The sequence below is a fragment of the Liolophura sinensis genome, chromosome 6 (assembly GCF_032854445.1).
Source record: "Liolophura sinensis isolate JHLJ2023 chromosome 6, CUHK_Ljap_v2, whole genome shotgun sequence".
Taxonomy (NCBI): Eukaryota; Metazoa; Mollusca; class Polyplacophora; order Chitonida; family Chitonidae; genus Liolophura; species Liolophura sinensis.
In genome coordinates, this window is record NC_088300.1 from 35,320,153 (window position 1) to 35,392,241 (window position 72,089).

Below are 72,089 nucleotides of genomic sequence, written 5' to 3' on the forward strand. Positions count from 1 at the left end.
AATAAAATAGACACACATACTTGGCCGAAAATGCTACAGGCGGTATCAGGTCAAAGGTTATTAGGACAGACGCATTACACAATTAAGTTTCGCGTCTAAAAACTTGCATTTTATTAAATTTGCAACACACATATAATATTGAAGAAATGGCATGCATGAACCTATTGTTAATTGGTATTGTTAAACTTAAATTGAAATGACATCAGAGTTATGGATGTTCTATATATATCAATAAATAAATGAAGCAAGTAAAATATGTTTGGGGTTTCCCCGGGAAAGGTCTTGCACTTGAAATTTTTGTTTTCATGGCTTACAGAAAACTTTGTCTAAATACAGTCTAAGGATTGTTTTCAGTTTAACATCTAAACTGAACATGGCGCCAAACAGCTGTTCGGACACAATGTCGTCTGCAGAAATTGTGTCACGATATGCATGGGCCAGGAACTATAACCTATTCCCAGTTATAATTTGAACTCGATGGGAGAAGTTACCGTCCTGGTATTAGTCTGAATGGCGCCAATATGACAGTTGTTTATCAAGCACGGAAACACCATGTGTACCTATAACGCATGCGTATACATATTTCCGTGTAGCGATATATAGATGCATATGAAATGTATATTTTGTTATAAAATTTACGACAAAAAAAATGTTTGTGTTTCTTAAAGCTATACATGGACACATGCTTGTAAATGCAGGTACACGTGTAAGGATATAGCAAAATTTGTGTACCGCCATATTACATCCTCAGTACGAGACATAACTGCATGTGTTACTCTGTCTTTGTCTAATTCTACCTTTACTAGACCACACTTGCAAGTGGTTACAAGTCATTTCAAAAAGTACCTATATAAACGCTTACATCTGGCTCCCGTTTAAAGATCACAGGGGTGGGTGGAACTCTAAAGTATAATTACAGCCTAGTAGTAACAACTGTATAGTGTTTTCCCAACGTATATGAACTGATAATTATAGATCGCTGTATAACAACTCGGTGTTTTCGTAACAAAGATAATCTGATGATTGTACTATACTCTGAACTTAAACACCGACAAGGCCACGTAATTAATCCGGTATGGCAAATCTCAAATTTTCTCACCACGCATCCAAGTTTATTATATACTAATCTCAGCTCAGCTGATCTTAACATACATACCACTACATACATCGATGAAATTTCTCGAGACTCTACTGGCACGAGTGAGTATAGGCCTACATCTATATATGTCAGGGGTTTTTGATATTTGACTCATTTAGCCTATATAATTAAACTCGTTGTTCTTAACTCAACCAATTTGTATACCTTTCCTACGAGAGCATAGGCTAAAATCCAGCTTTCGTCGGTTTTGTTGTAGACTTCAGTGAAAAGGTATAAGTCATTTACCTGTGTTTTAATTTGGTTACTCCGGTTGGCTCTAAAAACCTGATTCCTGGGAGGTGCGTTCAACTCAAGTCGAATGAAATCAGCTGTTATATTAGTAATAGAACAGTATATAACATGCATATATGGTACACGGGACGGTTATGTGCAGGTCGCTTTTTGTTTCTTTGTTTGCTGTTATAACGTAATGTTATTAGTGATCGTCTTATACTAGGTTCCTGCTCTACGAAAGCAAATTTGTGCAAAAACTGCACCACAGGTGCAAAATAATTGTAACAAATTCGCACGGGAACGTTAATGTGTACTTTGCATACCGCATCTGCATGTGTCCACAAGATAACCAAATTATGTACCACAGTTTTTGTTTACATCGCGAGCTATATATACAAAATGCACACATTTGCTTTTGGGGTGTGTATATATATATGGCTTGAAAATTACTCTGCGCTGTTCTTTAGCAAGGAAACGTTTATCCTTGTATGTTAGCATTCACCCCCGCACGCAAAATAATAATATTTTTCACCACACACTAAGCCATTCGTTGTGTTAACACCAACATTGTTCGTGGCAGACCTTGCCACTCCCACTGCATGGCTTGCATATAGTCATCCTGATTTTGATTCATTCTGCTTCTGTAAATATTGTTCTTTCTTTTTATCTCTCTCCCAAATTGTATTTTATTGCAATCCTACAATTTTAAGGACGATACCGTATCGCCAGTATAAACGTAACGCACCTGCAGACACGACGTCGCCCAGCAAGCTGCAGAGAACATTTTGTGACGTCATACTTTCATATGTATCAGTGCCTATTCCATCGCTATTCCAGAGCCGAATAGGGAAGTTCAAGGCATGACGTCGCCATACTACACAGCGAACAAAGTGAATGCTGAATGTAATCTTATTCACCTTTTACGCATGTAATATACGAAAAAAGCTAAATGTTTTTTCCCAAGTTTATTTTTTCAGTTTAACTATACCCCATCAAATGAAATGGAATATTTTTGTCAATATATCCGAAAATGTATTCTTAACGTTGTTGGTGTTCGTATTTCTTATGTATGATGCGTATATGTGTGCATCATCGGATAAAAATAATGTATAAGACAAGCAGGGGAAGTGCGTTTAGTCTTATTATATACCAGTTTTATATATTCTTTGAGCAATATCATAAAGGTGTTCGGCAACTGCAAGTGTTCGCTTTCTGCGCAGGATGATAATTAACATTGTCTCTGTATAGAAGTAATGCATATGGGTTCCCGTCCGAAAGAAATCAGAAATTGCCTGGTCCTTAATTTACAGAGAGCAGTAATGTTTTTTTTAAAAGGAAGTATATATTCTGCAATTGTTATATGGGCTGATTATTGCATGCCATCTGATGAAACTAAACCATAGAAGAAACCATGTGACCTATCCTAGATATTTCATTGTCATTAGAAGAAAAACGTATTAATTACTCCCAGTATCAAGTTGTTATATGGAGTGTGAGCGTCATATTATTGTGTTGAAGAGGGAAATTGTTACTGACGTGGCGTATGTGCGAATGAGTTGTATTTTGATGACGTCCATTTGCAACATCCCCGCTTGAGAGCATTATTATCAGTTCTGTTTAACCATACAACTTTGTTAGCTCCTGAAGTAGTCAGTCTAACTAGCAAGATTATGAAAATGTTTTTATTTTATTAACATTAGGCCTATTTATGCGTTCTGTCCACAGTACTGCGATCCATATCCATGTCTCTTTTGTTATACATTCAAATTCATACTTTATGGATTTTGATGATGTTTGGTAATTTTTATTGAATTGATATTCCGAAATAAACGCACCTGCAAAAAGGTCACGCTCTGGACAAAGCTGCAGAACGCCTGAATGTGACGTTGTACCTTCCGCACCTCAGTTCCGATTCGTTTGGCGTTCCACGTCTATGCACATGGTGTTCAGTGATGACGTCATAACAAGGCTGCTGTTTGTATGAGGGTCAAGGTCGAACCGTGAGCGCACCGCCGATAAACTGCTCCACATGTTACATGGTATATATAGTCTTTGGACAAAAATGAAACACTCTCGTTTAAATTTGATTTGAATTTTTGCCATTGTTGCTTTGTTTAATTGCAGTTTTTGATATAGTACACCTACCCTTGAATTTCAGTATACAGGCTGTAAATACGAGATGCTTGACATGCACCAAATAACAATTGTATTAAAACTAACGTGATTGTGGTTTGCCTTCTGCATTAGATTAGTTGTAAAAAGGCCTCTTTGACTCCCAGTTGGTTGTTTGAATGGGTGTTATAACATGACATACACCCATGCGCAAGTATATTTATGGTAAGGTACTATATACGTGAAAGAGATCGATACTTCGGTACACGATAAATTGGCTCCTACTGAAAAAAAATTAGTACAATAACACTGGCTGTACCTATATCCAATGCATTATCTGTGCAAGCCATATGCTTTCAGATGCAGCATATAGGGCCTGTATAGGTGTATGCGGTGACCATTGTTGTTTTAAGATGGCGTAAATGTAGATATTAAAATAATTGACATTATTGAAACTCCGTCATTCAGAGCTTACATGAATAATCAAGCCTTGTTTGTACTAATTTTCATGGAATTAATTTTTTCTTTAAGATTTAGCATTTCTGCGGAACCAAGTTATGACTTTTGTTTTTAGGGCGCTAGAACTTTGTGATATAGTTTATTTTGAACATATTTTAATACATGTAAATGCTGTAAGATGTTGTTAAACATGATGCTCAGCGTCAGATTTACGAATCAGTGTGTATGTTGCAAGTCATCATGAAACATTTGAACACGGAACCAGATGTAGCCATTTTACAGGACTGCGTCGGCATCTTATGGTTGCCGTGGTAACCAGAGAAACCAGCTGATGAGTGAGAGCCGTGGGAACTAAGTCAGCGTCTGACTCACGTGCGCGTTCTCTCCCACATGCTAAGGTTACAGCGTCTGTGGACCAATGGGAGGCGAGTGTGAGCGACAACTGAAGCTGTTATCTCCAGAGGATGTCGAGACAAAAAATAAAGTCAGTCCGCGAGAAGATAGGATGAAGATGACAGTTTTTATTGACAACTTTCCTAAATGTCAAAATGACCAAGCGGTCGCAGTGTCTTGGGAACAGGATCTTTTTAAGTGCCGTTACTCATCGTGTGAACTGTTCGTTTTTTATCTGTCTTTCTTTATTATTTTTTTTTTTAAATTTCACATGTAGATATATATGTAAACATAAAAGTAAAATTTAAGTGGCAACATGCAATGAAGCCGCTGTGCTCATAAATTAGCAGCCACGAAAAAACACTTTACGGCAAAATTACCTTTCATTTGGAATAGATGTTTACGTTCACGTTGGCGAAATTTAATTGGTTGTCGCATACTGACACGGACTGTGCGCTCAATGTTACAATGCTTCACTCCAACGTAGTATCATCACTTGAGGTAAGGGTTCAATCCCGGTCTGGAACTTGAAATTTGTAGCTTAAGCCGCTCTCAGTGTTCGTGGGGCCTTGGGGTCATTGTTTATAAATGCAGTCCTACTTTCATAATTAAGACCACTTGCCTTCCACCTGTATAGTATGGTTGTCAGACTAGGAAAAATTCACCACAGGTTTTCCCAAGCACGCCGGTTCCATCGCCATATAACTAACTACAATCGTATAAGAGAAAAAAGTCTTGAGTGTTAAACAACTATCAAATAAATAAGTAAAGAACAAACTTATGACATTGTCTACGTGTACAAATATTCCGTGTAGTGTTTGCCATGTGAATGGATGTAGACTTTGACGTCCGCTGGTTCGAATCCAACTGTTTCAGCTTTGCCCTCACTGGCTCGTAGGGAAGTTTCGAGTGCGAACACGTATGAAGGTAGAAAAAGTCCAGCTGTATCATGCGACCCCTCAAAAATGTTAGGCAACTATTTTTGATCACATTCACTAAAACACGAGTGTGGTAAAAAGCCATTTAGAATAGACGAATGATTGAGAAAATAGAGAATCACAACGTTTGTGAAGTTGAGAAGTTTCTATAGGTAAGAAGTGTCATTTGTACCTGTCGAAAATGTTAAGACAAGTGAGCAGTAAATTGTCACCATGACACAGCAGGCCTGCTTGTAACTTTGCCGACAAAAGAGTTCCAACTCGAAACTCCCCCCCTATTACTGTAAAGCGCCGTTCAGCTGAGCATCCCATCGGGTCTTCGCCGTTGAGGTCACGTGCTCAAATTCTTACCTCGCTGGTTGCGCTGCAGCTTTAAGTCAGGAGGTTTGTCAGATACATGCAGTGTGAAGAGCGGAGGCTTTCTGCTGCACCCATAAACTTGATCACCCGTCGTGTGTGATACATAGAGGAGTATACAATTTACTCTCTGCGAAGGATAGAGCTAATACTTTTGACGCAGGTTTAATGCACGCCCCAGAAGTGTTTGTTTGTTATATAGGTGATCTCAATTCTTAACGAAACCCGGCATTTATTTCATGAAAACTTGTATACAGAGTGCAAAAATGCATGTTTTCGCTGACATTTTATTAATTCAGATTGCGTGGTGAATGTTGCACAGAAGTGACTTAAGAAACAATGTTATCATTATTATGGATTTACACTTTTTAAATCACTGAAAGATTCTGTATGGTGCTGAATCACCGTGACAGATTCTATATGGCGCTGAATCACCGTGACAGGTTCTATATGGTGCTGAATCACCGTGACAGATTCTATATGGCGCTGAATCACCGTGACAGATTCTATATGGTGCTGAATCACTGTGACAGATTCTATAGTGCTGATATCTGGCTGAGACCAGTCCGTGCCTAAATCTGAAATATAATCAGTTCGAATCCCGTAGTGATTTTAGTCAAGTTTAAAAAACTAGAATCTGTGCTGCATATATACCTAGGAAGTGTGAATCCCAAGTAATGATAATACTTCTAATTATTAGTCATTTTCGTTTTATCGTTTTGTGATACAACGGTTCTAGTCTACTGGATTGATCTAAAACATTCAGATCATGTTAACCAAGTTTGGAGTTATAAGTTTTGTTCTACATACAACTATAGTCCTGAAGATCAGTGAGGCTGAGTGTTCGAATCCATGTAGATCCCTGTGGAATGAACAGAGAGTTATGGAGGTATATAGCAAGGTTTTTCGATATCTGAAGATGATTTAACATTTAAAGCTGATTGTTTCCTTCCGGGATCTGCCAAGTTTCCTGGAACCATAAACCTCGTGTCGCCACAGAGGTGAATCATGTATTACATAATAATGCGTGAAACTAATGCTTATAATGAAAGAAATTAGTAATTATAACATATATCCTATTCAGTCTCTGATAAAATCATGTATAACCCCGGTTCGTGGATGAAAAGGCCATGTTAAAGTTTGGAGAGGAAAGTCTGCAAATCGACCATTTCCGCTCTGTGATGATGATTGAATTGTGTATATCAACGTTTATAGATATATGTATTACACGTTATCTCGACATAGCCCAGCCCGTCGTTTGTCGTTAGCTTGCAAGTAACCAAATTCCATCTCTAACCCACGGGCGATGCAGCCGTTCGGAGGGCATGGGAAAATCTTAGGTTTGTCTAAAAACTTCTCTGTCCGTGGCTATATTTTGTTAGGTTGTATTTTTTTTAAGTCACCGTTGTCATATAACGCAGCGCGGTGACTGAAGCGCGCGAGCGGGTATAGAGACTTTAGGTTTGGGAAAGTTACCAAAGTGAACAGCATCTTCCTCCATCCACCAGATGTGAACGCTCTGTAAACATTGGATGGCACGTCACCACGGGGAGCACAGCTATCATATAAAGATGTTGTGCATTATCCGACTTTTCTCACGGCGAATTTTCCCACGCTGTATGTTGGTGCTAAAACATACATGTAAGACAACATAAAGTATTGCTGCGGTTTCTAAGAGCCGGTCGGCGGCCGAAATTTCTACGAAGCGTGTCAGAGAGGCCCCGAAGAGTTGCCGCGGACGAGACCTGCTCGACGGGCGGCTAAATATCGCTTAACGCGAGAGAAGCACGATTAATGAGCAATTTCTGTTCACTTAACAGATGTGACCGTTCCGGTGCAGTGGGAAGGCCCGAGCACGTGCATCGGTGGCCTGTCCGTAAGACCGACGAAGGCCCACAGTCGCCTTGTCGCCAACCAATCACTAGCAATTACTGAGAAGTTGTAAACTCGTACATTATCACCACGGAATCAGTTGAAGCAAGTTGTCTCAATTACTAATGAATCCTTAGTAACTGTTTACCACTGGGTCCTTTGAAAGAGAGGACGGACTTTATGGAGACTTGATTTTAATTGTTTGGGAATATTCTAAGCTCAAGGAATCAAGGGCATATGATGCAAGCGATGTTTATCAACAATGGAATGTTGGTCAGGACTGGTATATTGCATGACTGATGTATATACGAAGCAAAACCCAACGTCATAGCACGGATGAAGCTCATAGTGTTGCATATACAAGCCAATTTCAAAATTTCATCATTGTAAGACAGATGTGCGCAACAAATCCATATATAGTCTATATATACATGTATACTGCAGTCTTTTAAAAAAAATTTGGAAATGTCAGCTTTTGACATTATGGCCGAATATAATTTCGCATTAATGCTACATGAGATGTATTGCACAGAGAACTTTGATTCCTGTTTTTCACGAAAACAACACGTAAACATATATCACCCAAGTTTTGTAAGTCCATGCACATATATGGCGTTGAGTATTGGCGTCGGCGGCTGCATATTCGTATACGGCATATAGTCGAACCATGTAGTGTTTTTAGCGTTCACATAACGTAATGTAATTTACAGTACAGTGATCTTACGTTTGAAATATTTTAATTTCTTTCCAGGACGACGCAGTGATAGACTATCCAACTGGACACACATATTTAATGTCCAAGTTTTGTCGGGGAAGATGCCGAAGAAGCACAAGGCATATAGATGTCTTGCGTCAGTTGCACTGCTGACTTAAATAGAAACCATCTGTGCGACACTTAGCCGAATATGTGACCGAGAAAAGGCGGGAAAAGATCGAATATCACATCAACAACCCACATACAGCGGAAAGACATTCCAGAAAATACGCGTTCCAGGATAACCCCCCTCAATACTATTACACCATGCCTGCTGCTCTCTATATGCGACTCTAGTGGCAAGATAAGGGTTTATGTATGTGTAAAAGACGGCTCCTACGGGGGTATATGTGACATGTAAATGGTGTAACAGACCGTAATTGATGACCAAGAATGATGTTGTGCGTGTGTAAACATGTATATAAACGCGTTGGTGTCCAAAAATGACATGGTTAATGATGCTACTGACTTAAGGGAAATAAGTCTGTATATAGTGAAGCAGCACGGCATACATGGTAATATACATCACACATACATCTTCCTACATACCTGTATATTCAGAGTTATGTCTCAATGCCTTATTTCTTAAACTGATTTCATCACGAACGGGACTGTGTGTGTGTTTTTGTTTTGTTGTTGTTTTTTTTTATTTTTTTATTTTTTTTTTTGGAGAAATTTTCTCGACGGCTAAGTTCATTTAATTTCTAGATCGACACATGTAGGCCTACTTTTATTGTGCAATATGAAATTTTCGTTTTTATCAATTGGACATCTCCATACACACAAATCCCGCTTAATTTTACTTACCACAGCGTAAATTTACGTTATTATGCTATACAAGTGTTTCCAACCACCCAAAAAGTTAATTAATTTCAGTTGCGTAAAATAGCCAAAACACATTGATTATGTAAATATTAAGACGCTTCTGATTCAGTCTACCAAACGTTTAATCATATTATATCTGTGACTACACTGAAAAAGCAAATGTTTATTATTTAAACATATCTCCGCGACAGATTTATTTATTTATTTATTTGGATTAGTGTTTTACGCCGTACTCAAGAATATTTCACTAATACGACGGCGGCCAGCATTGTGGTGGGTGGAAACCGGGCAGAGCCCGGGGGAAACCCACCACCATCCGCAGGTTGCTCTCCGCGACAGATAATAAACGTGATTAACAAATGCTTTTCAGTATATCGGACTCGTACCAATACTGTTTAGAGCGTTAAAATGATTCCTTTCAAAAAGATATAAGTTGATCCGTTTTATACATTTTAGGCAATTCATAAACTATTTTGAACGTTAACATGTTGCACACACTATAAAGAATGCTTACTTTTAACATGTTCAGGGTGTGTTTATTTTTCAAAATGCACGCGTATGTTCATAAATATATTGATTTATTTTATAAATACTGACATTTATTGCATAAATGTAATAATTTATGTAGTAAATTGAATGGGTTTATTGTTTAAACGGAGCGATTCAAAGTTTCAATGTATATGACCAACATAATAAAGCAGTCTTATTGTCAGTTGTTAGGTAAACATGTTTAAAAGTTTAAGTATTAAACATGTTAAAGTTAAACATTAAGCACGTTTATTATCTGTTGCAAAGAGATATTTAAATGTTAAACATTTGTTTTTCAGTGTAGCGGATAAAATGATATAACTGCATATGCTTCAAACTTCTCCAACGACCAGTGTCACCTCTGTGTTATTCCTGTTTCTAGAAAAAATGTACTTGTTACACACTATCTAATCTATAGAAGAGAGGATATGGGGAGGTGGGGAGAGAATTGTTCGTACAAATATAGTTTCTGAGGTACCAACGTAACTGAAGTTAATTTCGTGGATTGAAAAGCTTTCTTAATATGTGTCTCGCAGTTTCTTAGACAAGAACTGTATATATGTACACGTAGTTGGAAACATTATAGCTTTGCTGGCCATGTGTGGCTGAGACACCTGAATGAGGGATTGACTGAATGCATAAAGAGAGGACGAGGCTAGTTAAACACCACCCTAGGGAACATCATTTGACATGGTCTAGCATGCATGGTTTAGCTGGTCGGAATTATCAAAGACTTCTTAAATGACCAATGGTAAATTAACCCGGATACTCTTGATCATTAGCAAGGAGGTGTAACTTATACCTCTATCGCTTTTAACGACACCTCTCTAAGATCGCTTCTGCAGTAACAACAGCGTAACGGCGTCCCCTTATAACTGGCGAAATTAACCGATTCTTCCTCAAATTGACTGCTTAAACTGCCCATGGGGACACATGTATAGAGGGTTCGATTCGAGAACCATTCAAGTAAACGGAAGCGTAAAGTTACGTCAACGCTGGATAGACTATACATGATGTTTCTGAAATCTCTCAAGATCCATGTTATGAGCAAATTAAATAATATGAAGTCGAGAGGGTTACACCAGGAGAAGATCATATATTATCGTTTTGGTGCAATTAAGCTTTCAAGTTACCTACAAAAATGATTTTATTATGTACGTATAGTTCAGAGAAATGGTTTTTCACGATTTATATCACACTGGACACTTTTATATATAACGCCAAATATACTTTTTAACCGTTCATTCTTTGTCGTTCTAGAGCGTTTTGTGGTAAAATTGCATGCCATTTCGCAAGGAATAACCCCATCTCAATCTTTTAGAGCCCATATCTGATGTAGACTAGCTTAGACGTTTTGATGAGCTGGCATTTTCCTACAATTATAAATACGCAAATTCATAGTTCCAAGGATAGTTCAAGTATATGCTGTGTCCTGTTCGGAGCACGTGCACCAAACTGATTTGATTATTCTTAGATATTAGAGAGTTCCTGTTCAAGGGTAATAACCCTCTAACAAAATATCCTCCCAGGTGACTGTCTATAACATTCTGGATTTGGTCTTTGAACTCAAGTCATTATGATATTGAATGAAAACTCATGTAAACCATATCTGTGCGTAACCAATTTATTTTGGTTACAACGATTGAATATAAGGCGAATTAAGGTCTGGTGACGGCGTGATAATCGGTATCTGATCACGTGTACCTAGTAACGTACAACCACTTAACATTTTCACTCCCTTTAGCTTGAAGCGGACTCTATAATGACGAAGTAAAATTCGCAGGGTATTTAGATAACGCATCATGCTCGGTACTATATGTGAAATGACATGTTGATTCCGTCCGTGAAAGCTGCTTACGTAGTGCCATATGGTGTCAAGAAAAGGGAGAAAAACAATCTTATCGTGGTTTTAATCAATGGCTGGCCTTTGTAAACAATATGGCCTTATTGGCTTAATGACTTGATCCTCTAGCTTTGAACGTTCTTGGTTACATCTGTACATGTGTGAGCATGCGCTATATAGCGTAAAGACAGTTCACCATGGACAAACAGTTACCAGAGAGACGTGCTTGTGTTTGGCCATCCCTTAGACGAATAACTTGTCACCATATTGGAGAAATATGAACTTGGGTTGTTGGTATATTTATTTATTTATTTGATTGCTGATTTACGCCGTGATCAAGAATATTTCACTTATACGACGGCGGCCAACATTATGGTGGGTGAAAACCGGGCAGAGCCCAGGGGAAACCCACGACCATCCGCAGATTGCTCCCGGACCTTCCCACGTACGGCCGGAGAGGAAGCCAGCATGAGCTGGACTTGAACTCACAGTGACCGCAGGTTGTTGGTATAACAACACTGCTCCAATGTTTATGCATGAATGGCCGACCAATGTTTGTCAAGCTTATAGTCATGTGTATATGTCTATGTATATTGCATCCACATACTTGGTCTCAATTGTTATGATTATATTGTTCTATACAATGTCCACTTATATCAGCTACATGCACGGGGCTGAGTTATGGACAAACCATGTGACAGTTAATGTTCTGGTTGAGTCGATTACCTTATTTGATTGAAGTTTCGCAACGTGTACTCGAAAATATTTCCACTATATGATGACAACCAACAAGGTCTAGACAACTTTGTATAAAACCCACCCTAGTCGGAAATGGAACCAATAAACCAAATCACTTCGCTCTGAATATTAAAATGTTGCCTCTTTCAAAAACAATGATCGATATATATATATATATATATATATATATATATATATATATATATATATATATATATATATATATATATATATATATATATATGTATATATATAAAGCAATTAATCATCATAATCATCGCCGTTCTTCTACAAATTAAGAGAGTCGTTGAAGATGTAGTCAAGGTTGGTTTCGCACATGTAAGGTGAATGTGACGAATGCCTTTGTTTGGAATATTCAGTCATAATATTGTATTATCAGTCCAGTAACTGATCACAAGATAAGTCTTCCCGTCCATCTCTCCCAATAAATGTTTCCGCAAGACATCTTCATTCAGACTCCGTCTCCATGTTTGTTGAAATTTTCGTTTCCGTATGATATGTCACATTAAACATGACGTATTCAACTTAATACTTCCGGTAATGTCATGATACCTTGCCTGGGCAATTGATATTGTGCATTCCTCCCAAGTTTTGATTGGGCACGATATCTCAGTCAGTTAAAACTTTACCATTGTCATAAAATTTTGTTTGGGCTTGCGATAGGCTATATCAAAACATATGCAAAATCTGATCGTAAATGTATTGTGGTATCACTAAACTAGTATATTGTCTTAGCTTTTCTGAAAGACATTTACCTCACACTGCTCTAGTTTTTCCTGTTTTTGTAAGTATAACATGTGGAGATACATAATTGCCATCGATCTGCGATTTATAATATACAAGCAAAGACTTAATTGTACATATTGGTACAACGTATATACATACTATTGCGTTGCGAAAGAGCTTATTCCATTGCAAAATTAAATAAAGCTGGGCCATCCTGGACAAAGGTGAAAATAGGGAGTGCGATTATAAACATATAAAAGCATACAAGCGCGGACAAATTATAGTGATTTTTTTGAAATACTGTTCTGCATTAAGATATGAAGTTAATTATAGCGCAGGTCCACTGTTACATTCAAGTTGAATTAATACCCCAGTGAAATAATTATCTTCACCCCCTATAGTGGACGCCCCTGACCATGACGGGAGGGGCTGGTTTTACTTACTCCGTTACGCCTGACCACGATGTGTTTACAAACAGTTACCCAGCACAGGTTCTCTGATCCGGTACCCATTACTTATATAATAAATGTTCACGGGCCTTTACGCTCCCTCTTCTGAAGTTATCCCGGTACCCACGAGGGCAATAAACGGACCGATGGGTGGTGAGGTGCAGGGGAACGAGGTGTAAGTAGATAGGCTTTACAGTGTTAGGTGTTTCAAAGAGATGCGACCACGAAGCGGCAGATGGTGGCGTTGAGAGGTTCAAACCAGCCGCTAGTTAACGGTTCATTGATGTTAGAGGAGATTTCTGATCTAACCAGCGTTTTATTTGTTGTTGTACGTCAACGATAGACGGCTTCTGTGTATATACTCACTGTCACACGATGACCGCCGTTAGTTCGGGAGACACATAGACATCCGTATCTGCTGATGACGTCATCACTAAACTAAGCCACGTGGATAAGCTTGCGTTTGTTTCCAAGTACACAGCATCAAAATCACACGAGTTAAGTGTGCAGTACGATACAATCAAAAATTCACAAAGTACATTCGAATCCATCCAGGAATCAATTGATTCAAGTTGAAACAAAATGAATAAATGTCAAAATGCAACATACTGAATCAATCAGTTTTACATTGAATCCATCCACGAAACAATCAATCGATCTGAAACAACCTCTTTGAACATCTTTGTTCCACACGATCTAATTCCTCTCGGCATATACCATCTACACGAACCTTTCCTTCATGCAACCCTGTACCTGTAGCCATATAGCTATACACGTCATGACTGCATGGAATATACGCACGTTATCATATTGGTTATTGGTTTATGTCCGTTAGTTTAGTTCATCACTTCGAAATAACATCAATATATTTCAACACGTAACCATCCGAAACTGACACTGGTACATCAGGTCGTTTATTGCATGGTGACCAGTCTGACTGCGGCTTTACGTCGGGAAACTTGCCTTGTACCTGTCAGAAGGCGGTGGTTACATGAATACAACTTCGGACAACTGGTCCCTGACTATGACGTACCACCTTATAAAATACAAATCAAATAAAAAAATATACACATTTATAAGCTATATATGCGTACATTTTATATATAAGTGAGATTACATAAACATGTATAAATGTTTTTTACACCTCGTTGTATGCTCTTTACACGTAGTTTCTTCACCTACATATAAATATAGATACCTGAGCACCGTCAGAAGTGCAATATTCTTAGGTAAAACACCAATCAAAGAAATAATTACACAAGTTTATGCCTTGCATTGTACCAGGCTGAGATTGCACGCAGTGTATACACATTTTTTACCCTGCTATAGACGTACACGGAAAGACATACACGGGTGTGTGTGTATATATATATATATATATATATATATATATATATATATATATATATATATATATATATATATATATATATATATATATATATATATATATATATACACGGTGTGTATATATATATATATATATATATATTACACGAAAACACGCAGTTAAAAACAGTGACCAGTCCTAAATTAAGCACGTCAGTTGTCGTTTGGGTAAAATATATCATTTCTCAACAGGGGACCTTTAAATGCGGAATAAGTGAATTCTTATCGCTTACTTTCATCTAGAACATTACAGGTTCATTCCGACCTTTACTAAGTATACTAAATGTAGAAAGGATTGTGACAGACATGCAGAAAGACACACCGAATCAGTTCCGGTCCGACAACTAGCCAGTCTGGTGCCAGACACTGTCAAGGAATAACCCACTGCAGATTTCACATATACAGCGAGCTATAGGCCCTGTATTAAGAGGACCGTTCACTTAACAGCGACCGTATCTGTTATCGCGTTCGAGTAAACCTTGACGAAAATGCTGACAAATGGTTTCTGATTTTAGCAAAGACAGTTTTATCAGATTAAGTAAAACTTGAGATATCAAAGCTGGAATATTTCCATAAAACCGAATGTAGAATTAAATGACATGAGTTGATGATGTCATGCACGCGATTTATTAATATTGCTGGAGTGCTGATTGGCCATCCTCGTGTGGGAAATAACGATCGTTCCATTCCGAACATCGATGTGTGCCAGTTCAACAATTACGCACAAATACGAAAATACGAAAGACGTGGTGAGATTGCAGTTGTGTTGACAGTTCAAGGCACTTCAAGTCATATGTACATGTGTTTCCAAAACTCGGCTGGTTCAATGATAAGTACTGCACGGTGCACAGCCTATTGCAGTACTTAAAGCTGTACTTAGACTGGTCACCATGCAATAAACCACCTGATGTACCATATGTGACGTGATGTACGACGGGTATAGCTGTATGTAGTGTATAGTGTATACCATGTACTCACGATGTGTATAACTATATGTAGTGTATATCAATCACTCACGATGTGTATAGCTATGTCTTGTATAGTGTATACCATGCACTCACGATGTGTATAGCATATGTAGTGTATACCGTGCACTCACGACGTGTATAGCTATTTGTTTTGTATAGTGTATACCAATCACTCACGACGTGTACAACCATATGTAGTGTATAGTGTATACCATGCATTCCCGACGTGTATAGATATATGTCGTGTATACCAATCACTCACGACGTGTATAGCTGTATGTAGTGTATAGTGTGTACGAATCACTCACGACATGTGCAGCTATATGTAATGTATAGTGTGTACCATGCTCTTACGACATGTATAGATATATGCCGTGTATACCAATCTCTCACGATGTGTATAGCTATATGTAGTGTATACCAATCACTCACGATGTGTATAACTCTACGTAGTGTATACCAATCACTCACGATGTGTATAGCTATGTATTGTATAGTGTATACCAATGACTCACGACGTGTATAGCTACATGTTATGTGTAGTGTATACTAATCACTCACGACGTGTACAACTATATGTAGTGTATAGTGTATAGTGTATAACATGCACTCACGACGTGTATAGCTATATGTCGTGTATAGTGTATACCAATCACTCACGACGTGTATAGCTATATGTAGTGTATAGTGTATACCAATCACTCACGACGTGTACAGCTATATGTAGTGTATACCATGCACTCACGATGTGTACAGCTATATGTAGTGTATACCAATCACTCACGATGTATATAGCTATATGTCGTGTATAGTGTGTACCAATCACTCACGACGCGTACAGTTATATGTCGCATATAGTGTATAGCTACACTTTTAAATTCATGTGTATGCATGGAAAAGTGTATATATGTGTTAAAAGGTACGTGTAATGATATATATTTTTTCAGTGATCGTGGTGGTGATACATGTTGCGCATCCGTTTCCCTTTAATGAAGAATACGTTTCAGTGGCGAATCCAGATTACAAAATAATCTCGTCGTCCATCCGGATGGCAGATTCCAAGTAAATACAGTTTAATAAGGAATTAAAGGGACTGAGAATTTACCGTTATTGCGTTGTTCACTCATGACACTTAAATCGTGTAGTTTCATGTACAATATGTTGTCCATGATTGTACATCGGTATGAATGCTTTTATGTGATAAACGGCGATACAACCACGTGTGTAGCCGTGCTGTACAAGTCGCATACCGTGCGGATATGATCCGGCAGACAGACGTACACGTTTTGCTGTGTATAAGAGGCACCATGGGCAGTGGGTTTCATGTATTTTATGTCTGCAGGTGTCAATATTGAAATAGACACTGGAAGCCAAGAAAAAGATGACTATACAGAATTTAACTGGAAATGCATGGAATGTATGTACTATACCACCTATCTGAAGAAACAAACATGGGTATATATGTAAATAAGAATTTGTAAAATGAATTTCTCGGCAGCATTATAAAAGCATCTACATACTGTCTGTCCACTTATCTATATATATAGGCTCTTCTTGCTGGATGTGCTTTTCCACATCCAGTATTAAAATGGCCCGATTAAAACTATATATATTTAACTGTATACCTGTGACAAATTAAACTCACTTAATAATAATGAAGAGCACAAAATGGCGTCATGCATTTGGAAAAGAAGAAAAGGTGTTGGTGACGTCATATTTTAGCCTCACATTATAAATCATGATGGAAAACGAAATCTGGCGTACGTTTAGGGCCTACATCAAACTGTTAAAGGCATTGAAATCTGCCACATCAACTAGAAAGAAAATATAGGAGAAATAGAAAATAAAGGTATCCATATTTTTGCTGATATACTTTCCAGTTTTTCCCTTTCGCGTGGTAATTTTATTCTTCAATTTTACTACACTCAATAATAATAATAATAATAATAATAATAATAATAATAATCGGCTATAGAGACTTTGTCTGGGTGATACTACAGTGTCTCCTGTTATATTACAACCCATACACTGTGTCTTATTCAACATAATGTCCTGTTAGTCTAATACCATCTATTCATTAATTGAATTGAATATGTGTGTTATCTTTAACAGAAAAATCTGCTATAAGTGCAGAATAATCGGCTGCAATTACAGAATACATCCAGATAGCACTATATTCAGACAATTAACTTTCTGTTAAATTTAACAAATAGCTTGGGTGAGAGTATGTGCATGCCGTTTATTAAGAACACTGGAGATTATACTAAATAATCTCCTCATTTTTACAGTATCTGAATGACAACATTAAGTTAATGCATGTTGGTCTGGTATGAGAAGAGAGAATGTACCGTTACTTCACGGTCTACTCATGGAGATCACGTGGCAAGTGTGTGGTTTTATGTCGGTATTAAATGAGACTGCAGAGTATATGTATCAACGTTTTTATGTGATAAACATCTACATGTGTACAACCACGTGTGCAGAGGTAGCATAAACCGTATATACACGTTTTTCTTTCATCATCTGTTTCACGCTTCTGGTTGTGGGCCTATTAAAATAATCATTATATATACACGCAGTTCCTATTGTCGGAGTGAAGACGATATTATGACTGGTAATTAATGTATTTTTATATATATAAACAAAATAACACAATTTATGCAGTGTTCACAAATTAAAGAAGAAGTGTGCATGCAGCATACACACTGCCGTCTGCCTGAACATTTAGACAAACGCGAATATAATTTGTAAACTGAATCTTTGTCTTATATGGTATTTTATCTCCTGCACCTATATAAAAGCCCACCCAACTACGCCCAAATATCAAGAAGACCCTTCCCCAATACCACATATATTCATATTTGCCAGTGAATGTCAGTTGTTACATATATATTCCTACGTCTTTCTAATGTCTCTCCTCTTAATTCCGCATATTTCTGTTATTCGGTTCATTCTTTTCAAAAACATATCAAACTACCCCTTGCATTTAACTTTGACGAAATGTCTCGTGTATTCACCCAGTCGCATGGATAAAGGCTATATTTATATAGGAGTCATCGGAATTCACCGTCTTTTGTCATGGACGTCCTGGGTTCGAATCCTTCTCATGCTATATCTCGATACGTGACTAAACGCATGTATACACATGTGAGGTTAACGGAAAAGTTTGTTTGGTGCAGAACAACTTTGTCCTCATTTTTTGCGCCGGATATACAATTTATGTCGCAACTATATACGTTCATGTCAAACGATCACTTTACGTTTACATCGCCCTAGTCATACACAGCATTATACAAGTGTCCATGCAAGCTGTGGGTTCATCAATGACCTGTGTCTATCGTTATATATACGTGTGTAGGCTATTTAATTTATACCTCATTATCACACAAACATACACAGAAACAACGATACACTTCGTCGACACCACAAAAAAATCACTCCTCGCTTGAGTATTGAGAAAAACAACAGGACTTGTTTTATTTCACATTTATATATATAAGTACATAAGTACAGCTGTAGACGGAGGAATTTGACAATAAGCAGCCGCATGTTTTTTCATCACCGCTTGTGGTTTCCGGGATCTGTATATACTGTGAACACAGCGCCCGCGAGTGCATGCGTTCGCGACATAACAGAAATTGCGTGTGCTTGGCAAATACAAACAGCTCTCTGATCGGCCACTAAGTTATTACCTGTTAGCTCTGATAATCCACAGATCTATTTCAGCTGTGTTGGCATTTTGACTCTCGGCAACCTTCAAACGCGATTTCGTCTATATAGGACACGCGAAATATATATGTATCAGTTTTTACAGTGAGTCGAGTCTACATGTATATAGCCCACGCAAATTCCGGCTGGGTATGTACTTACACACATGTACTTACACATAAATTGTTGTTTAATGCCAAGTTTTAGCATAATGTATGTCCAATGTGGACATCGTAACAGCACAATGATAATGAACGCTCACGCCACAGATAAATTATTAACTGCAATGTCAGAAAAGACTATACTGTTGAAAAAGTTCACTTAATACATACATGATTAGAAGAACTTCTGGCCCTATGATCACGAACTTTTCTTAAACTTCATTCATACCTAGCTTAGTCTTATCTTGTGGCATTGTTTCTCTACTTGTGCTATTCAAACTTAAATGCTGTAAGTTTTAATTCTGAGTTTTGCTTGAAAATTTACTCTATCTCTTTGTAACGAAATAAAAATTTCAAAGTAAACTCACAATTTTCCCTGAACTGATCCTGGGGCTAGCTGTTTCAAACACATGCATGTGGCTCGTAAAGAAACAGGCATAACTGAGTGGTTGATTGAACGATTGAACCAGGATATGAATTTCCTAAGTTGTTTATTTTCCACTAATCTGCTTTTACTAACTTTTTTGGGGGGTAAGGTTCTATCCAGATGCAGTCAGCTGGTGCATGAGACTGTATAGCTTACTGATGTATATTTTGACGTGGAATCTATATCACAGTACGCCCATGTACGTAAAGCACTCAACTGTGTCCATTTGGAATTCATTAAGTCGAAAGCTTATTCCACTTTTTCCCATGTTCAACTCAAATGTCGTCAGCGTAATAGATCGAGGGATGTGAAAACCGTGGTAGAGAAGGGAAGAGGGAATTATTCTGACTAGGGTGGGGGAAAGGGGAGGGGCTCGAGTTCACTGCAGTCTAGACTTCAGCATATAAGCCAGTTACACTTTGCATATTTCACCGAATTCCACCGTGACAAGTAAAGCAGTTACAACGGAAAAGCAAAAGCACATTCTATATTGAAGAACCAAAGGAGAGCGTGTCTCCCACCCTACGCTCATCATATAACACTAGCCAACAAAAGCAAAAACAATATAACAATAAACGAAATAATCAATAAAATTAACGGGAAAGATAAGAAAGAAAACACATCTCCACCGCCTTGAGTTTCGTATACCTTGACTCATTTGCACCAATCTTCAGATGTTCATGTTTGGATAATGATAACAGTTTCCGTAAAGGACATTGACTCTTGGTTAGAATCTCGTATACGGCGGCGTGATTTACGAGCTAAGATGTTTTGAAAAAATGACATAGTTTCGAGAAAGAGGTCCCACATGGGCGTGGGAGTGGTTGCAAGTGCAGGCCTCGCATAGCTAGCCTATATGCACAAGACATTACGACACAAGACCCAACATTGCACACACATACCCCAAGTGTACCCAATCTGCACCCAGGAAAGCGGGAAAGATGTCATACAATACGAGTAGCCTTCTTCAGCTTGGCGCGTCTTTAGAGAGCCACGTGACTAGGTATAGTTTTCTGAAAACAAGTCAGAAGCGGAAAGCTACTTCTAAAAAAATGCCCCCATTTCCGGTGGAAACAATTCTTTGACTAAAGTAATTACAGCTCTCATGGTAAAACATCTTTTTTTCCCCCTCTCTCTTCCTCTCCCTCATTTTTCACGTCTCCTATATATTCAATATTTCATGAAGAAAGGCTAATCGAATCGCCATCTTTCCTTCGAATCACTAAATAAATCTATCTTCAGTACCACTCATTATAGCACACTGACATAATGTGCGAATGGAAAAAACAGACGAAAATGGACAGGACATTAAAAAATCCTTCGCTGTGATATAATAGATCAATTACTGCCAGAACAGTCATACGTGTAGGTCTTCGCATCTCCCGCCTGGCATGTGTCAAGTGGACACTTCCAGTACATCTCTATATATATACCTATCCCGGATTCACCTACGTGCTTTTGACCAGACCATCCAGTGACATTGCAATATGACAAATTAACAGTTTTCAGTACCAAAACCGATACCATGCAAAAAGCTTGTTCATTTCTGGTCGGTTATTATTATTTTTATTATTATTATTACACTCTTAGACACTATATATATAGGGAGAGAAAAAAAGCACATAGAGTTTGTTTCTGCAGTTATATCGACACAGCTTAAGGCATATACTAAACGGATAACAGGTCTTCAGTATTTGCGGAACAAACATGTACCGGTACTGTCGAACTAACAGTTGGGTTTGGTAAACTAAGTTTACAATACTAAACGATACTGAATACCCATAAGCACACCGGAGTGTTTGTCTGACATCGAGTGGAATTTAAAAAAAAGGCGATAGTACAGTTCTCACTACATCCCACGTATGTTGATTAGGTCCACAATAAACGCATGATAAGTGTGAAGTACGGTACACGTGACGCTGTGGCCTGTCGCGCACCAACAATGTGCCCTCAAACATGAGTGAAATCCGGATGTGTATGTAGCACTACCTGGGATGTTCTGTTAAATATTCCATTGTATAAAACCTCCACCCATCACCCATGCACCCCACGCCCCCCCCCCCCCCCACGCCCCTCCACACCAGCCAACCCTAGCCTCTTAACATATCTTTCAGATTAATTCATGTTAAAGGGTACTGATTTGGCAATACACTATACTCCCCGCATCTCACCTGACAGTGTATATTGCCTCATTCCAAGTGAAGCGAGCAAATTTTACCGTGATACCGTATCAGATAATAGCGTTTGACGACAGCTGTACGGAGATTCTGTGGTGAGGAGTGCCAATAACTGTTATCGGCAGGTAAAGAGTCCAGGTATTGTCCAGAGACAACATGGCTTTGAAACAATTCCAAGTGTATAGCACGGTAACTTACACCTTTATTCTGTCACAATTAACAGCACGCTAATTTCCCGAACCCCATTCAAACGAACACATTAACAATGTTTCCAAATGGATTTTTTTTTTTTTTTTTTACTTTTTTTACTATTATTGATATTTTTTAACGTAAGACTTACGTATTTTAAGTGGCGTTTACTTTTAATTTCTTAAAAGAAACAAATGAAAAACTATTAGTATTTTCGAGACCATGTCTGCAGTTTCATCTGTAGTCCTCTGGAGGGACACTTTTTGAGCTACTATCAGGCGTGGGCAACTAAAGAGCGACAACTGTGTGTTATATCGTGTATCACAAAATACGTTTAGAGTGATCTCCCCTTGGTTGCACAAGAGCCGTGCATTGTCATTCTCCCTGTAAAGCTCGGTACGTCTGTAAAATAAACACAATATGTCTACTCAGGATTCCCAATGGTCATGGCCTGTGAACGGCCTAGCAGTCTACACCTACACCAGCGGCATTTGGCCTAATATCAACTTACAAGCATTTCTATACCGATACCATCAACCACAGCTAACTAGCTACTGCATGTACGTGAGTACATGTACATTGTTGTTTATAACAAATGATATGTCAACTGTGACAGCATTCACTTCCGGTACGGTGCTGGAATCTGAAGCTATCACATTCATCCCACTGGTTCTTGTGGTGCTAGGCCAGTGGCCGGCTGACACAAATTCGGACATCAACACATCCACCAACAGCTCAGATTTTGTGATCACTTCCTCACCCAGATAATCCGAACGTCCCTGTTAAACTTCACATTTCACGCACACTGCAGAAGATACCAACAAAACTCCATAAAGATGTGTGTATTAATAATAATTTTTTATTTAACAATAAAATACCATTTACGGTTGACTTATTCTGAATACAAACAGAATCACCCTGAACTGTGACATCTAGATGACTTAAAAATTGCATGTATAATTCAACCATTGTAAAAACGGTCCAGATCTAGATCATTACATTGTGAGTCACAGAGTTTACCTTAAAAGTGTCATATATTCAAATACACTGTATATCAAAATCTTAAATATTTGTTCATTCTTATTGTAAGTGATTTTTTTTCTATACTGCCTTTGGTCATCGTAATTAAAATGAGAATACCTGGCAAAGTAGAATTCTAAGCAAAGTAACAGCATGATACATTTAAGGTATAAATTCAACTTACAATTATTTTGAAAAATTACCTCAAACAACATACAACTAAGGGCTGTTTGTATGGATGTTGCGTACCTAATTCTTCTAATTTTTGGGACTGATAATAGTAGTGCTGAAAGCAAAATATTGCATTTCTTCCCCAACTTTTTGGAAAGTAAAGATATGAGCATGTTGTTCATTAAATTGTCTAGCCATGTGAGAGAGAAAAAAAAACCTAAATATTCCTGCTACAATCACATGTACATTGGCTAAAAAGATCAGGCAAGGTGTCTCAAAAATTAGAAGAAATATGGTAATTCTGCCAGGTCTTTACATTTTCAAAAATATCAGACGGAAAACTGAAATTATTTCTTGCTAACAAGCAACTTGAGCAGTACCAAATTTTCCATTGCCAGAATCTGCCTGCATTTCTTACTTTTTTCAACATTGTTTTCGTCTAAATTTGACTAGAGGCTGAAAACATTATTACATGCATATGAATCTGTTATGTTGCATATGAAAAATAGTTTATATTTTCTGTAAATTAGGTATAAAAGGAAATATATTTTGAATCAAAAATCAAACAAAAACACATTATTTCATAGCTTAACTGCCATGTGAATTTGTCTACATAGAAACTGACAATTTTAAAGCGTCGGAATATGAAAAAAGTTTTCTATTTTCTATAAATTCTTATAAATTAGGCAATAAAAAACTATCTTATTTTTTTTCACACCCCCCCCCACTCACCCCCCCCCCCCCCCCCAAATAACTTTTTTGTATATATCAACTCACGTCTGCATCCAATTAAAACTATATGGAAAACTTAAAAATTTAGGGCTTCAAAAGGCTTTACTATAAACTTTGAGATAGGTTTGGCTGTTGGCTCAATAGAGTCAAGTGTTCTGCCATCAAGTTATTACAGGTCTGTGAGCCAATCACATCTATCGCCTTCTGAAAAACTCTTTGACTGTAGTCTGTATGTCTGAACACTTCCGCACAGGTCAAGATGGTCAGAGTGAGGACTAAGCGAGACATCAGACATACTGACCACTCATACTGGCCAGTCCTTAGGTACACATCCTTCAAACAGCAATGGCTGTTATACTCTGCCAGCAATGTCTCTAATTTCTCACATACATTTGCCACAGCTTCCTTCACCAAAAGAGTTAGTAATTCTTCTGAAGCAAATGCATACACTTTTCTTTTCAAATAATCCTCAGTATTTCTTAATGTTACGCAACTTTTCATTTTGTGGTTGCTTCCATCTTGGCCTGCTGAATCGCCATGGCAATATTCTCTGTCATCAGTTACCTCCCTTTCGCCTCTGATGACAGCCTCAAGGTGTTTCGCAGCAATGGCTGCCATAGTGACATTCTCACTATATGTATTAATTTCGCTCTTGTCAAACACTCCAACTTTCCCATCCTGATAAAGGGAAGAACAGAACACATATGTTTACAGAAGTTCCAGTATACAGAATGCAGAAGCATAACACTGATACAGAAATCAATAATAAATGACAAACTAGAAGGCAATTCAAGAGCCCAAACCTCCACTACAGCTAAATATAGAAATTCCCCTGCTACAGCAAGGTAAAAGAGAAATATGCATTTGTGTCCTATCTGGAAACGAAGAAGAATCCTTAAAGTAAAAGAGAGCAAAAATAGGATGTAAGGTTCATCAGACAGACAACTGAAAACTATGTGTAAAAATACTTATTTAATACTTATTTATTTCTACAGATTTTTAAAGTGTTGAAAGGCATTCAAATATTTGAGTACTACGGTGGGCTTAATGAGCCATACTGATGGTATACAGGAAATCTGATGTCACATCGTCTTTTTTTCCTAATTTTTTCACCAAAAGAATGGAATTTTTGGGAACATTATTTCACTCATGTTTTACTCATGGGTAAAAATCGTTATTCAGTGTTATTCAGTGTAAATATTCAGTGTTGATTAGAGTTGGAATACCTTCCTGTGACATCAGAGATCCTAAACTCTGATAGTATGGTCCATAAAGCCCACCTTACAATTCAAATGTTTGAATGCCTTCAACTCTTTTAGGTCTTTTCCTTTAAACAAAATTCCTGGAGCCGAATGACTACCAAAATACAATGTACTGGTGCTTGCCCACGGGTAAAAAATTTCATACATATCAGTGCATAACTTTTTTAGTTAGGCTGCTTAGAGACAGGCAGAGAAATAAATGTTGACAAAAGCCTATCCACCAAATCCCATCAGATACCTGTCAAACCACCTGTTCATATGCTATATAGTATACACCTTGGGATACATGCCACCTGTGAAGACTGACCTGTAGACAGCTGGCGTCTCTGGTGATGAGATCCAGCAGCAGGGTGACACAGCCTCGGGGGTCAGGGCACAGCCGAATGTCCAACATCTTCTCCAGGAGTATATCCACTGTCAGCACAGCAGGAGCTGGGTCTGTGCAAACACACACATACATGGGGGCATTAGACATTTCATCAATGTTTTTTTTTTTTTTCCCAACTATTTTACTGTTATTTAATGTCAAGAATATTTCATTTACATTTCTGTCAGCTTTTTATGAGTGGTGGACTAAAAACATAGGCCTGTGGCAAGCTACTGCCAAACTTTCCCAGGATGATGCATAGTACTGATGGAATTGTACATTCACAACGCGTGCACTAATGCAAAATGGTTACGCAAAATGCTACGCAGTGCAGTAGGTAAATCGCATGGCTTACTAGGATATGTTACCTGACAGCCAAACAAACCTAATCTGCCTAACTCTATACTACGTGTTTGACGTGCACACTGTTCCCCAGCCAGACCTCTCCTATTCCATTCATCCCATACTACACTCACCCATCATTATCCACCTCCTCCCCTATCCCTGGCCTCCATATCTTACCTGTAACCTTCAGATCAATAGCTGGGAGGATGGAGGTCATCTTCCCCATGACCTCTGCATCCCCCTCCCATCCTGGGCCTCCATATCTTACCTGTGATGTTGGAGGTCATTCTCCCCTTGACCTATCCACCCTCCCCTCTGTCGACCTCCATATCTTACCTGTGATGTTGTGGTCAATAGCAGGGAGGATGGAGGTCATCCTTCCCTTGAACTCTGCATCCTCCTCCCCCCTTGTCCCTGATCTCCATATCTTACCTTTGATGTTGGGGTCAATAGCAGGGAGGATGGAGGTCATTCTCCCCCTCACCTCTGCATCTTCCTCCTCCAGTAAGAGGAAGGTCATCTGCCATATCCTCAAACACGCCAGCCCTGGAGAACAGGATACAAACCACTGTGGCCATCATTTTCGGTCATGTTCTTTTGAAACTGTATGGTAATAACTCTGAAGTGCGATGCCTGACACCTTTGACCAAACACTTCGTAGATGACAAGGTTAGTCACTCTGAGAGTCCTGTTGATCCTAGAAAGGCTTTGAGGTTTGTTTGCAAAGTATGATGATATTTTGCTGGAAAAATGTTTCATTACTAAAAGTAATATTTTATGACCTGTAACGATCTCTAAAAATGTACTTTTTTTTGGTCCAGTTTTAGGGTCATAAACAGTAACAATGGTAAATACGAGCAAAGATATAGATGTGGTAAACAACAGATATTCTCCAATGATAATTTTTAAACTTTATTGAAGTTATTATCGCTTAAAAGATCCCTGAAAACTACATGAGGAAACCTTAATTCATTTTTCAGCCCCATCAAACATTTGCTTTCTGCAGAGCATATAAACCATGCAGATTGCATCTGGTCCTCTGACATCAAATATACTTATTTTCAAACTCAAAATTTATGAGTACATGTAACATTAATAAAAGCCACAACATTATGTTTTTAAGTAAATGTAAAAGAACAAAGCCCACCTAAAAATTCAAACATTTCACTCCATTTATTTCTATCCAAAAATATTTTTGAAAAAAAAAAAACATAAACAAAAGTATTTTCAGATATTTTTTGCAACACTTTCTTAGGTCACAATTGTTTTTTACTTGAGGTTTATCTTTATCAGCTTGAATAACATTTTAGTTGACATGAATATTATAATAACAAGCTACATTCTGGCTCATACTTAAATATTTGTTGAACTAAATTATTTGATACAAAAAAAATAAAAAGCTTCTGCATCAGAAAAACCTTTTTCCTGACTGATGCTTTTCCTACCTAAAACAGCTTGTGGGTCAATCAGTAGGTGATGAGCGTTTGACACAATCACTCCTGCCACGATCAGTTTAACCTCCTCACTCTGCTCTGACTGGCAACAGTCCTCCAACAACGAAACCCAACGCTGAACCAGGTCACCAGCAGTGGCATTCCCAGCCTGAGTGGATCAAATATTTATGTATATATTGTTTTTATTTGCAGGTGTTTTGCTCTGAATTAAAGAACATTTCATTTTTACGATGGTGGCCAGGTGTCCGGGGGAAAACCACCACCGCTGGTTACTGGCAAACCTTACTGTGTGCGAGAGGAATTCAGCATGAGCTGGACTTGAACTCACAGCAATTATACTGGTGAGAGGCTCCTGGGCAATAGCGCTGTCTTAGCATTCTATCTACTAGGCCACAGAGGCCTCTTGGACAAGAAAGGGCTGTTAGTTATAATAGTTATAATATACCAAGAACAAGTTCAACAATATCAATTATAATGTGCATCTTAAAATAATCACACATGCAGAAGATTTTCATTATATTATATCTTATCTTGTACTGATGTATGCCTGATAAGAAAATGATGACTACAGAAAGTGATTGGATATAGTGAACACAAAAAACACTAACCTGAGTAGCTCCCCTTTGATAAATGAGACTGAAGATGGCGTTGTTGAATAATATTGCAGAGCACTTCAGGTCATAACTGAAAATATTAGGCACATGTCAGAATGAGGGTAAGATCTTTTACAATCACAATTATACTCAAATTTCTTCAAATGGGCGTAATATGACTTGGCAGAAAATTTTTTTTTTTTTTTTTTTTTGTCATTCCACCTTGTGAAAAAAGATAGGCGTTTTAATATTTTTTTTAATGAAGGCCCTGTCAATTATTGTTAAATCCAGATAATGTAACTGAGTTCATGGCTTTGAGTCTATGCTGCGACCCTTATTTTCAGGGGTGTGACTATTCACATCGTCATTGGTCACCTTGTTTTCATGGGAAATAAACACACTCTGATAAATTACCTGATCAGGGTCAAGAGAAATGCACACCAACAATAATGTTCAACTGATTTTGGAGACACGTGTATTATTTTTTTAGTAAACTCAACGTGGGAAAATTTAACTAAGGCATCTCAATGATAGTTGTACAGCTACTGAAAACAGAAATGAGTTAATGTTGGTCTGCTATCTGGTCTTTTTTTTTTAGCTATTGTATACTTACTCACATATAAAGAATTCAGGTAAGTACATTTTCTACCTGAATAAAAGTGTCATCAGTCAGTGTTCATACATCAGTCTGTGATGCAGTCATTAGGACCAAATTTGGAGAATAGCCAATTAAACTGGTGTTAACCTATCCTGGGACAAGACTGGGACAAAAGAACTGTCCAACCTTATGATAGTTTAAGATACAGGTGAAATGTGCACATATGCACACCTGTTTCAGATGAAATGCACATCAATCTAGACATATGCTGAATGTAATCTTAGTATGTCACATGTCCTGCAATTGTTAACAATCAATTTCAAGCCCATTGGTGTCAAAACCAGCAGAAAGTTTTTAATTACAACATACACATACTTACTTGTCAGTGCCTTGGGCAAGGCCCATAACTCTGCTGAATATCTGTGAATAAAAATCACAAGTCATTTATTTATTTCATTGGTGATTTATGCCGTAATAAAGAATGTTTCACTTATACAACGGCAGCCAGCGTTAAAGCGGGAGAAAACTGGGCAAAGCCCAGGAGAAACCCACAACCATCCACAGGTCTGCCATTTTGAATTTTCACACAAACCACCCACAGCCAAAAAATTCCTTTCAAATATTAATTTGATCCTCTGGAATATGAAATTAGCAGAAGAACAGCCACAGCCATTGCTATAAACATTAATACAATCATTCCGAAATTGTGATTTGCACATTGTGAAGTTTTACATGCTTTGTATATATTTACAGATTTATCCGGTGTAAATTCTCATGGATTTTGCTGGATGAGGGGGGGGGGGGGGGGGGGTGATTGGGGATGGGGGATGGGCTAGAGAGATGATATCAATGTTTAATACCTTAGTGGTGTCATATTTTCCAGTTTCCAATGCTTCAGACAGACAGGGGTACGCACTTAATACCTCCAACACCTGGGGGATCAAGCGAGGGATGAGGGTGGGGGGATGGGTTAGAGAGATGATATCAATGTTTAATACTTTAGTGGTGTCATATTTTTCAGTCTCCAATGCTTCAGACAGACAGGGGTACGCACTTAATACCTCCAACACCTGGGGGATCAAGCGAGGGATGAGGGTGGGGGGATGGGTTAGAGAGATGATATCAATGTTTAATACTTTAGTGGTGTCATATTTTTCAGTCTCCAATGCTTTAGGCAGACAGGGGTACGCACTTAATACCTCCAACACCTGGGGGATCAAGAGAGGGATGGGGGTGGGGGGATCAAGAGAGGGATGGGGGTGGGGGGATGGGCTAGAGAGATGATATCAATGTTTAATACTTTGGTGGTGTCATATTTTTCAGTCTTCAATGCTTCAGGCAGACAGGGGTACGCACTTAATACCTCCAACACCTGGGGGATCAAGAGAGGGATGGGGTGGGGGGATGGGCTAGAGAGATGATATCAATGTTTAATACCTTAGTGGTGTCATATTTCTCAGTCTCCAATGCTTCAGGCAGACAGGGGTACGCACTTAATACTTCCAACACCTGGGGGATCAAGAGAGGGATGGGGGTGGGGGGATGGGGTAGAGAGATGATATCAATGTTTAATACCTTAGTGGTGTCATATTTTTCAGTCTCCAATGCTTCAGGCAGACAGGGGTACGCACTTAATACCTCCAACACCTGGGGGATCAAGAGAGGGATGGGGTGGGGGGATGGGTTAGAGAGATGATATCAATGTTTAATACCTTAGTGGTGTCATATTTTTCAGTCTCCAATGCTTCAGGCAGGCAGGGGTAGGCACTTAATACCTCCAACACCTGGAGGATCAAGAGAGGGATGGGGTGGGGGGATGGGTTAGAGAGATGATATCAATGTTTAATACCTTAGTGGTGTCATATTTTTCAGTCTCCAATGCTTCAGACAGACAGGGGTACGCACTTAATACCTCCAACACCTGGGGGATCAAGAGAGGGATGAGGGTGGGGGGATGGGTTAGAGAGATGATATCAATGTTTAATACCTTAGTGGTGTCATATTTTTCAGTCTCCAATGCTTCAGGCAGGCAGGGGTAGGCACTTAATACCGCCAACACCTGGAGGATCAAGAGAGAACAGCAGATTAACAGGTCGCAAGTCATTAGAGGGAAGGCACAAAGCGTAATTTACACCTGGTGAAATTGGATTATTTACAAAATTTTAACTAACTTTCACACAGTCCCTGGGAATGAAACATGTGATATCAAGACATACTACATTGTATGAGACATGGGATGTCATGCTAGACAGCAGTCAACAGATACATCATCAGAACAAAAGCCATTGTTATTGCTCTTGCAATTATCTCAAGTACTGTCCTTGATACTGCTAATCTGACCATGAACATGGACGTCACAGGGTTCAAATCCAGTACATGCTGATTCAGGTGTGGTTTTAAAGGGATACAAACTCAACGCTGATTGGCCAATAGTGCAGATACAGTTGTCCGGGTTAAATCAGCCTTGATCACACTTGAATAAATCTGCCAAACCTAAAATTCTGCAGGAAAAAGCCAGGGCACACTTGCACAAAGCCCTCTAAACCTTAAGAGCACATATGTAACTACTATGGCAACGTAATGCCTACAGTGCTGTTTGCCATGGTAGTTATGTGCTCTTAACGTTAAGAGGGCTTTGCGGCAGTGGGCCCTGGACTTGCCTTTCTTTCACACCAGCCAATCAGAATAGATTCTGCACCCCTTTAAGTCAGGTTCTTGGAGAAGGAACATCAGTGGTTTACTCTGATGGCTACAGTTTCCTCTACTACTGCCCAAGTGAGAAAACGATGTTAAACCCCAGTCAGATAACAAATTCACGTTCTGGAAAAGCTGATCTTTGCCACTCACCTTAGACAAGCAGGGCTCCCATGTTTCTTGTCCAAAAACCATGGCAATGAGATGAGCAAACAAGGACGCCGTATGTTGCCAGTTTACTGAATCTTTGTGACAGGCGTAACTTTTGTTGTCTGTACAGGAATCCATGAAGGTGTTGGCCTGTCGACCTGGTGTATTATTTGTGGCCTCTATGTTAGCATCCATCCTGGAGATATCTCCACTCTCCACCCCAGTGACTGTGACCTCTGTCAAACAGTTGTGCAGGTGCTCCAGCACAGCCATTCTCACCTCATAGTGTTCACAGGTGAGAAGACTGACGAGGTCTGGAGGTGCACGGGGTGGGGAAGTGCTCAGGTACAGCTGTGTCACCGTGACCAGGTACTCTGTCAGGGCAGGGGTCTGGGGGTTGTAACACCTGAACTGGCTTAGCTCAGTGGCTAGGGTTTCACTGATCCGCAGTCTCAGTACCTCATGATGGGTGTGGTCAGTAGGGGAGGGAAGCCTTAACACCCTAGCCACTGTCTGCAGCATCACCTTACGAGTTAGCACACAGCTGTTAGATCTGCAAAGGGAGAGAACTGCAGACTGGAATCCATACCCAGGTTGACAGGATTGAAACAGAGGAATCGATGTGACGTTCAGAAGGGCATGAAAATGAGCATTTTATGTCAACCCTTGGTTTCTGAACCGGCAGCTTAAAACCGCTCACCAGAATATTGTGATTCTTTCGTGTTAATTGATACTTTGTATAGTCCGATCCTTTGCTATGTGAAAATTAGCGTAGTGCCTCTAGTAGTTTGCAGGTACTTTGTTTTAACAGATGATGTGTAAAACTGACATGCTTATATTTACTTTATTTACTTATCTGACTGTTACACCATACTTTTCTTCCCTCATATGATGTCAGTCAGTTTCATGGGTGGAGGAAATAGGTATCATGAATACATGTAACTATAAAATAATGAAACTGCATGCAGTTTTTGGTACGAGGATATTATAAGATATATCTGCGAGTTTTCTATCCATTCTCACAGCAAACATAATACATGTACATATTTTTTGTCTGACTGCTTTAGAAATACAAAAGAATTTTATTTTATTCATTTGATTGTGTTTTACGCTGTACTCATCAGTATTTCACTTACATGACGGCGGCCAGCATTATGGTGGGAGGAAACCGGGCAGAGCCAGGGGGAAACCCATGACCCTCTGCAGGTTGCTAGAAGGCCTTCCCATGTACAGCCGGAGAGAAAGCCAGCATGAGCTGGATTTGAACTCACAGCGACCACACTGGTGAGAGGCTCCTGGGTCATTACACTGCGCTAGCACTAACCCACTGAGCCACAGAGGCCCACAAAATACAAAAATAGAAAGAAGGCCATAACTGCATTATGTTTTACAATGCTAATGGTCTATATACTTATGTGTAGCCCATGCTGCATGCCGTGTACTGACCTGCCTAGCAGCCACAACTTTGGCATAATTCTCTGTGGTAACTCCCCTGCCAGCCTCTCCCTGAGGACGGGAGACAACTGGTCCTGGTAGCACAGCACTTCACAGATCTGAGCAGGGAAAAATCAGGATTCTAACTGTATATAGATTGTGGTCAACTGTTATTAATATTTCTATGGGTGTATCTTACACTATGTGACTGGCTGCGACAAAGAGCTTGTTAAGTCACCCTAGTTTGTTAGTTGGCCAGTTAGGCCAATTCTTGACATCCTACCTTTTGACATGGCTCATTCACTTATACAGGGGTCTAGGTGTAAGATGACATCAACACTTATGCCGGATATCACGACTAAGGGTATTCTGAATTTGTGATTGAATAGTGACGATGATGTCTTGCATCCTCAAATGGCTTTAGGGGATACTCCTCTTCAATTACTCTCATTCAAATCTCACCGAAAAATTTATCACTAAGAGTTTATATGAAAATTAATATAAACTAGAAGACCAAAGTTCCATGTACACAGACATAAGCCAAGACAACAGAATTTTCTGGGGTTTTTTTTAGTTTTTTTTTCTTCTAGCAAATAGCAAAATCAAAGACTGGAAAGTTGACCATTTCAGGGTGGTCAGTACTGAAGTAAACACTCCATGGACATTTGATCAAACATCTCTCTCCATGGACATTTGATCAAACATTTCTCTCCATAGACATTTGGTCAAACAATATATCTTTGGCATCCTTGGTCGACATCTTACTTTTTCATCCAATTTTATATACAATTCTTCAGTGTTCTTTCTAGGTAGCTCCTAATAAGGAAACAGAATTAATTATGATTGGTTGATTTGTGTAGATACAATTCTATGTTATGCTGTGCTATTTGTACTTTACACATATCGAAGAAGTCAAAGATAACAGCCAGAAGATTTAACACAGGATCTTGTATCTATACTATCGGCCAATCAGAATGCATTCTTCTCATCTGACCTGTAGCAGTAAGCCATGTATGTGGCTCTGCGTTGCCACCCCTGGGGCACTGGGTAGTCTGTCCGTGAGATCAACCAGTACACTGATCACCTGGTCCTTAAACACCAATGGCTGAAGAGCACGGGCCGCTATAAGACGGATCTTCAACACCGGACTGCTGGAGCATCTGTACAGAGGGGGTAATATGATCACATATGGGAGTGAGTCACAGAAATCAGGCCTAGATTAACACTACATTGATTTCCATTGGCTGCAGCCTGATGTCAGGAGGTTTTCCGTGCAGTTGTTTTCTCTATATACAACAGATTTTAACAAGTGTACAGTAGTCTACACAAAATGCTGTGAGCTAGTCTTCGAAGAATTCATTCCAAATCAGATTTTGTTTCAACGACATAGTTTAATCAATCATATAAAATTCTGGGTCCTGTTCCAAAAAAAATTCTTCTGACAACTACCAGTGAAACGTAGGTCTTTACCATATGTTGCTGTGGTAGTTACAATCTACTTAATGGCCTGTCATACTTTGTGGAACGGGGCCCCGGGTCATTATTATTTTGTGGGATACTTAAAGTTAAATTTAAAGTAACTGAAAACTATGAATAAAATGATTTTTATTTATTTTTTAAAGATGTTGAAAGGCATTCAAATATTTGAATACTATGGTTGACTTTATGAGCCATATTGATGGTATCTAGGAACTCTGACGTCACATCGCCATATTTTCTTGATGTTCACCAGGAAGAAGGAATACCTGGGAACATTATTTCAGTAATGTTTTACTCTATGGCAAAGAGTTGGAAAAACTTCCTGTGACGACAGAGTTCCTAAGTTCTGATAGTATGGTCTATAAAGCCCACCCTAGAATTCAAATGTTTGAGTGCTTTTAACTCTTTTCACAAAAATCTAGAAAAATAAATGAAAGTATATTTTTGCATAGTTTTAAGTGGTGAATTTAGTGAGGCCTACTTCTATTTTTAGAGGTCTTTTCCTTTAAACTCACAGTACTACTATAACCCTTCAACCATGTCGCTATATATTTAGGCAATTTTTTTTTCTTCAATATAGAGTCATAATATTAAAATTACTTTAAAATTTGAAGTAAAACACCCATACAAATAAGGTGCATGAAATACCATCTCGTCAAAATGGCCAAGGATTAAAAACTACATTCTTAAGTTAATCTTTACTATGCAAAAGGGTTGAGGAATTTTCATACCTGATGATATGAGGGACAAACGTGGCCATGTTCAGACTGGTGTCTCCCCCCTCCATGACTGAGGGCACCAGGCGCCCCAGTACCATCAGAACAGGGTAGAGGCCAGGGTGCAGTTGAAGACAACCTGAGTTCCTGCATAGAAACATAACAACAGTTTCTTCAGTGATATATTTTATTTGAAGTTTGTTTTATGCAATACTCAAGAATATTTTATTTATACAAATTTTATCAGTGATTTTATCAGCAATGTTCATATAAGACCACACAAGACCATTGACCAGAGTAAACCACCAACCTAGGGCCAGTTAGTGGTGCACTTTTTCACGTGTGACATATGTTGTACTGACGGAAGGCAACTGGTCATCAGAGTTCTTCATGGAGGAAACCAGAGTGGCAGAGTAAACGACCAACCTAGGGCCAGTTAGTGGTGCACTTTTTCACATGTGACATATGTCATACTGATGGAAGGCAATCGGTCATCAGCGTTCTTCATGGAGGAAACCAGAGTGGCAGAGTAAACCACCAACCTAGGGCCAGTTAGTGGTGCACTTTTTCACGTGTGACAAATGTCGTACTGATGGAAGGCAACTGGTCATCAGTGTTCTTCATGGAGGAAACCAGAGTGGCAGAGTAAACCACCAACCCATGGCCAGTTAGTGGCGCACTTTTTCACGTGTGACATACGTCATACTGATGGAAGACAACTGGTCATCAGCGTTCTTCATGGAGGAAACCAGAGTGGCAGAGTAAACCACCAACCTAGGGCCAGTTAGTGGTGCACTTTTTCACATGTGACATATGTCATACTGATGGAAGGCAATCGGTCATCAGCGTTCTTCATGGAGGAAACCAGAGTGGCAGAGTAAACCACCAACCTAGGGCCAGTTAGTGGTGCACTTTTTCACGTGTGACAAATGTCGTACTGATGGAAGGCAACTGGTCATCAGTGTTCTTCATGGAGGAAACCAGAGTGGCAGAGTAAACCACCAACCCATGGCCAGTTAGTGGTGCACTTTTTCACATGTGACATATGTTGTACTGATGGAAGGCAACTGGTCATCAGTGTTCTTCATGGAGGAAACCAGAGTGGCAGAGTAAACCACCAACCCATGGCCAGTTAGTGGTGCACTTTTTCACGTGTGACATATGTCATACTGATGGAAGGCAACTGGTCATCAGTGTTCTTCATGGAGGAAACCAGAGTGGCAGAGTAAACCACCAACCTAGGGCCAGTTAGTGGTGCACTTTTTCACATGTGACATATGTCATACTGATGGAAGACAACTGGTCATCAGTGTTCTTCATGGAGGAAACCAGAGTGGCAGAGTAAACCACCAACCTAGGGCCAGTTAGTGGTGCACTTTTTCACATGTGACATATGTCATACTGATGGAAGGCAATCGGTCATCAGTGTTCTTCATGGAGGAAACCAGAGTGGCAGAGTAAACCACCAACCTATGGCCAGTTAGTGGTGCACTTTTTCACGTGTGACATATGTCATACTGATGGAAGGCGATCTGCATGTAAGACAAAACAAGACAGCACCATCAACAAATTACTGTCCTCTAGGCCCTGTGAATGGAAATAGTCTGAGAATAAGATTGAACTGATGTCTCTTGTAACCTACATGTATATTTAGTGTTTGTTTGGTTGTTTGTTTGATTGGTGTTTTACTCTGTACTCGAGAATATTTCACTTATACCACGGCAGTCAACATTATGGTGGGGGGAAACCTGGGCAGAGACTGAGGGAAACCTAGGACCATCTGCAGGTTACTGACAGACCTTCCCACGTACAGACAGAGAGGAGACCAGAATGAGGCCTTCATGTAGTGACTGAAAGGTAGGTGCTTACCAAAGTTTATGGATCATAAGAATAGCTAAATAGCAAAATGACTTATTTTTTTATTTGACCACAATCAAGAATATTTCACTTAAACAACTGCCATCTTAATTGGTATCATAATGGCATTGTTGTCTGCATCAGCAGTCAACATACTGGAGACATAACTGTGCGCAAATGTTACGTAACTGGTGACTGATCGAAACTTTTCAAATAGGATATGTTGGAAGCTCACTGAGGTATGCTACAGGTATATTTTTGGTTTTTATCCTGAAATTGGTTTAAGGCACTGACTCTGACTTCTCAATGATTTGTCAGTGACAATAAGATCAAGAAACCATGAAATATCAGAATCTAGATAACATCATTTGCGATTCGCACTTAAGAGGCAGGCTTGGATGCTTTCTGATTTATCTGCATTTAGTGCAGATGAACCCCTCTGCACATAAAATTACAACATTTTGGAAAAGTTTCTTTGTGCAAAACTACTATTTCAAAAGCAAGTCATTCAACATCACCCCATATAATATTCATTTGATGAGTTGTTATATAGTTTGTTATTTTATGCATAAAATACCTTTACATGAATGCAGAACTTCTTTCTTTTAAAATGAAACTAAAATGTAATGCTAGCTCGAACATTTCTCAGGCTAACATATCTAAGATTAAATTTACTCACCCAATATTGGAGGTGGCGTCTTCAAGCTGCTTTAACAAGAATGGATAGAGTGATGGAAAACGCTGGAAGAAGTTCCTACCTGTAAGACTGAACAGTAAAAGAAGAACTTTACCTTCCGCTCATTGACTTTATGCATTATCCTGCACAACAGTACTTAAATGTGGCAATGTGACTGTACATTAACCATGTGTTCTTCAATGACTGTAAGACTGTGTGCATCATTAAGTGCTCAGTGTCACTAAGGCCCCACAATTATTGAATCTCCGTCCACAACTTCTTTATCCAACACCGGGTTTAAAAGCATGTGCAAAGTATTACATGTTACCTTAACAGGTACAAAGATAATTTTTTTCCTAAGATTCTTTGTAACACAATTCCTAGTGATATAAATAACAGTGTTAGAATATTAGACATACCAGTTTTTTCTCACCGTGCCAGACTGATCCTTGCTGCGCTTCACCCCAAATATTCGCGTTATCAGAGCACTGAATAATAATGTGGAAGAATTTCTGATCTGGAAAAATATGAGAAACAAATGAACACTAAGTTGTGCCTCCAAGAAATTCTCCACCATTCAGGGTTTGTTTTTGCTGTATTTTATCACAACTATGAGATGGTAACTCCCGCATCCTAGAGAATACACGGTGTCGCACCCAGAGTTCAATATCTCTGGAAGATTGAACAGGTCAAAAAGTTTCACATAAATATGCGAAAAAGGTTGAAGAAATATGGACATTAACATTCAGGCAGTTTTTTGAAAAATTAAGGTCTTTGAATGGATTTAGAAGTTAGGACATAAAAAAAACAACCAGCAGTTCAGTATTTCCTCACACCCAGCATTAATCATGTATTACTCTGAAGGGCCTCATGGTTAGCATGCAAGCGGTGCAATGACCCAGGAACCTCTCCCCAATGTGGTCGCTATGAGTTCAAGTCCAGCTCATCCTGGCTTCCTCTCCAGTCGTATGTGGAAAGGTCTGCCCCAGGCTTTGCCCAGTTTCCTCCCACCATAATACTGGCTGCCACAGTATAAGTGAAATGTTCTTGAGTACGGCGTAAAACACCAATCAAATAAATAAATAAATGAATAAATTACTCATTATGTTCCTTTGTTATGTTCAGCATATGTAAGCAGAGTTACGTCATTACATAACTGTAACATAATGTTTTAAAACATGAGTACTGTCTGGTTACAACTGTTTACATGTAACTGAATGAGCCATTGTTATCCTAAAACTACAAGCTTTTTGTTATTACTTTGAAAACTTTATAGTGCCTCTGCACTCCTTTGTTTACACTTTAAACCCTATATTAAACCCTCCAGTCAATGTTACAACATTGCCATACTTGGTGAAAAATTAGTTGAATTTTGTAATTAGTATTTTATTACAATATCACCCACAGGACAATTATGTTTACACATGTTAGAATGATGGCACCACTAAACCAGGGGTACTTACAGCCCAGTCTGGTGAGGAGAAGCCTAGAACAGCCACCCTGAGCCCATCCGCCAGGTATGGAGTGACATCCTTACTCAGCTGACTGTCACAGTACAGAGCCCTCAAGATGTTCACAGCATGCACCTGTACAACACACAGGTAAGCCTAAAAACCAGGACCTTGTTTTCAGTCTTTTTTTTTTTTTCAATATATGGCCTGCCTGACATGTATGGGTCATGTGAAAATGCCTTTTCGTCCAAAAGACGATAAACATGAAAAACCTCACAATACAACATGCGTGTCATATTACATGTTATTGTATGACATCAGTTATGAGCCAATCAAATTTCTGGCTGTGACGGTTTAAAATCATAGGAGAACAAGGTAGTGTTTGATGCTAAGATTCCCAACAAGAACACAGAGGTCATTTGTACAGGACTTTCTCGTTTTCCAAGGAATTTCACACTTGAGATACAGATCTTAAATTTCCATACAGTACTAAAATTTTTCAGGTTTTATATTCTTGGATAACAATTTTTATAAATCTAATATTGACTGATATTCATGATATATTATGATACTGATTTCTTACTAATGAAACTTCTGTGTGTCACACATGAGACAGTTCATCAATAACAGTGGTTATTATAACAGCACTCTGGATTCTTGCACTTGTAACCATGACAGTCATTGTATATGTGAACAGTTCTGGAGTATAGTGTCCGACAACAATCAAATAAATAAATATTAATGAAACTTGCCTTTGGGAATTTGCCTTCAAATACACGTTACCAGCTGCTAACCAGAAATGCAATTTGGATACTTCATTCACCAAAATGAATAAATATATATTCCTGTGAGGTAATTTGTGTATTGGGATAAACACCTGAGCATCAGTGTTAGGCCGTAGATATTCCTCAGTCTGTAATGCTAGCCCTAGCAGCTGTGTCATCGTCTCCATGAACTTTGACCTCCCCATCACGTCAGGCTCTGTCCCCAGAACAGCCTGGTAGGAAAACAATATTTATAATAATGACAGGAGAAATCAGATCATTCTATTGGAAATGAAATGCAAAAGTTTTCATAATTTTTCTGTTAAAAAAAAAATGCAAGCGTTCAAGGGCAGGAAAGCAGGCAAAAGCTGTACATTTCCGAGGATAGCCATACTGCAATCAAATAAGAAGATCTGTGTCATACGTTGACAAAAATTACATAGTATCCTCTTACAGCTGACAATTGACAGTAGACATGGAGAGCTAGAAGAATAAGCTGAATCAGTATTTCAGGAGTCTCACGAGTTCACGCAGGCCCCAAATCTATTACACGTATGTCTCCTAAACCTGCATGAATTTGAGACACTCCTGAAATGTTTATTCAGCTCATACAGAAAGCACATCAAATCCATACATAATTACCTCCAGCAACTGAAGAGTTCAGGGTTCTAGTAGGGTCCAACATGTTCTTACCTGAATAAAGAAGGGAACCCCAGCACTTCTTCGTGTAGCGCAGAGTTTTGACATGCCATCTTCTGATTGGATGTCTTGCATCACCTGACTGAGCCATTTCTCTGGAAGCTCTCTCACACAATCTACTGGGCTCCTACAGGCACAAAGTAAACTGCTCATGTATTCACATTAATATCTAATGATTTGAGTTAAGAAATAATTTGGCCGATCGTCAAGAGGAGCCTATATCGTGAAGATAAAAATTCCCTACCACTGCATATATCCACACCCCTCCAACCCCCATACACAAACACACACTCCTTCCCTATACTCACCTCCACAACATGCCCATCATAGTGATAAACCCGGCATATGCCATCTCAAACGCACCTCGGTGTTTCGACTCCAGGAGCTGGTTGATGAAATACTCGCCTATGTCCAAAATCTGTTAACAAACACCTCACAGTTGAGAAAACAGCATTTCTAAGGGCAGGTGAGTGCAGTTAACTCCCAACTTTTCCCAATGCATTTCTGCTTGATGAAACTAATTCTATAACAGCATCAACTAATAGCAATTTTAGGGGTATCTCATATACCAATCACAATGCTCATTATGTTTCTTTCAAAACTTATATAACACTTTTCATTCCATATGTAGCTGTTTTCTTTTGTCATGGATTCGGCACTGTTCTGTCATCCATAAAAATTTGGAAGATTCACAAAAACCACTTTGTAAAATATGGTTCTGTGGAAAAAATATTCAATTCACTTTTTGAATATATCTTGTATCTATTAATTACCCCCTCTGTTTTGTGCATGTTTTCTGTTAAAGGTCAGAAATTTTCAGAACTGACCAGAGTTGTTTTGATACCAATCATGTAGATTCCAGACTGACCACTGTAGCCTTAGAAGGAGTACAGTTTAAACCCAGAAGGCTGAGAAGAACATTTGTACATTTAAATGTTAAGACAAATCCTAAACAGCATACTAAGAAATAAATTCCATCAAATGTAAATCCATGTGTCGCTCTAGCTGAGTTATCTCCCTTGATGCACCTGATGTCTGATTATCAGAGTTATCTCCCTTGGTTCACATATTGTTTTATAGTTCTCTCCATCTGTTTTCTAACAGTATCAGAATTATTACCCTTAGTCTACCTGTTTTCTGACTATCCGCATTATCTCCAATGCTCCACCTGTTGTCTGACCTTATCATGGTTATTACCTGCTGATATGAGATCATCCCTTGTGTCTGCTCCTCCTCTCCAGGGGGGATGACAGGAGCCTGGACAGCTACTTGTCCTAACAGAAGGGACACTTCCTTAGTGGTCCTCCAGCAACAAACAACCAGGTATTCGGGCATCAACCCCACCTGACCCTCCCCTGTGCTGCCTTCAGTCGGGGTGGTGCCTCCTTCCTCAGAGCCACACACCAGCCCCAGGTCTCCCCCTGTCATAATAAACACACATACTGGGCTACAACTCTGTCCAACTAGAAATCATACAGGTGGTCAGCTACAATAAAAAAACTTGGCCTAGTTTTGGTGTGATTTTATGCATCTAGCAGCTGGTTAGTTGAGAAACATAACAGTATTGTTGGAGACTTGGAAGCAATTTGTAAAAGAGTTTCAATCTGACAGATGTCAGCAAGACGCCAGTATATATTGTCACATATTTAATAGTTTTAACTGCTAATGTATACAGGTCTCAGAAGGGCTGAGCATTAAGAATAAGTGGTACCATTTCCAAATTAACATAATATTGATTTTACTCTATATAGTATATTAATGCTTAATGTAAAATTTGTTTGTTTCCTCTCAACACAATTAGGTCACATGAAAATCAAGCTGAAAATGAGTACCATTTTACTTCTTCTTCTTCTAGCACTCAAATAAATTTTCCTGATAAGAACGGATAAATGTTTATGTCAGACTATACAAGCATGGTAAATCATTTCTAACAATGAGTAAGTAACCATTCTATGATTATATATAACACTGTCTCAATCTAATCAATTCTCAATCAATTTTCACCTTTAATGACCTCCAATGGAATATTTCCCTCTGGTGAGGAATTCTGCACAATAGGGGAGACAACCTCAGCAGCATCACAACAGCACTGAATCAAGTCTGCCAACAGACCCCTCCATCTTACATCAGTCTTCACACTGCTGGAATTTCACATTCATATTGTTATTTACAGTCCGAAAAAAGCATCAATGAGTCAGTTTATCTGAACATGCATATTTCTTACAGTATCTTTCCTCACCTGACCAAATTTACAGGTGAAACAAGTAATAGTTATTTTACATTGACCTATTCGCTCGCTCATTTTACACTAGATATTTCACTTAAACAATCACAATCAAGTTCAGACATGGAAGAAAATAAGAATGAAAACCAAATTAATAGGAAACTGACAAACCCCCAAATGTAGAGGCCAGCATGGAATGTATCTATGTATGGTTGGAGTTTAACGTCATACTTAACAACTTGCCTGGCATGAGAGCATAATCTCATTTGTCAATAGCAACTTCACCACGTATACTAACAGTGACTAGTAAGTTATTTATTTATTTGACTGGTGTTTTACGCCGTACTCAAGAATATTTCACTTATATGACGGCGACCAGCATTATGGATGGAGGAAACCGAGCAGAGCCCGGCAGACACCCACGACCATCCACAAGTTGCTACCAGACCAACAGTGAATATCGACCACTATCAAAATACAAAGGTCATGTCATAATGTAGTGTGTCACAATGACAGAGATGTGTATTGACATGAAAGTTCCCAAACAACTTTCATGATAGAAGCCGGGTGTGCTGATATGCTGCTTACCTGAGCGGTAGATCCGTCAGGATGTAGCGAATACAGTGTATGACTGGATAGAGTGGGCCAGAGGCAGCTGCCCTTAACAGGTTACTCCTGGCCACGGTTACCTGCTCACTCAACCTCTTCAACAACAACCTCAGCAACAGGTAAACTGTGTGTTGCGGAGAGGATTGATCAAGTTCGTGGTCAAGTGACAGACCACCAGGTGAATGGTCAGAAGAAATGGACTTGTGTGTACCAGCATTGAAGCCAGCCTTGTCAAAACTGTCTAAGATGAGTGTGAGAAAGCGTGGGTGTTTGACAACCAGAAGGAAGATATAGGCGGCAGTCGTACAGTCCTGGGGCTTGGTGCTCACACACAACGTCAATGCAGACTCAAACATAGCCCTTGGCCAATTAGTGTCCCACTGCAAAAAAATTACACTCTGTTCTTAATGTGAGAATATTAAGAATTAAAAATATTTTTGCTAACTACATGTATTAAATTGACAGAAGATGGATCTGGAATGTATAAAATTTGAAAGTCCCTTTACCACCATGCAAAAAAAAAAATATTACGTTCTTATATATCTTTTAATATCTTTTGAAGACTTCCAAAACAGCACACATATTTAGTAGTTTACCTTGTCAATGAAGTTGGCCTTCAACAGATGACAGAGAATCTTGTAACTCTGGGTTTTGTTGTCTTCAAACTTATCTGTCAGACATTCCAGCAGTGAGCGGATGTCGTGACCAGAGATCAACGTCTCCAGCACCAAAAACTCACTAAGCAAGGCTGAAACACATCAGAAACTCAATAAGCAATACAGAAACACACAAGAAACTCACAGAGCAAGACACACGCCAAAAACTCATTAAGCGTGGCTGAAACACACCAGAAACTTAGTGATCAAAGATAAAACACACCCGACACTTGCTGATCAAAGCTGAAACATACCAGAATATTGCTGATCAAAGCTGAAACACACCAGAAACTCAATGAGCAAAGCTGAAACACACCAGAAACTCAATGAGCAAAGCTGAAACACACCAGAAACTCAATGGGCAAAGCTGAAACACACCAGAAACTCAATGAGCAAAGCTGAAACACACCAGAAACTCAATGAGGAAAGCTGAAACACACCAGAAACTCACTGTGCAAGGCTGAAGCACACCAGAAACTCACTGAGCAAAGGCTAACACACACCAAAGTCTCACTGAGCAAGGCTAAGACTCACCTACCACTCAATGAACAAAGATGAAAGAAACTGAATGAGCAAGGATGAAACACACCAGAAACTGAGTGGGCATGACTGAAACACACCAGACACTCACTTCAGAGGAAGGCTAACACACACCAGAGTCTCAGTAAGCAAAACTGAAACTCACTTAAAACTCACAGAACAAAGCTGAAATACTCGGGAAACTTACTGAGCATGGCTGAAACACACCAGAAACTCACTGAGCTAGGTTGAAACACACCAGAAACAGTGCATAAATAATGATTGCTTGTACTCACATGTTTGTGTCTTGTTCTTTTTGAAAAGCATATCCATGAGTAGAGACAGGGCAGAGAGGGCTGTGGTTCTCCTGGCAAACCCTGCGCCAGGGAAGAGACAGCTCAGCAGGTGTCTCACTAACCAGTCAATGAACACCTGAGGGGGGTGGGGAATGAAGACTTATAATAAATAGAGCTTAGAAACGTCTTCCACTGTGCGCCATTCCTATTGTCTCTGTCATGGCTTTGTGAAAACATGTTATATTTTGAAAAGCTTATGAAGTTAATATATTAATTAACTGATATTAGCAATTTTCCATTTCTATGATGGAGTGAAGGGTTCTAGGAGGAGCAAGCCTGAGTACTCGGGATAAACCACTGGCATTCATCATGAACCTGACAGCCCTCCTGATTGAGTGAGTGAGTGCTTGGGGTTTAACGTCGTACTCAACAATTTTTCAGTCATATGACGACGACCCCTCCTGATTGAAAGGCAAGGCCAAAAGATGACCATCTTTAAAAATCTACTAACACAATATTATGGTAAGTTCAGACTGTGCTTACTCCTGGCATCATACTAACTTGAGTTTTGCTTGTTTATACTACCAATTTGTACAATGACATTTTGAATCAGTTCTGAGCTTTTTCATTTTGCAATGTCAGCTATCAAGGTTGTCAAAACACTCTGCAGATGAATATATTTGGTTCACCATTTAACACAGTTAACTTTTTAAACATTAATACTTGAAGGAAATATACCCTAAAGCATGTAGCTACACCTAATATTTCATCCCCATATCCCCATGAGGCAAACAAATCTCTTACAAAATTACCTTTGCTGCAGAAACGTACATTTTGCCATCACCCATGATATCACCCTACCTTCCAGCTAAACCTCAAAACACCATTTTAAGCGGTGCCTCTATGGCTCAGTTGGTTAGCACGCTAGTGCAGCATAATGACCCAGGAGTCTCTCACCAATGCGGTCGATGTGTTTAAGTCTCATGCTGGCTTCCTCTCTGACCGTATGTGAGAAGGTCTTCCAGCAACCTGCGGATGGTCGTGGGTTTCCCCCGGGGCTCTGCCCGGTTTCCACCCACCATAATGCTGGCTGCCGTTGTATAAGTGAAATATTCTTGAGTACGGCATAAAACACCAATCAAATAAATAAATAAACAAATAAATAAATAAATAAATAAACCTTTCTAAGGTCAATACAACCCTCAGAATCACAAAAAATGTTGGAAATCTAAAATTTTTGGTTATTTACCATGTAGTGGCCTATGCCTTTGCCCTTTGCTTGGCTCCCAGGAGAGCTCCCAGACTTCCTTAAGATGGCTGCTGCACTTTCTCCCATACGAACCAACAACTACAAAAGATTCAAAGATCCAAAAATCCATGAATCTCATAAACAGTAAATGGACTGAATTGACCCTAAACCAATCTGGATCTGAAACCTATATACTGTATGAAATGAAGAGTAAAAAACCAATTTGGTACTATATGACTCTGGGTCTGAACACTGTATAAGGTATGAATCTGTGTCAAGACACTGCTTCTGGTATGAATCTGTGTCAAGACACTGCTTCTAGTATGACTCTGTGTCAAGACACTGCTTCTAGTATGACTCTGTGTCAAGACACTGCTTCTAGTATAACTCAGTGTCAAGACACTGCTTCTAGTATGACTGTGTCAAGACACTGCCTCTAGTATGACTCTGTGTCAAGACACTGCTTCTAGTATGACTCTGTGTCAAGACACTGCTTCTAGTATGACTGTGTCAAGACTGCTTCTAGTATGACTCTGTGTCAAGACACTGCTTCTAGTATGACTCTGTGTCAAGACACTGTTTCTGGTATGACTCTGAGTTTGGACACCATATGTGGTTTGACTCCGAATCTGGACACAGTACATAGGTATAACTCTGGGTCTTGATACTCTATAGTGTAATAGGTATGAATCTGGGTAAGGACACTGTGTATGGTATAACACCAGGTTTGGAACTCCTATGTAATACAAGTGCATATCTGGGCTTGTGACCAGTACTTGCAATGAATCCAGGTAACAGTCCCATAATTACCCATTTGTGTGCAACCTTTTCCATTTTTTCAGGTTTTCCCGCAGGTGAAGCACAGCTTCACTGTTCTTACCCTTTTCAGGAAGGAGAGCAGCGCCTGTCTGAAGGAAGCTGATTGGTTGTTCATGTTGAGGCTCAGGAAGAAGCGAATCAGCTCCAGCTCCCTCCCCTCTATCGACTCGGAAGTCTTCTTGTTCTCACATAACAGAGCAAAGGCATCAAGTCTCACCTGGTCGAGGTGAAGCAAAATATCAGCACACATGAGGGGGAAAATAGTGGGAAATACTGTTATTTTATCCAGCATAATTTAACCAATTTTGAGACTGCTGTATTTCATGTAAGGTTTAGTATTCATCGCAAGACACATTTTGCTTCACTCTGATGGATTCATTCACTTTATAGAGTTTTTTTGTGAAAACATGGACAAAATTTGTGGTCATTTGGGGTAATTTACTTAAGGTTTATTGTCCAAAAGGATCATTTTAAGGCCCCTATGTGTTTCCAAATGTGCACTTTTGTATACCAAACATTAGGTGAAACACAATACTTTATGTAAGCACTAAGTGAAAGTGAAAGTGTTAAAGTGTTAAATGGATAATAAACAGTCTAGGGAAGAGTGGCTCATTCCTGCAAGGCACACAGAAACAAAGAGGTCTGTTAAAAAATAGCAAAAAACACCACCAAATTTTCTCTAGAAGTGCCTCAAATGATGGCTTATCATCAACCTGGACTGGGGACTACTGAAGTCATACCAAGTGCAAACAAGTTGTCTAAACCAGTGTTTTATGAATGTGTAGGGAGTAAGGATATACACATAATGACTGTTTTAGAGATCATTAATTCAGATGTATTTCCTTCACCTGGTCATCATAACATGACAAAGCTCTTCTCAGCAGGCCTGGATCTATCACATCAAAGATCTTGTTTCCGTTGTTAGCTCCATGTCCTGCTCCCAACTGTTCCAACTGTCCCACAGCTCTGGATCTTCTCATACACATAACCAAGGCACCCAGGTTCACATTGTCCCAGTAACCTGAACAGAAGCAATTCATCTGCTCAGTCATTTTATTTATTTACTTGATTGTTCTTTAAGACCATAGAAATTTTCACTTGTCCGATGGCAGTTAGTTTTGTGCCCAGGGTAAATCAATCCCCTTTGGCAAACTTTGTCACCTGTGACATACAGGTATGCCAAAGGCTACACACACGTCCCCAACAGCTTACTTAGCTGTTACTCGTTAACTCAAAAGGTGTTAAATGCTGTACTTACAAAGGTAATATGATCCCTGAAATGAGACTTACAAAATGACTATCTTACAATGGAAACACCAAGTTACAGAGCATATTCTGTAACTTACAAAATGACTGCCTTACAATGGAAACACCAAGTTACAGAGCATACTCGTTGTTAAAATGTACTGTGAAGGTACAGTATGTAGGTCAATTCTGCCTTTGATATTGCCCAAAAGTAACAAACATTCAGCATACTTCAGCAGATTGATGAATTTCTTTTTCAATAAGTTTTTGTTTCTTATCAAATCCACTGTTTATAGTGTTGCTAAAAAATTGTACAGGATAAACTCACCAGAGCTCTGAGCTGATAAACGTTCAATCATACTGCTCAGCACATCTTTTTTTATCTTCAACAATCGTGGAAGCACATACTGTCAATCAGATACATCCCCAATTAACTCCTTGTCATGTCTCATTAAATTCTGACACTTTTTTACACTTTTTAATGGAATATTGAATTTTAACATAGCACCACCACAGCAAACAAAAACGATTCGTTTACTGTATATTTAAGATTCTGTATCAGAATAACTTTAAGTGATATTAAATTAATTATTATATAAAAATAATTAACCAAGAAAATCTTCACATGAGGCAATTACATGTGACCCCATGTGAAATTTACTATTTCCTTCTTTGTGAATTGGATTTAATGCTGATGAACAGAACTCCAGTGCAGTGCACTTGAATGACACTCGATAAGTTCTACACTCTAGATCATTTTGTTACCTCCAGCACATTGACCTTCTGTACACGGTTCTTGCCACATAGTACGGCCAAAACCGGATCAATCCAGTTCTTCTCCCATGCACCGGTGACCTCTTTACCTTGTTGGATTTCATCCAGATTTACCTGACAAAGCTTCTCAAATAATTCACTTGCCTGAAAATAGAGCATTATTTCACCTCATGGGGGAGCGTCTGGTGTAAACAACAGACCTTTGGCAAGTTGCCAGCAAACTATCTCACATGTGACATACATGTACAAATATTTACATATTATTTTTCAGTCATACATTCAATCCACTTCATGTGGCCTATGCTTAAATCTCAAATATGACACCATTACCAAATCGAAATTGTTTGTAGAAACGTTACCAGAATGACTTTCTGCTCAAATTTACATCAGTTTAGTTAACACCAAACTCATTCACTTGTGAAAATTAGACACAACAAGATCCATGTTTATATGTACGTACATAACAGGCTAGTGCATGCTCCTGTAGTGCTCCCAGTATGCTGTCAGGCAAATTAGGGTGGAGCTTGAGCAGGTGACTGGCACCTATATATTCCACCAGACAGATCAAAGGTCCATATTTTCCCTTCACAGACCAGCTGAGTGACAGGAGGGGTGTGGCCAAAGACAACAAGAAAGGGTCATCACTACCTGCAACACAAGTTTCTTCTCTCAAAGTAACTGTTCCACATATTTACATTATAGGATTATTTTTGCGGTCAATTTTAGGGATTGAAACAACCAAAGTACTGGGAGTAAACCACCGACCGTTGGACACTTACTGACAAACTTCCCCACATGTAAAATACATATATATGCACATCATAATGATAAAAGACATGTGGTCCTCAACTTATTATACAAACCATTATTTAAGCATTGTTTAAAACCTGTTGCCATTAACACTCCACAAATACTGAGACCAAGAGGATGTATAAATTTCCAGTCCAGACATTAACCCCTTACATTGTGTGTCTCTGTGATTTTGTAATTCTAACAAGGCAATTAAATACAGTGGTAAAAAAAAATGACTAGACAAACAAAATTGTCTACTATGTTCATCAAAAACTCCACTTTCAATACTTTCAGATGTTTCTCTTTTCAGTGTTTCAGGTGATATCTATGATAAGACCAAGGGTAAAACAATAAAAATTCAGGTTTACCCCATTCCTGTATGGTTCGTCCACCAGTAAAAAAAGACCTTATGAATAAACCCTGATAAAATGCGTGAATTAGTGACACAGCACCAAAAGTATTCACACATCCCATTACACCACCCACAGATAACAAAGAAAGGTTAACAAACAGAGTTGTCCTACCTGACTGGCATGCCAGGAGATGAAGCTTCACTGCCTTGTCAAATATCTGCCTGCTGTTGGCTCGGATTGCCTGACACAGAATAAAAACACAAACAGTGGTAAACCCTGCATTGTGATATTTATTTTTCCGTTTCATTATTGTTTAATGATTATATACGCCAGAATTTTGCTCTTAAGCCAGGCGTAGATCGACCTTGCAGCTGGGAGTAATTAAGGTTGGGCAACTAGGAGCAAATGGAAGCATACGATTGGATGCTGGTTTTAATCAATCTAAGCACTCTTGCGATCACTGGCAACTGCTGACTCAGCAGTTTCTCAGAGTTGAACATGTTCTACTTTTCTGCGGCTAGAAGCATCCAGTTGTACCCAGTTCCGTCAATCTATGCATGCTTGCGTCCACTTGGTCACAGTTGCTCCCTGTGAAGCGTCCCATGATGCATCACATGCACCACGTTTTGCATCACTTGTATGAGTTACACTATGAAAATGGTGACCACTGAGTGGAATGAGGTGGAAAATAAGCCCACCGATATGTGGAGGCTTGTACGACACATCTTAGTTGACCTATGTGCACCAAAACTGAATATGATTAGACGCCGACAGTTGCTCACAATCGTATGGTTTTGTCAAACTTTTCGACATAAGCGCTACACATACATCAACAACGTCGAGTTGTACCCAGTTGCTTATGATCACAAGTCGACCTACGCCCTGCTTTAGATGGCAGCGGTGAGATTTATGGCAAAAGAACCACAAGGCCTAGTACATACCACTGACCTATGCCAAGCAACCGACAAACCCCTTGATTTACTCGCGACCGAAGCAGCAAGGGTAAGATTCGAATATCAGACCTCATTAGTCAAGGGCCTGATGGTTCCAGTGAGCCAGCACATTACGATACCCTTATGGCAGTCAACAGAAGTATGAGGACAAGAGTTGGTTTTATGAAAGCACAAATTATAGGCCTACCATTATTAACATCAAGCACATTCAAAACACTCTCTCATATCAATTTCTGGCAACAGCATATAATGAGATTATACAGGAACTCAAGCTTAAATTCAACTCCAGATTTACATGTGAGAGAATATGTGTCAGAAAGCGAGATAATGTCTGGCCTACGAAATGTTGGCTGATCCTATAAATCAAACTGCACTTATGTATTAGAAAAAACAATCTTAAAGTATATAAATACATTACAGGAAGATACAGGAAAACAGGGAATACTGCAATGAGTAAAGTTGCTACATGTAGGTAAAAATGAGACATCCCAGATATTGTGACATGTTCACAGTGAAATATTAAAATGTCAAATTTTATTTGATACATCTGTAAGGAGACCAGTATTCATGATTATACATGAGTGTGTGTAAGAATTACACACTTACATCCACAGGATCTTCCCAGTTGCTCCACGCATAGTTCAGCAGCTGTTGTATAACTGGTCCATCACCATGAAATCTCTCAGCTGAGTACCCTCCTTCTAATGCACTCTCCAACATAGACCTGAAAATACAATAAAATATAAGCCATTATAGGAACAATTGCAGCGTATCCAATCATAATTCCTTTTTGTTTTATTCATTTTCGCATTAAAATCAGAAAATGTCCGTTATTAAGAAAATTTGTAGCTTATAATTTTTTTGAAAAACCACTTGTCAATTGTGAGTGCTTTAATTTATGATCAAAAAGGCGTTTATTATTGTTTATTAAGCTGAATCGTCATTTCAGAAGTCAGACAAGTTCAAGCATCTTTGGGCAAGACAAGGGGGACCTCTTGCATACTAACGCACCCAAAGGATGTGATTTTACTCAGACAGGTGCTGTTGAGCTAACAGAGCTGACAAAGTTGACAGGGCTGACAGAGCTGACAGAGCTGACAAAGTTGACAGAGCCGAAAAAGCTGACAAAGCCAAAAGAGCCGACCGAGCTGAGAGACTTGACAGAACTGACAGAGCTGATAGAACTGACAGAACTGACAGAGCTGACAGAACTGACAGATCAGGCTATGGCAGATGTGTACTCAATCGAGCAACTACTATAAAATCATTTGTGAGAGCCCCCACCACGTCTCCCCCAGAGCTCCCTGAACTTATGAGACTCCTGAAATGCTGATTTGGCTTATACAAAAAAACATGTCACAAGAACATGTACATAAAACTGAAAACTATACATATTGCTTCATACAGGGCTCTTGTGGTCCACAGAACTAGGGATTTGGCAACAAGAAGCTTGGGTACACTGTCTCTGAAACACATACATGTAAGCCATCATCATGTAGGTTCGAAGATCATAACAGAGCATAACAATACATTATAACATCAGGCCATACAAAAATTAATGACCATTACAAGCACGGGGGATTGCATAATGTGTACACAATAGCACTTCATGCTACCAGGTATTTAACTTACCACTGCTGACACTTTCACCTTTGTTGAGGTACAATAATTAATTAATTTAACAGGAATTGGCCGTTATTCATAACAATTAAATTAATTATTATTATTATTACTAGTACTGCATGTACTGCAGAGATTACCTTAGCAATGGAGGTAACAAGAAAGTAACTACTATCATTGAATGCATAAATGATTTGGGTTTAACGCCATGTAGTATAGCACAAATAATGTTACAGACATTGTAAATACCCTGAAAAGTGGAACAACAAAAACTTGGACATTACAATGTACAACATCTTTGTGCTTATTTCTTTTATACTATGTTCAGCAAAATCACTCTGATGTAAAATACATTATTAACACAATATTGGCAGTATTCAGCCACATCATGCTAAGACAGAACTATAGCTACTCAAAAGTTTTCACTTGTTTGTTTCATGACATACACATTTGTTTGTGACAGAAGTTCCTGGAGCAGCACATCAATCAGGAGACATTTGTCTGGGGAAAACTCTGATAACAGATCATCTCCTTCAAGGACAGCCAGGAGACCTTGACAGACACAGAGGTGAGAGGTCGGGGAAAGGTTAAAGCTCCCCAGCTGATCCGACCCTGATGCCATCAACCAATGAGGAATTGGTTTAGGTGTACTGTTTTCAACCTGGAACCCTTGGAACACAGAGTGCAGAACCTAAAGCAGAAAAAAGGGTAAATTTGGAAAAATAAAACCACAATTTGACCTAAAATTTGTTGATGACTAATTTACTCTTTCTTTTCCTGATACTAAAATTTCTTTTGACCTTAGCAAGTTTGTTTGGACAACAGGGTGGTATTCTACTGGAAGAATCTAAGTTTCGGCACCAGGAGTACTATTTCATGAAATGCAACTTTTTGGGGGCAAATTTTTAGGGCAAACACAAATACCTCCCATCCTTGTGATATTAAACTGTATATGAAATGTCAGTTTGACATGCAGATTTGTTTGTGGAACTGCGGTGAATATCTTTGTACCAGAACTTGTGGCAAATGAGTTCTTACCAGCGAAACAACATCCTTCTTAGATAACAGATTAAGAAGGAGACCTAGAGATATCCCAGCACCACAGCGAGTGTCCAGCAAAAACAAATCTGTAAAGATGCAAACAACACAGTACTACTCAAAAGAAAGTAAAATATGACAATTTACAGAAGATATGTTCATAACATATGGGATTTTCAATTCCTCTGAACACGAGCACTATACGGCATTCTGGGATGTTTACGTTTGGTTCATTTGGGCTGGGGGAAAATAAGTCCCTTGGATGATTTTAAAATTCTTCTGGTACATAATGCGGAGCACATGTAATTGGCAGTGAAAATAGGGTTTTTGTTGCACAAGAAATCAGAAAGATTGTTCAGTTTGGATAACAAGAAGTTCAGAACAAAAGCACTGTGGTCTTACCTTCATGTAATATCTTGGTGGAGCACGTCAGAAAATGGCAAGCCACATCTTCCATTAGACTAGCCTTGCCAATGTCAACTGATGTGACACATTTCTGTAGCATCTTATTGGTGGTTTGCTGTGTCACATGGCAATGCGTCATCATTTCATTGAGTTCAATTGGTGGCAGAGAAGGGCTGCAAAATACGATATCAATGAAGAAAACAAAATCCAAGGAATACGTCACTACAATGACAGCTTTAGACTGACCCTCACCTTCACATTATTTGGGAGCCGGTTGTTCAAAAGCATGCAAGAAGGTTAGTCAGGCTTAAATGTTAATATCAGCCTTATTCTAATACAAATCCAACTGGAATTTAGTCCAAACCAAAGTTAATATCTGGATCAAGCGCTAATACACTTCTGAACAACTGTACCCAGCTGATCATCACAATGACTTCACAGAATGGCCCAAATTCTACCATACTTATACTAAGTGCTGCATCACTACAATATCATTTGCATGCTTTCCTCCTGAATACTGATTGATGAATGGAAAATATAAAAACAAAACAATAACAGAAATAACAATTCTGTTGTCTTTTGTATGGTAACTGTATGATTTGTGACTAGACTTTGGATTCTGACACACAAGGCTCCTAATCTAGCCAGTGACCTCATCAATGGGGTCGCTATGAGTTCAAGTTCAACTCATTCTGGACTCTTCTCTGGTAAGGTCTGCCAGCAACCTGTGCATTTCCCCTAAGGTTTGTTTTTTCCCATAATATAATGCTGGCCGCTGTTGTACAAGTGAAATGTTCTTGAGTACGGCATAAAACACCGATCAAATAAATACATAAATCTAATCTAGCCATGCATTTAAAATGCTTGTATCTACAGCTAGTTCAATACTATTGTGAATGTAAACAATAGGGAAATGCCTGTTGAAAATACATGTAATTCATATCTGTCATGTAAAAGCCTGAAAATAAGTGTCTGAGATTTTTGAACACTCCTCGAAGACAGTGGTCAGCACCATGTTGCCCTTGTTATAGAATACTAATCAAAGGTTACTTGGGTGACACATGGGCATTCTGTGTCTTACCATTTTCTCAAAAGGGGTGTTTTCAAAAATATTCACAGTCAGATGTAATACCTGTATGCATGTAGAAATGTTTCCAGGGCCATGGCTAAATATTTGAAAACTGCAACAAAAGAGAATAGCATATTACACTATCAATAGTTAATGATAATATTCTTAACAATTTCAATAGGTATCCATGCAGGGATGGCATGGACCCTTAATGGCCTTAAAAATACTTCTTTTACCATAATCAAAGTGATACATTATTTAATTTTGATATCTGACTTTCCAAAATCAGATCAGATATGTACAGTCAATCTTCTATATTTCTCTATATGAAATTAAAACAGTAGGCAGCATTATACTAATATGTGTACAACGGAAAAAAAATAATCTCAGGTTCTGAATAATTTATAGTTCAAACTAAATTTTAAGAACTCAGCTTTTTGAGTTCATCAAACTGATTTACTTTACTAGATCAGATAACTTTACTGATATTAGTAAATTTTAAGAAATACAAAATGAAAACTGTTACCTTCAATGAACATTTCTTGGATACAAATGTCACCTGTAATAGATGGAAGGAATTTGATAAAATGAAAACGTCTCATTCTAGAAAGTATTAATATTTAATAAAACATATTTTAACTATTTTTAAATTTTTTTTTTCTTTGACTGTTGATGCTTTATGTTTAATTTTAAATTATTTTCACATCATGTAATACAGGGCAGGTTAATAGGTGGGCAGAGATCTGCAAGGTTACACTTCACCTTCAAACACGTCTTAACATCAAAGTCATAACAAAGAGGGCTTTAATAACTTATGAGCACACACCCTCATTGGTCAGGTGATACAATCATGTCTAGCTTAATTCTTCATCCAGTGAAGGCATTCACCAGTAAGGTCAGATGTTCAAGAGCACGACATTAAACCCCAAGCTCTCACTCACTCAGAGGTTCAAATCAAGATCCTGCTAATGGTGGCTTTGACTGGATGTTTTTCCTAGTACCTAGATAAGTTGGTCATTTCCTCCTGGCTATACAGATTTGAAATATTACAAAATAATGACATAAATCACATTTATATTGGATGAATCCTGTCATGAAGTAATAGCACATAACAAAATAGAACAACATGAAATGAAAAGATTTTTCTTACCAATGCTGAAGTTATCCAGCAGTCCTGAGATAATGTTCACATGATGCCGTAACTGACCAACTGAAATGCTCCGACAGTCAGAACTGAATACATAGTGCTTAAGTCTTCTATAAAAGGTGTCTTTTACACAACTGTGAAGGCATTCTGGTAGGGACTGCAAACAACTAAAAAAATATCAATTACATTATAAACAACTGTTAAAAGAGATACCATGAATGAGTTGACATTCAAAGCTAAAAAACAACAGGACCTTAAAATGCACAACATTCACTGAATTGAGTGTGACTGTGTAGGGTTACAATGTTACAGCTTTTTCATCTGCCCCGAGACCTGGAAGTGACATGCATACTTTACTATACACAGAAATGAAAGTTTCAGCACACTGCACCTGGTGATAACTCGTTTAATAGGATGCTGCGGGTCCACCTCTAAATATATGTTGATGAAAACATCGATGGCTATCACCACAGCTGGACAATAACTATGAGCCTTTTCTTTGTCACTCTGCTTGATTTGTGTTGTTACCTGGAAAACAAAGAAACAAAAAAAATGAAAAATAATATACACAATAAACGTAAGTTCTCTGTCTATTTACAGAAATCCTAAATAGTAAATTTATCCCTGCAGCAATATGAAAAAATGTAGAATAAAACAACACTTAAATTTGACAGCTTAAAATTTGACTGAAGCCAATTAGGTTAATCACTAAGTAATTTATGTTGCGTCTCTAAACTGCAGTTAGTATCACAAATCTTCAGTATTGTGAAAATTTACATGTCCTTCAAAGAGGGCCTTACCCAGTATGTTTTTTTTTTTATTATTTATTTGTTTCCTCCCTAGAATGCAGTTAGTATCACAAATCTTCAGTATTGTGAAAATTTACACGTCCTTCAAAGAGGGCCTTACCCAGTGTTTTTAATGCACAATAGCGATCAGTTTTGTGAGTGTAGGAAACTGAAGTGCCCAGGTTAAACCATCCACCCTTGGCAAATTACAGACGATCTTTCCCATATGTGACATAGAGATATGCACGCACGCCATACTGGTAGCTTACAAGTGCTCTTCAACACACGTTGGACTGCACTAATATTGTCACCAAAGCTGTTAGCTCAATTGAATAAAATGATGAAGTCAATTTTCAATGAAAGTAAGGGAATCCCCAAAATCCCTGTCTAATTCCGGAGTGGGGGGCCTCCGTGGCTCAGTTGGTTAGCGCGCTAGCGCAGCGTAATGACCCAGGAGTCTCTCACCAATGCAGTCGCTGTGAATTGATGTCCAACTCATGCTGGCTTCCTCTCCGGCTGTACATGGGAAGGTCTGTCAGCAACCTGCGGATGGTCATGGGTTTCCCCCCAGGCTCTGCCCGGTTTCCACCCACCATAATGCTGGCTGCCGCCATAGTATAAGTGAAATACTCTTGAATACGGCGTAAAACACCAATCAAATAAATAAATAAATAAATAATCCCGGAATGGAACCTGGACCTTGTGTATCCTAGCAACTGAAAGACAGAAGTCTTAACTACTGGGATACAGCCTGATCCTGATTTCTAAGGTGTCATAATTTGTTCTGAGACTCACAGATTTCACAATCTCCAACTGCTGCTTGGCATCCTGCAGAGTTAATAACTCCTTCAGGTACATTACAATCATCTGTTCACCTACAGAAAAGAGAAAAAATTTATTATAATTAACTTACAAATTGAACGCTATAGTGACAAATAAATTTAAATCATTAATATTTCTAGATACTACAAAAATTTTTTTTTTTTTTTTTTTTTAGCTTTTTAATTTGTCTCATACATTGTAGACAACTACATATAAGATTCAAGGCAACAGGCAAATCTTGGGGGCCTCCGGGGCCAAGATGGTCAGCATACCAGTAGAGCACAATAACCGAGGAGCCTCTCACCAATGTGGTCGCTGTGAGACTGAGTGAGTTAAAGTCCAGCCCGAGCTGCCTACCTCTTTGGCTGTACGTGGGAAGGTCTGACAGCAATCTGGGGATGGTAGTGGGTTTCCCTCAGGCTCTGCGTGGTTTCCTCAAACCATAATGCTGGCCGCCATCATATAAGTGAAATGTTCTTGAGTACAGCGTAAAACACCAATCAAATAAATACCAGTAAATAAATAAATAACAAGGCACATCTTACACACCACTGTTTAGGTTCAAAAAAGTCTTGGACTTAAAAGTTTAAACACTGGGAGACTGAAACAGAAAGTGACGTAAAACTGAATAGCATGGTGTAACGGAACTTTGGTATGACCCCACCGAGGTTATATCCTGGGGTCTCTCGACTTCGAGGAAAACGCTCTAACCACTAGGCCACCGAACAGCGGCCTGTGTAATATAGCAGCCTAATGAGTAGGCCTACAGGGATGGTCCTAAATTTTCATCATACATATTCATCTTTCTTTACCTGATGTCATCCCTGCCAACCTAGCTATCAGTTCATCATCTAATAACTTCAAGGAACCTGAAAAGTCTCTAGTACGTTTACTTCCACGCATGATTCAAGTCATTTAGTTTTCTCCTTCGGAGTCAGTCTGCTGCATTTCCCAAATCAAAACAAACTCTACCGCGTGGCGAGACAAGCCACAAGCAACGTATGGGTCATGCTACTCCGGGACTTTTTAATCCATCAGTACCCATCAGTGCAATAGATGTCCGACAGAGGACTCAGTTCAACGCTGATACATTGCTTCTTGGGTGTCATTCATCGAAGTAGAAGACTAATTCACCATTAAATAAAACAATGTGTACATGCGACAGTAAATGTATAAAAACCGTCGCTTTAAGGTGTTTTTATTGTGGTTAGTGGCGACCAGTCGCAGCGTGAAGCAGTTCCCTCACCACCGGTCCCAGATTAATACACTGATGAACCTTTCTGATGTTCGGATTAACCCTCACCTACCTGTCTATCTAACGCAGTTTTGTGAGTACTGTACTATCATATGATCTAGATATCTTTGATTACTTTTGAAAGAATCGGACTTTGCTGACCATGAAAGAATAGGGATGTTGATCTGATCATGTATGTTTTGATATGTTGATGTTTGCGTGTAAATGTTAATAATGTTGTTGTTGTAGTTGTTTTGAATCATTCACTAATTCTGACGATTTTCCAGTAATTAATTTTCGAAAAGCAGAAATGGGTACTTAGTTTATTTCTCTCCCACATGACTGTTAGTTTCCAAAAGTTATTTATTGAATACTCAAGGAGTAGTGGAGAGAAATTGAGAAATATATATTTGGTAAGTTACAACGTTACTGTGTCCAATCGGCTTCTCAAGGCCTCTTCTAGTGAGTCCCACAGGTTGTACATCACTTCATGTATAGTTGCGGAATGTAAGGCTGAAATCAAGCAGAACAAATTGTTGGGAGAGTTACAGAAAATAACTGCTTCTAATGTGTTGGATCAATGGTAAGCCACATTTACCGCATCTTCACACACACATTAAATCTTCCGTAACATAAATCGATGTCAAAATAAATACATTTTCACCGACACTACACCCACTGTGGTCGTATATATAAGTCATGTGATTGATGTGAGCGCAGAAGAGAATAAGGTCATTAAATGGAGATAATACCTATGGCAATCATTATAGTAACTCTGGGCAAGTCTAGTCGTCCAGTTGGCTGGTTCACTCCCCCTGTCATCAGATGGCGCTAATCGCTTCAGCCTTGTTCATTCTCGCAAGTGATCAAAATGGTGACAGATGGCTTATAGTCACAGTGGGTGTCGCATCAGGAAATGTATTTATGTTGTGAATTTGGTTCGGCTTGACTCAGAACAGGTTAGTCGATTATAGGGACCACTTAGTTGACAGCGATTTAGGCTAAGGAAGATTTAATGCATGTGAAAATGCAGTAAATGTGGCTTACCGTCAATCCGACATGTTAGAAGCAGTCATTCTTTGTAACTCTCCCAACACTTCATGATGGCCGATTTCAGAGTTACATTTGGCAACTAGTTGATGTAGAGCAACTCTCCCAAACTTCTGTGATTAAGATTCGGAAGATTAATTGTACTGCTGTATACAGAATCAGCCTTTACTTCCTTGGAAATAAACAAAGTGTTTCTTTCCATAGATTTCAAACTTCATCCGCTTTCTGGAGTACTTTTGTATGGCACAATTCCAGGGCTAATTATGGCCTATACTGTCGACCAATAGTGTGAGTTTTTGATGTGTTAAACCTTGAGAAGTGGGATCTCACTTACATGCTTATTACAGTGCTGTAGCTCTCCTACTAATAAGCTGGTGGATGGATAGCTACAGCGTAAGAGCTAGTGACTGGAGAGGTCGGATTTGAGAAGGATCAGCTAACTGAGTATATTTGGAAATATACTATAGGCTACATTATGATTTATCTTTATTTTGTGCCTACATGTGTTTCTTGGACTGGATGAAAGAAAAATGTGACCACAAATGGTGTCCTGGAATGCCATTTTAAACTGTTCATAGGAGAGCTATGGCACTTTATCTGGTTCGTGCCTGGTGAAGTATTAGATCCATAGGTTATGTTGTGACAGTAACATCTATTATGTAGGCAGGAATGTAGTTAAAAGCCATGATATGAGTTTTTCAGAGTCGTAGAAATGTGAAGAGATTTTGTTTAAGTGGATATTTTCCAGCTCTGGTAGAATGTTCACATGTGATACAGTTCACCAAAGATGTGCATTGAAAGTATTTCATTATGGATTTGTTTCAAATCTTAAATTTTCTGCAAATGGCAAAAAAGTAAATAAGAAAATAACACATGTCCAGGACTGTGAAATTAGTGTACAGAAATGTAGTCGATGAAATATTTTTTTGAGTCACCAAAATGATTTCATTTGTAGAAAACCGTGTGCATACAAAGTATGGTGATCCTTGGCTTTGAATGTCTGAGCCAGTGCAGGGCCAATTATATTTATATACTCCTGTTTTCCATGTATGACAGTTCTTCTCTTTTCTGTTTTCAGATTTGAGCTCAGCTGGTTGCTTGGAAACTATAAACAATCATTTGTGTACAGCAGAACAAAGCTCACCTGAAAAGCTTGTATATTCAGTTTGTGATCAGTGGATTAAGTAAATTTCAAGTGACGGATGTCGGTTGTTTCCCCAATTTACTTCCACACACATTTATCAACAACATTCAGTGAAAATTTAAACATGCTGTGTTGAAACCACATGTAAATCAGTGCTGAGTCCTTCGTAGACAGGTGTTTGTAATCTGAGGACCCCTTTGATCTTGGACCTTATATTGAACACAATGGATCAGTCTGCGAACGATTGTTACTTCTACTTTTATTCAACTTGCACCAAGGTAACTATGCACTTTATTATGTATGTGGCACATTGTTATCATCATTTGTAGAATGTTTTGAGATAGTTATGTACATCAGAATTGAATTTAATCCTGTTAAGTGAAACTTAACTTGCTCTTATTGAAAACAAGTTGATGGATTTCTTTGTTCTTATATTCCAGTACATGGTAAAGTTGTCATTTAGGGCTGACATAATACACTTGCAATGAAGATACTTTTGTAAACCCAAAAGATTGAAACAAAACTGTAGTGCTTGTCCATTCTCAGAGCTTTGGCATTTATCAATTATGTAAAGGTGAAAAGTGAAAAATGAAGTTTGCAGGTGTGAATGATGTAACAGCTACCATTTTCTATATGTACTCTGATATGATAATAACCCTGTTTGTTGACAAATGCAATTTGAACTTCAGACTTTGCATCAGTTTGTGTTGTGGATAGTCAATGTGAAGGTATGTTTATCAGGGAGATGCCTGTCCATTCCGGCACTGTCCCCAGGCACGAGGAAATGAAGAGGTCTGCACACTATGGCAAGAAAACAGGTGCCACAGAAAAGTCTGCAAGTTTCGACATATGGATATCCAGGTATCACAGTCTTGAAAAGTTTCTGATAACATTGGCTTGTATGCAGTATCATATTTGAACATATAAGATCATAGATTTCTTTGAAAAACATTTACTTTGTTGTACTTGGAGTGCATTCTGACTTTTTGACTTTTTCTTGTCTGGAAGACTGACTGTTATGTTACATCTATACCTCTGCCACGCTGATATCATGATCATGCTGTATGTATCATCTGTTACCTTCTGTTCTCAGAAAGATCGCTCCAGGATTCCATGTTACTGGGAGAAGATGCCAGGAGGATGTACCAAGCCTCACTGCGCCTTCCTACACGGTTCACAGGAAGCAGAGGCACACAGCACATTCTCAACACAGCAGAAGAAGGGCACTGTCTGCGGTAAACCCACACTTAGTAACCACTGTCATGTACCAGTGCTATTTACTTTTTTGATTGTTTTTTTTTTTATGCTATATGCAAGACATTGTCATTCGGGTGAAAGCATTGAGGTGTAAAGTTCATGCATGAACCAAGAGAAAAACCAAGCAGAACAAACAGAGACAAACACACCTGGACTGGGGCTCATTTCAATAAAGGATTTTTGAGTGAAGTCTGGACTTGAAACCCTGATTTAGCACACAGTATATGGTTCAGATTTTTGATGGATTTGTCTTAATGTAATAGGATTGTTCCAGATTTTAACTAGTATCATCTAAAAATAAATACTGATCAAGACCTACCAGAGGTGTCTCCATGAAAAAATCTCATGAGACAATTCTAACTCTGCTCTCCACTGGTAGTGATCTGATTAAATATCATTTCTAAATGAATGAAAATAATTTGTGTTTTTATTTTCACTCTGACAACATTTGTTTATTTATTGATTTCCTTTTATATTTATTTATTTATTTGAATGGTATTATGGTGGGAGGAAACTCAGCAGACCCAAATGGAACCCACAACCATCTGTAGGCACTCATTGTAGATGTAAACAAACCCTGTTGTTTTGCACCATAAATTGTATATGAAATAATACAGAGTAGAAAAGTGGAAGAATTGTTTTATAGTCACTTTATGTGTGTGGGTCATTCTTATATGATTGATTCATATACTGTGACAAGTTATTGTTTTTCAGCCATTCATTTTGGTGAAAATTCAACCATGGGCTCTCATTTATGATCGGTTGCCTTTTGTTTCAGAGAACAAGGAAAATTCCGATCAATCAAAATTGGTCGTAGAAGCATTGGATGCATCATTGGATAATTACTGGCAGATCGTATCTGACAAGCCACAGGTCAACCCCAAGCCTAAAATTGCTCCTGTTGTCTTTAACCCTTGGGAAGAGGGTAAGTTATTAGTTAAAGTATCTTAAGAAGTGCACTTGTTTTCTCCAGGTGATGTCCAGTACCTTGAGAGATCCTCTGGTTTTCTTCAGGTCATGAGCAGTACCTTGAGAGATCCACTGGTTTTCTTCAGGTTACGTCTAGTACCTTTAGCGGTCCACTGGTTTTCTTCAGGTGATGAGCAGTACCTTAAGAGACCCTCTGGTTTTCTTCAGGTGATGAGCAGTACCATTAGCGGTCCACTGGTTTTCTTCAGGTGATGAGCAGTACCTTGAGAGGTCCACTTGTTTTCTCCAGGTGATGTCCAGTACCTTGAGAGATCCTCTGGTTTTCTTCAGGTTCTGTTCAACAACTTGAGAAGTGCGCTGGTTTTCTTCAGGTTCTGTCCAGTAAGTTGAGAAGTGCACTGGTTTTCTTCAGGTTCTGTCCAGTAAGTTGAGAAGTGTACTGGTATTCTTCAGGTTCTGTCCAGTAACTTGAGAAGTGTACTGGTGTTCTTCAGGTTCTGTCCAGTAACTTGAAAAGTGCCCTGATGTTCTTTAGGTTCTGTTCAATAACTTGAGAAGTGCACTGGTTTCCTTCAGGTTCTGTCCAGTAAGTTGAGAAGTGCACTGGTTTTCTTCAGGTTCTGTCCAGTAAGTTGAGAAGTGCACTGGTGTTCTTCAGGTTCTGTCTAGTAACTTGAGAAGTGCCCTGGTGTTCTTCAGGTTCTGTTCAATAACTTGAGAAGTGCACTGGTTTTCTTCAGGTTCTTTCCAGTAAGTTGAGAAGTGTACTGGTATTCTTCAGGTTCTGTCCAGTAAGTTGAGAAGTGCCCTGGTGTTCTTCAGGTTCTGTTCAATAACTTGAGAAATGCACTGGTTTTCTTCAGGTTCTGTCCAGTAACTTGAGAAGTGCATTGGTTTTCTTCAGGTTCTGTCCAGTAACTTGAGAAGTGAACTGGTGTTCTTCAGGTTCTGTTCAGTAACTTGAAAAGTGCCCTGATGTTCTTTAGGTTCTGTTCAATAACTTGAGAAGTGCACTGGTTTCCTTCAGGTTCTGTCCAGTAAGTTGAGAAGTGCACTGGTTTTCTTCAGGTTCTGTCCAGTAAGTTGAGAAGTGCACTGGTGTTCTTCAGGTTCTGTCTAGTAACTTGAGAAGTGCACTGGTTTTCTTCAGGTTATGTCCAGTAACCTGAAAAGTGCACCGGTTTTTCTTCAGGTTCTGTCCAGTAACTTGAGAAGTGCACTGGTTTTCTTCAGATTTACTTCAGTGCTCTGGATTCTTCTGGAAACCATATCCTGCTATTATCACACAACAACCAGATCAAAATGAATCCCTTTTGGTTCCATTTCTGTGTATGGTCACATTACTCTTAACTGGATCAGATGTTTACTCTCTGAATTTATCAAAAGTCTTTAAATTGTTTGGTATAAACCTGTTACAGTTAGATGGTGGACTGCTGTGTTGTAGTTTATGGTAAATTTCAGTATGACCTGTATCAGAAAGAAATCTAATATTTTAAAATTTTGTTCAATCTTTGACATGCTGTTTCATATGTACCTGAACATTTCTTGAAATGAGTGATAGTTTAGTTCAGTTGTTATATTTCTGTCTACAGTACTTAAGTTAAATAGGTCAGAAATTGTATCCCCATTGTGTATAAACTAGACCTACATGTAACAAGCCCTTGTTTGATGGTTACAGGTTTTGAAGTGATGTTTGACCTGTACTGATCTGAGTTTTGTGTCTTATAGGCTCAGACCAGGAAATGTACTCTCCAGAGAAGAAGGTGGAGAAGAAAATAGATCAGCTAGAGAGACAGACAGCTCTGTCTGAAGCAGTCAGGCCTGCACCTGATATCAGGCAGATCCTGCCAGCACAGACAGGTAAGCCCAGCTCACACAACATGTTGTTAAGGTTTAGTAATTACCACTGTCCAACGGGGTGATCAGCTGGAGAGACAGATAGCTCTGTCTGAGGCGGTCAAATCTGCCTGTGATGTCAGAGAGATCCTGCCAGCACAGATAGGTAAGCTCAGCTCACACAACACTTTAAGATTTATTAATTACCACTGTACAACGAGGTGATCAGCTGGAGAGACAGCTCTGTCTGAGACAATCAAGTCTGCCTGTGATGTCAGAGAGATCCTGCCAGCATAGACAGGTAAGCTCAGCTCTCACAACACTTTGTTAGGATTTAGTAATAACCACTGTACAACCAGGTGATCAGCTGGAGATACGGATAGCCTCATCTGCAATGGTCAGGTCTGCCCCTGATGTCAGGCTGACCTTGCCAGCACAGACAGGTAAGCTCAGCTCATACAACACTTTGTTAGGATTTAGTAATTACCACTGTACAACCAGGTGATCAGCTGGAGATACAGATAGCCCCATCTGCAATGGTCAGGTCTGCCCGTGATGTCAGGCAGACCTTGCCAGCACAGACAGGTAAGCTCAGCTCACATAACACTTTGTTAGGGTTTAGTAATTACCACTGTACAACCAGGTGATCAGCTGGAGATACAGATAGCCCCATCTGCAATGGTCAGGTCTGCCCGTGATGTCAGGCAGACCTTGCCAGCACAGACAGGTAAGCTCAGCTCACACAACACTTTGTTAGGATTTAGTAATTACCACTGTACAACCAGGTGATCAGCTGGAGATACAGATAGCCCCATCTGCAATGGTCAGGTCTGCCCGTGATGTCAGGCAGACCTTGCCAGCACAGACAGGTAAGCTCAGCTCACATAACACTTTGTTAGGGTTTAGTAATTACCACTGTACAACCAGGTGATCAGCTGGAGATACAGATAGCCCCATCTGCAATGGTCAGGTCTGCCCCTAATGTCAGGCAGACCTTGCCAGCACAGACAGGTAAGCTCAGCTCACACAACACTTTAGTGATTATCACAAGGATTTAGTGATAACCGCTGTGCAGCCAGGTGATCAGCTGGAGAGACAGATAGCTCTGTCCTCGGTGATCAGTTCTGCCCCTGATGTCAGACAGACCTTGTTAGCTCAGCTCATACTGTTAGTAATATTTTACTCAGCTCATTTTGTTCAGGTTTAGTAATAGGCCTGCTCAGAATTACTTTCTTTGTTACACGACAGCAACTGCAATGTAACGCTAGGATAGGTTTTTTAGGCCTGATGCTACGAGAAGTGATACCTCGCCTATTAAAGCATGCACTATGTAGGTTATGTCACAACAGTCACAAATATTTTCTAGACCACAGAATGTAATCTCTTTCAGAGCCGCAGAAATGTGGAGAGATCACAAATGTGGTCGATGTTTTTGAGCTTAATGGTAGAATATACAACATTTGACAGAGTTCGCCATAGCTGTCAATTGTATTTAATTAGGGTTTTTAATAAAAATTGTTTATCCTGGACTTTGAAACAGGTTTACAAATTTAAAAGATGCCTTAAAGCTAGGTGTAGGTCTAACCAGCTTATTCCGCTTCAAGTTTGATACTAACCATTCTCTTTATTCTGAGGTCCCACCTAACCACAGTTTACTCCTAAAAATGCACTTCTTAAATCGAAGAGCGGCGTCAAGAAAGATAATTCGGTGCTGCTCTATTGTACAACCTGTCGACAGTTTACCATTGTAAAAATGCCAGGCCGATGCAGCCTACAAAAATGTTGGTTCTTCTAATCGTATGGCTTAGAAAATAGTAAGATCTGATGACACCACTCAGATTTCCTTCTTGGATATTCTCTGAGCAGAATTTTATGCAGTCTTATATCCTATGTAGTCATAGACATATAGAGCTATTCCAGAGCAACATGTTGAGTTTAATCTGGAAAACAAAAAACCCGTATGAAGTCGGCAGATCTTATTTTGTAAATGTTGTCATTAAAACTCAGATTGTATTTTATATTTGAATTAGATGGCCTATAATTTGAAAATTAGAAAATAAAAATACTATTAATTATTTTCTAAGTTTTAATTAGTCTTTGATGTGTATATCAACCAGATCATATTACAGAATCAATGAAATCAAGCTGTGTACTTCTTTTCTTATCTTTGTAGAAGTGAAGTCTAACATTCTTTCAAGGCTAGGACGTAAACGTGCTGGCAGTGACACTTTAAAGGATAGCAGTGGCCCTTCTGAAGAGAAGATTCCTAAGGAATTAGGGCAAAAAGCTGCAACTAACAACAGGCTAAAAGTCACTAAGAATGTACCAGAACAAAGTAAAGGTATTATACAGTATATGGCTGATCCTTCTTTTTTAGTTTGATAACTGCATCAGAGATTTATCAAATAAAATTGGTCTTTGCCTTTTACCCTGTTTTGCTTCTTCTCCTGATGTACTTATTTGTGAAACGGTTCCAGAAAAATTTCTTTCCTACAGATATAGAATCTGGGCCAAGAAAGTTTTCCCTTTATATCAATGGCGTCAAAGGCTAATTTGTATATGATAGGTTTAAGAAATTAATTTATTGTATTTCCATTCTTGTATTGAACTTGGTGATTGTATTAGTAAGGTTACACAACACTTCAAACACTATTGAGTTAGTGTTTCTTTTTCATAATTTCTTTGCATACATGTAGCTTTGCGACTGAATTAATCTTATACATTGTTTTTTTTTTGAGGGTGGGGAGGGGGATTTTTTGTCGAACTTATTTATTATTCAATGTATCTTATTCTTTATTTCCAATCAGCACCAAAGAACAGTGACAGTGGATTGACGATGAAGACAAAAAGAGAGATATATGTGCCTCCAGCTAAGAGAAGTAAGAAATGTTAGTGCTATTGCTGTCTCCCTTTGTAAGTGTTCAACATAAAACGGTTAACCATACCTTCCATGCTGTGACTAAGTATAAATTGAATGAACACCATATACCCATATCGCTTGTAATCGCTGTAAGGTTTTCACAGATGCATTGACAGATTGCATTTTGACTTTGGACTCACTGAATACCTTTCTTAGGGTCACACAACATACATAATGTTCCTTCTCAGAGAGTATTCTTGTAGGATTATTAACTGTACACTGTAGGAGTATCAGCAGCTTGTCCAGAAAGTGAAAAAAAATGATAAACTTAAACTGAGAATTACACCTCATTTGGTGTATTTGTCAGGCACAAGTCCAGTCAAACCACCAGTGAAAAGCCAGAGTACAAGCCATCTGAAGGAATGTGAGAACAAATCAACCCCAGCAATCTTATCGGTGAGTTGTCAAACAGATTGCAGTTGTAATTGCTACATGTACTTCTTTCAGAATTCCTGTCTCATGTATTTTTGAGGGATTAACATTATGCTTTTAAGCTCTCAACTAAATATAAGGTAAATGAGGTAAAATTTGGCAATGACCCAATTGCAGACTTGCCTGATTCTGAAAGTTATGTTTAACCTAAAAGGTGTTTTAAAGATTGTTTGGAAGGATAATATCCCACTGAAAAATGGTTCAGCACCAAAAGTAACATTCTGTTACATTTATTTTCCTTTAAGAATGCACTTTTTGGGTCAAATTTTAGGTCTTTTAGCAGACATTGCATGAAAGAGAATGCAGCATTTGGCTATATTGGTCATAGTCTCTCGAAATAGCTTTTAGAATTAAAATTATTAAGGTGGCTTAATATCCCTCAACCTGATAAAATTATGATTTGATTTTGTGGAAGAAAGTTTGGGGCATTATTGATTTCACCATTCAGTCTTCTTCAAATGCATTTGATTGTGTTAATTAGATTGAGAAAATTCAGATGTCTGGCTGTTATTTGTCTTGCCATTTGTCGGATTATCTGGCCTAAACCAAGTCCTACTTAATAAAAAAATAGTGCTGCTTAGAATTTGTCAACGTGTTTGAGTTGTTGTGATGTCTTTTAATGTCTTTAAGGTACTGTGGTGTCCAACAAATTATCATTTTACACCATTGATTATGTTAAGCTAGAAATTTCTTTCACAGAGAAACCTTTGCCACTTTCAGCTTAGATAAAAACTATTCCTCCTCCTTGATTTACAGGGAACATCAGAAATTGTGGTTAAATCCTTCGATGAAATAATGAGGGAGAAGCGCAAAAGATTAGCTCTTGAAAAAGCAGCAGCCAAAACGAATACGTCTACACAGAATAAAGAAACAAAGCAAACTGCAAACTCTGGTACAGTATCTTTTGTTTCCTTGCAGAATTAAGAATTGTTGGAAAGTTTGGGAATGCGTCAAAAATGTAACGAGTGTAATATCCTGTGGAACAGAAGCTAGTGCTCTTGTAGTGTAACAAGTGTAATATCCTGTGGAACAGAAGCTAGTGCTCTTGTAGTGTAACAAGTGTAATATCCTGTGGAACAGAAGCTAGTGCTCTTGTAGTATTATAAGTGTAATATCCTGTGGAACAGAAGCTAGTGCTCTTGTAGTATAACAAGTGTAATATCCTGTAGAACAGAAGCTAGTGCTCTTGTAGTATTATAAGTGTAATATCCTGTGGAACAGAAGCTAGTGCTCTTGTAGTATAACAAGTGTAATATCCTGTGGAACAGAAGCTAGTGCTCTTGTAGTATTATAAGTGTAATATCCTGTGGAACAGAAGCTAGTGCTCTTGTATTGTCACATGTAATAGTACATGAAACAAGCTATAAAGCCTCAAATTGATTTTTTTTGTACAAATCCTGGGATACTTGGCGAAGGTTTCACCGAGCACTCTGGTTTCCTTCACCTCTAAACCTCTAAATAATTCTGGAACATGGTGTTAAATACGAAGGAATCAATCATGTCTTTCACTGAATGGATCCATTTCACAATTGTAATATAATATATAGTAATGTAATATATCTGTAATATAGTGTTGCACATATTTAATTTTTCAAATAACTTCTGGTTTGTGGTGCTATGCCTCAACTCACTCCAGTAAAGTAATGTTGCGTAAATGTCATTATGAAAATGTCATTCATGTTATGTTCCCAAGACTTTCTTACTTTCAGTGTCTTCCACTCTTTGTGTTGATCTGGTTTAGCAGTTTGTTTAATATTTATGGTTATTTTATTCTCCTTCTAGCGGCAAAGCGGCAACCAATATCCCTCAAGAAAAAGGTCAGCGTTACTCTGGCAGCTTCTTCAAGTGCTAAAACTGTCTCAGCAGCAGTTTCATCAGAAGTGTCTGCACCAAAACAGACAGCCTCTGAAGGGGCTTCATTAAAAGCAACTGTATTGGATGGAGCCATATCTGGCAAGTCAGCAGTAAAGGGAGGCAATCCACAAGTGTCCAAATCTGAAAGTGCTATTTCAAAGAAGACTGTGTGTTCAGGACTAAAAACAAAGGTTTCTACAGAAATTACTACTAAAGGGTCAAAACAACCAGGAGAGGCATCAAAGAGAGTAGAATCTTCTGTGTCTGTAAGAAAAGTGACAGGGGCATCTCCAAAAGGAGTCGAATCATCAGGAGGTGTTTCAAGAAAAGAGTCTGTGGAAGATTCTTCTAAAAAGTTGACTGAAGTTCCATCAACAGAGTTGACAACAAAGGAGGCTGTTATGGTGGAGAAGTCGGACAAAGGACTTGATATACCGCAAGATAAAAGCGATGAACACAAAGCTGACAATGATAGAATATCTGTGGCATCATCAAAGTCACAACCAGATGATGTCACGAAGAGAAAACCTTCCTTTGAAACACAACGGTATGTTCATTTAGCATATTTACATGTACTGTCTATTTGTATTGTATTTACTAGTTCGCATTCATTATTCATCATGAACTGTTTTACTCCAACGTTACAGTAACTACCTTGGTATCCGTAAGAAAATTAGTATGTACATGTATATATTTCAGACAAACCCATTTGTTGCAACTCTTTGTGTGGAAAAGGGTTTTGTTGAATTTCCAAAGATTTTCTATTACCCGAGGTTTTAAAGTGTTATAGTTGTACTGTCTGGTTTTCGCCCTTATTCTTGCAGGTCCAAGGACTCGCGGCTGTCCCTGGGGAGTGTGGGAGATGACCTGGATCTGTTTTTGTTGGAAGATGGCGACGTTAAAGATGTTGACCATAGCGAGGATATTCTTGAGAAAATTGAAATGCTGCTACAGTAGCATCTTGTGTACTACATGTTTACATTTAGTTACAAGGCCTTTTTAGCCCATCATTTTGCATGGAGCTCACATCATTTCATGTATTTCATGTATTACAGAACATCATTTGTGATTGTTGATCTCATAGCCTTATTCATTGGGAGTCTTGATGATAAGAATTTATGTGTATCATATATTTTTTTTTTTTTTTGTGTGTAGGAGTTTGAATAGTTAAGTTGAGAGGGGCAAG

At 38.8% G+C, this 72,089-nt stretch overlaps 3 protein-coding genes across 5 annotated transcripts in view; 1 reads left to right on the plus strand and 2 right to left on the minus strand.

Moving 5' to 3' along the window:
- Positions 1 to 24,351: 24,351 nt before the first annotated feature.
- LOC135469161 (uncharacterized) lies at positions 24,352 to 27,281 on the minus strand. Of its 2 annotated transcripts, none has more exons than XM_064747703.1 (3): positions 26,788 to 27,281; positions 25,899 to 26,029; positions 24,352 to 25,007 (listed from the first exon to the last, which is right to left on the minus strand). In XM_064747703.1, the coding sequence occupies exons 1-3, from the start codon at positions 26,882 to 26,884 to the stop codon at positions 24,435 to 24,437; spliced, it is 801 nt and encodes a 266-aa protein (XP_064603773.1). In that variant the 5' UTR covers positions 26,885 to 27,281; the 3' UTR covers positions 24,352 to 24,434. The 2 variants fall into 2 exon arrangements, with proteins under 2 accessions (XP_064603773.1, XP_064603774.1); XM_064747704.1 differs by having other exon boundaries at positions 26,736 to 27,281.
- Positions 27,282 to 27,677: 396 nt separating this feature from the next.
- LOC135467133 (tRNA (32-2'-O)-methyltransferase regulator THADA-like) lies at positions 27,678 to 46,020 on the minus strand. Its single transcript, XM_064744893.1, has 20 exons — positions 45,985 to 46,020; positions 45,173 to 45,308; positions 44,298 to 44,449; positions 43,681 to 44,081; positions 42,873 to 43,009; positions 42,066 to 42,289; positions 41,177 to 41,286; positions 40,863 to 40,995; positions 40,283 to 40,402; positions 39,418 to 39,540; positions 38,374 to 38,471; positions 37,958 to 38,044; positions 35,437 to 35,568; positions 34,221 to 34,386; positions 33,239 to 33,345; positions 31,796 to 32,345; positions 30,936 to 31,007; positions 29,328 to 29,368; positions 28,366 to 28,441; positions 27,678 to 27,905 (listed from the first exon to the last, which is right to left on the minus strand). The coding sequence occupies exons 1-20, from the start codon at positions 46,018 to 46,020 to the stop codon at positions 27,678 to 27,680; spliced, it is 3,129 nt and encodes a 1,042-aa protein (XP_064600963.1).
- Positions 46,021 to 62,419: 16,399 nt separating this feature from the next.
- Positions 62,420 to 72,089, plus strand: part of LOC135468457 (zinc finger CCCH domain-containing protein 11A-like) — a 10,315-nt gene continuing 645 nt past the window's right edge. The window contains exons 1-10 of one of the 2 annotated variants that reach the window (XM_064746727.1): positions 62,420 to 62,535; positions 62,768 to 62,909; positions 63,710 to 63,856; positions 65,590 to 65,721; positions 67,871 to 68,038; positions 68,505 to 68,585; positions 68,925 to 69,013; positions 69,806 to 69,941; positions 70,832 to 71,450; positions 71,728 to 72,089. The exon at positions 71,728 to 72,089 is cut by the window's right edge and continues 645 nt beyond it. In XM_064746727.1, the coding sequence (XP_064602797.1) occupies positions 62,524 to 62,535; positions 62,768 to 62,909; positions 63,710 to 63,856; positions 65,590 to 65,721; positions 67,871 to 68,038; positions 68,505 to 68,585; positions 68,925 to 69,013; positions 69,806 to 69,941; positions 70,832 to 71,450; positions 71,728 to 71,860 (1,659 nt within the window). In that variant the 5' untranslated portion in view covers positions 62,420 to 62,523 and the 3' untranslated portion in view covers positions 71,861 to 72,089. The remainder of the gene's footprint in view (positions 62,536 to 62,767; positions 62,910 to 63,709; positions 63,857 to 65,589; positions 65,722 to 67,870; positions 68,039 to 68,504; positions 68,586 to 68,924; positions 69,014 to 69,805; positions 69,942 to 70,831; positions 71,451 to 71,727) is intronic. The other variant, XM_064746728.1, reaches the window with a different exon arrangement.

Excerpts from the sequence above, each read along its gene's own strand:
- LOC135469161 (XM_064747703.1), bottom strand. The coding sequence starts at position 26,884 with ATGATGGCCACAGTGGTTTGTATCCTGTTCTCCAGGGCTGGCGTGTTT. Across the intron at positions 26,030-26,787 it reads TGGAGGAGGAAGATGCAGAG|ACCCAGCTCCTGCTGTGCTG; the intron begins GTGAGGGGGAGA and ends GTGTTTGCACAG. Across the intron at positions 25,008-25,898 it reads GAGACGCCAGCTGTCTACAG|GATGGGAAAGTTGGAGTGTT; the intron begins GTCAGTCTTCAC and ends TCCCTTTATCAG.
- LOC135467133 (XM_064744893.1), bottom strand. The coding sequence starts at position 46,020 with ATGGGTGATGGCAAAATGTACGTTTCTGCAGCAAAG. Across the intron at positions 43,010-43,680 it reads CTGACGGATCTACCGCTCAG|CAGTGTGAAGACTGATGTAA; the intron begins GTAAGCAGCATA and ends GTGAAATTCCAG. Across the intron at positions 29,369-30,935 it reads AAAAATATGACACCACTAAG|ATATTCAGCAGAGTTATGGG; the intron begins GTATTAAACATT and ends TTTTATTCACAG.